This window comes from Urtica dioica, chromosome 11, assembly GCF_054948205.1.
Source record: "Urtica dioica subsp. dioica isolate 48M chromosome 11, U.dioica_male_clone48M_v1_H2, whole genome shotgun sequence".
Lineage (NCBI taxonomy): Eukaryota > Viridiplantae > Streptophyta > Magnoliopsida > Rosales > Urticaceae > Urtica > Urtica dioica.
In genome coordinates, this window is record NC_142766.1 from 4,315,463 (window position 1) to 4,386,839 (window position 71,377).

Sequence of the window (71,377 nt, forward strand, 5' to 3'; positions counted from 1 at the left end):
ACAGACGTGAATGACCTCAAATAACCCCAAGCTAAATTCCCGCCAATTATTTTCAGCCTATTAATTTAAATGGAAAACAAATATTCGGTCATAACTACTCGTACAAATTGAGGGAGGATTTAAAACTTAATAAATACACATAAAACAAAGTCTCTCTCTCTCTCCCCTCTCATTCAGTGTTCGAAGAATAAAAAAAATGGTGAATTTCTCGAGGCCAACAGACGGTCGATCCAATCCTCCGGCGTCGCTCAATTTCTCGCATCGATCGTCCTTTCCGGAGATTCCGAGCGCGAGGAAGCTCTTTTGGTCCTCCATAGTCTCCGCCTCTCGGAGACGGCGATTAGGTCGATGGCGGTCGAAAAGGAATCAGAATTCGTAATTAATGGTGGTTAGATGTTTTTTTAGAAAAATTAGATCTATATATGGGTTAATGGGTTTGTATATATGCTAATAGGAAATGACCCTTTTTTTATTTTTGGTCAATTCCATCCAATATTGTAAATACAATGTTGATTTACAGTTAATACCAATTGTTTCATCGTAAATGCATTGTAAATACAAAGCATATTTACACTATATTAGTGTAAATAAACTGAAAAAAATTCTGGAAATATTTTGGACGTTCTAATATTATGAATATATGAAAGACAAAAGAATTGTAAAATTCAAAGATTTTTGCACAGTGATCAAAATAATCCCTGAAATGAAAATAAATAATATCAATAAATGAAGAATATATTTATAGATTTTATCCATAATGAATTTCCACGAAAATAGAAACTAATTAGCTAAAGTCAACGCTGAAAATTTCCAAATACACGTTAACAATCTTTCCAAATCGGATAGATTAAAAAAAAAACTGCCTAATTCAATTAGCGGACGTAATAAATATGGGCAAATGTATAAAACTAATTCAATTAATAAGATGCCACGTAAGCAAGATAGCTATTTACGGGAAATTAACGAAAGATTGGCTAAAACCAAATTGCTAGTGTTTAAGATGGCTACGTAACCAATTATTTGATAAATATATTTTCAATATCATTACATATTGAAAGTTTAAATTATATTTTTATAGGATAAACATATCAAAACAAATTTTTTTTGACAAACTTATTATTAAATCTTATATTTAATGATAAAATTGTTTACGAAATAAGTACTTAATGACAAGTTTTATCTTTCAAGTTTTTTTTGTTATATATGAGTTTGTTTGAAATTTAATGACAAGTATGTCACGTTCTGACAAACTTGCATTAATTCTTCAAACAAATTTAGATTTAATGACAAGTTTGACATATTCGTTTTAACGCTAATTACAAAATTCAAAATAACTACTCAAGAAATAGACTAGAAAAAGCTTTAAAATCCAACAGTATATAATTACTCATAGCTTATCATAGTTAAACGGTATAGTAAAACTTGATGAGGTTAACGAAAATGACAAACTGAAATGTTATATATATATATATATATATATATATGTGGAAGTGGGAACATGACTTGGAAATTTTTTAATATGGTTTTGGAAATAAGTGAAGAACCATTACAGGAAGCAACATGGTTGAGCTTGATTTTTTAGGGGTTTGATCAACTCTAAATATACGTGAGAGTGGTTTTTTTTAGTACCCAACTTGAATAAGTGTCCGGAATTTCTTCTACTATATCTAAGACTTAAGATTGCGAGGTCCCAATCCCTATCAAATAATCCATGGTGGAGGATCGTGCTTCATGGATATGCATTGTCTGCTAGCAAAGCAGTTTTGGAGAAAAAAAATGAGTTTGTACACCATAAACAAACACTTCACATGTAGGAAAAATAATTCATCTCAAGTTTTAGAAAATTGTAATTGGAGTGTTTGGGAATTTATAATAACCAAAATGACAATTTCTCAAATTATGAGGTATCTTTTGACCAATTATAAATATATTCTCCACGAAATTTAGGATTTAATGAAGAGCTTGTCATTAAATCATGGATTTAGTAAATAGATAGTTGTCATTAAATCCATAATTTAATCACAAATATGTCACTGAAAACAAGACACTAAAAACAAGTATGTCACTTTGAGCTATTATGTGCTATAAAAGAGAGACAATGGAATTACTCTCAAATCACACGGAAATTCATGGGAGAGTTTGTGAAACACAAATTTTTAGATCCAACTATGGGATTGTGGAGACCAAAATATATCATTAATTACATGCAGATTGAATACGGCGTGAGTTTGCCTTACAAAAAAAAAGCTTGGATGGCCAACGAGAATGCACTATAATGTCTATATAGTACCGAAAATGAGTTGTACGAATTTCTAGCTATGTTGAGGTACATGATTTAGACTAAGAATCTAGGTTCTTTCTTAGGCTTTGTCCCTACTCGACAATAGCGTTTTGTTAGCTTCTTCTTGTCTCTTAGCCCCTTCAGACAAGGTTGGAACTATTTTCGTCATGTGATATTGCTGACGCGACTTTCTTGAAGAATCATTTCAAAGGAACTTTATTTACAACGTGTTCGATTGACAAAATTGAACAAATTTTTGTACTCCTCTTTTGTGCTTGTGAATCGAAATCTCATGAGCCCTGGATTCACTTAAGGAACATATTAAAGGAAGCCTTGGGGGAGAATGAGCATATGATTTTCGTAATTGATAGAAAAGTGGGAATCGTGGTGAAAAATTTATTTCCAAATACATAACATGGTTTTGCATGCACTATCTCCTTGATAACATGTAGAAAAAATTCAAAGACCTGATAAAGAAAATCAAGTGGAAATTTTACGATGTAACGAATACAAGCTCTCGGCAAGAATGATAGAAATGCATGCACATGTTGGATACTAAAAATCTAGGAATACAACACAGAATGATGTCGGAAACTATAAAATCGGTTGCAAGCAAGGACATAGTCTTATGTTCCCAAGGAATTGCGTTCGAGGTAGGGTGTGTTGTCTGTGTACTACAACAGAAATGTGATTTGGTCTATAATTGACATAGTTCACCGAGGTTTTTTTGCCTTCCAATTGCGACGCTGTCTTGGAACGAGGGATTTTTTGTGGTGGTTGTAACTTGTTTCATGATGTGTCGAGCAAGCCATTTTTGCATAAATTATGAGTTCATAGTATTAGTTACTCTTACCCTTAAAAAAAAAAAAACATAGGGCTGGATGTAGCACGAGAGATCAAGGGCCCAAAAATTAGTCCGACCATTTTTTTATACCCACTGTGAATATAATCTTCCTAGGAAAAATTACATAACTAGCCTTGTTAAAACATTTCAGAAATAACCGTTTCCCTATTCTCTAGACAAAAATGCTCTTGTGTTCAAAATTAGGTAAACAATTATTGAAATCTGGTCAATGAATCTTGTCAACTGCTATTGAAATTTGGTGAACAGTTTTTAAAATCTGGTTAATAGTTTTTGAAATTTGGTTAACAGTTATTGAAATCTGGTTAACAGCTATTGAAATCTAGTTCAAAATATTGGTATATTGAAATCTAGTTAACATTTATTAAAATTTGGTTAACATTTATTGAAATCTGGTTAACATTTATTGAAATTTGGTCAACAATTATTGAAATATGATTAACAAGTAATACCCTAAGCTAAACCATTAAAGATGCTCTAAGGAATGACAAAATAGACACTTTAAATATTAAAATGATTATTTATAAAAAAAATATAAATCTGCGATTAATTTTGAAAAAAATTATGAAAAACGATTATTGGAAGTTATTTCTACATTTTTTTCAAGCATTGTAATGATGATATATATTCTTTATTTATTTCATTTTGATAAGGGCTTTTAACGGACACTATTACTCTTAAAAATTGCTCCCTCCCTCTACGCGTAGTAATGATTATTACCATTAATGCTACGATTATTACAAAACAAACACGTTCAACGGCTCAAAATCCCAGAAAAAAAGGGACAAAATTTACGGGGAGGAGCTAATGTTGGGTAAGTTGATCCTAACCGTTCGATCCAAGACATGCCATGCCATATTCAACGGCTCTCATTGAAAATCAGGACATAGCCGTTTCGCTTACATTTCTTTCCCCCGGATAAATTCGACCGTTGGAATAAAAGCAGAAATCCAAAAAACAAAAAACAAAAAACATAATTGAGAGATATTACATTGAAGTTGTGTATGCTGTTTGACTTTTGCACTTTGGAGATAAATCTCATAGAGGAACAGCAATATAAGAGAGAGAGAGAGAGAGAGAGAGAGAGAGAGAGAGAGAGAGAGAGAGAGAGAGAGAGAGAGAGAGAGAGAGAGAGAGAGAGAGATCTGAGCCAAACCCAGTTTCCCATTTCCTCGTCCTGTAAGTCCTCAAAGATGGTCGCAAGAACTCCACCGAAGCAGAGGAAAATCATGGCAGCTCTTAATCCAGCTCTTCTCAGGGAAACGGTCCAAAAGGTTTGATATCTCAACTTGAATATGCCCAATTTTTTTTATTTTTTTTTTAAATTGCCAGCTGAAAATGGTTTAACAGAATATAGAAACGTTTAATCCTGTAATTAATGGGTATTGACTGTATTTGGGTGAATGAAGGTGGATCGATGCATGGCTCGGCTACAGGAATTGCAATACACGGTTTCAGGAGGAAATAAGGTGGTCTCCGGAGTGACTCTTAGTCCTCGCAGCACCAGAGGCTATTTGAAGACCAGCCTCAGATGCAAGCAAGAATCCGTCAGGTATCTTTAAATACATATTAATATATATATTTAAATCTTTTTGCTATTTATTGATTTTTCTTTTTAGTTTTAATGTTCCTGTTGTTTTAGCTTGAACTCAAAATGGTGTTCTTCGTATATCTTTCAGGATAAAAAACACTCCTGCCACTAGGAAGTCTCCTGTTCGAAAGTTTCCAAATTCAGGTATGATTTTCTTCTTTGATTGTCAGAAAAAATTTGAAATAATAAGTTAACAAATTCACTGCAATTTTTAATTTTCCAATTTTGTGCTCATTTTGTTCAACTTAATGGCAAATTTTAATTTTTTTTGGTTATAGGAGAGTGGCGGCGAATGTCATTGCCGGCCATGTTAGTTGACGAAACTGTCGGAGAAATCCTACAAGCGAGCCAATTCGCCAAAGAGATTGTGGCTGCAATCTCTCACAAAACCAAGAAAATCGCACCAGATGATCCGAAAACTCCAGTGACACATCAGAAGAAACATAGGCCACATCTCGAAGAAACCGAACTCGTAGTCAGAAGAAATAAGGAGAAACTGAACCCGGCCGGGTCGAACTCGAAATCTCCGACCCTGCGACGAGCTCGTTCCCGGATCAACTTCAAAAGAGAGACAAGCGCCGAGAAGGAAAACAACACTCGGTATAATTTAGCTAACCGAGTATCACCGAGGCACAAGCCTTGGGCAAAGAAGACTGTCCTGTTTCCGAACCCTCTTTTTTCGTCGACAAACTCGACGACAGAGCAAAATAAATTCTGCAAAACAAGGTCCCCGGTCATCGCAAGAAACAAACCCAAAACAGCACATACTAGTCCACACAAGTTCTTGATCAAGTCCCCAATGCCATTGGGATCGGGAGCGAAGTTTCAGGTGAAGATTAAGAGCCCACCTGTTCTTGCTCGTTCTCCGCCGAAGAGATCTGTCATTGCAGCAAGGAAATCTCCCAAGAAGTTGATATCTACTGCATCGAAGCTTCGTCGCTCATTCTCTCCTTCGAGATTGGCAAACAGATTGGTGTCTCTGTCTCCATTGAAGAGCCGAAGGAGCAGTGTTTACAAGAACAATGATGAACCGACAACAGCGATGGTAAGCGGATTGAAGCAGCGTCCAAGTTCATCAATCCCACTTGGAATATCTTCCCGAAGAATTTAATGTGTCATGTGATTTTTTGTTCTTTTAAGATATTTTCTCAATGTCGGTATAGTTGTGCCTGATTACTTTCTATTTTAATTCATTCTGTTAATTGCTCGTGTAAGATAGACACCAACAAAACGAGTATTTTTTTAGTAATAAACCGTGAATCTTTCAAACTATATTATATCAATAATATGGGAGCGGGCCACATGAAAAAGTGGCATAACGTGTTCGGAAATGTTCGAGTATCACAAACTTATCTCTTCATAATATTATTACAAATTTACGGCATACAAACAAACTTGAGAAACATAGATTCATTCCCATCTGAGAACCACACGTACAAACTGATTGTGATTTTCACCAGTCTATCGCGCCCCCACCCTCACACTTATCTTATCTTGGCCTTGATCAAAAGAACAATGAGAAAATTGACTCAAGTGAACTACATCAGCGAGTGTTTTCTGGCAAAGTTCAGAACCAGACTTTGGCGAGTATTTTTTTATACCAACCATAATCTCTGCCGGTTTAGCAATGAACACTTGCTTGAAAAGGCAACAAAGGAACTCTCTATTGATGCTATCCTCAGCTCCCAGGCGAAGCGAACCTTGTTCGCCTATTTAAGGCTCGGTCTTTAGGCGATGCAGTTTTGCCTCCCGCGCCAGCTTGCCGCATCATCTCTGTAAAACAAAGTACAATATTTCAACAAAAAAGTTATGTTTTCTGGTTTTTATTTAATTTTATAGTTAATGGGGATATTTCGACTCATGGAGAAATGCTGTCACTTGAACAAATCTAATGTATACTTATGTCTAAGAAACGGCCGGTTTGTACTTAAAAATTTATAGAGCTAGAATAACACCAACCTCGCTTCCTCTCAAGCTCTTGATCAAGCTCTTCTTTCCACTTCCTTTGTATCTCAGAAAAGCTTGGACTGTGATTTTACCCGATAGATTCACATTTAAATAAAAAAAACCTCATTTCCAGCCAAAAAAAAAAAAAAAAACAACCCCCACCAAAAAATAATAGAAAAGGGGAGATTTGAAAGTCACGAGCTACCTTGGACTGTTTGGCTCCAGCTGACCATCAAGTAGAAGCCCTTTCCAATCATTACGCGGAGGTGAAGGGGTATCCTTTGAATCCTGATGATCGCTTGCGTGACAAGTATTCGATGCTGCACGTTTACCATTACTCCCCGGGCTTCCATTGCTCAGAGCATCAGCCGCAGCAGATACATTACCGACGGGACCACGGCTTGGTGATCGGCTTTTGGGTGGTAAATTTAAATACTTTGGACTCAAATCACCACCTGTAGTTTCGATGTAGCTTGGAGATGCAGCTGCGTTTAAACTGTTGTAAAACTCCTCATACAAGGGAGACTGCAATTTCTTCAAATCTAGAGCCTGAGTTTTTTTAATTGAAGTAAAAATCAGAATAAATTTAGGGCAAGCCAAAGATATGGAATCCATTTCCAACATCCAGAGTTCCTAGTAAATATCTTCAACAGCCTATCATGACCATCTGAGAAAAAAAGAGATCTCTACCTTCTCATCCAAGAAAGCTTTAATCTTTGATTCAGTAAGCTCGTCGTCATCCTCGGAAAGTGATGGTCCACATGGAAATGAAAAGTCTTTATTTTCATCGGCAAGAGTTTCACCTTCCAAATCTATCTCCTTGTATGTTTTTTCAGGACTTGTGCCAAATTTGCACTCCCAATCATCAGAGGGTTCAGTTACAGGGTTGAAACTCTGGGTATGGCAGAATACATGTACATTTAGTTTATGTACATTTGAGGGCTCAAGTAATTCAAAACATGACGAGATAGAAAGCAATTACCTTAAAGTCATCAGAAATCAAAGAAGAATTAAGCTTTACTTTATCAATTGTAAAGTTGTCCTTGCTATCAATCTGACACATGTCGTCGTCACTGCCATTTCCTTTCCAGTTGCAATTACTTTCAAACAATTTCCCAGAAGAACATCGCAGACTACCCAGATTACAGACATCACTTGTGTTGGGGAACGTAGACAATTTACTGAAGAAAATAAAAACCGACTGAGCAAAGGCCAATCAACTAATAATCAAGCTGTCGATCATTAATTTTCAAGCCCCAAAAAAAAAATAATCATTTTATTTCTTACGAGGTTTCTGGATTTTCAGTATGTGTCGAAGAAGGGCTTTTGGTAGTTTCCTGATGATTTAAAAGAACAACTTTAGAATGTAATGCCACCTGATTGAACTGTACAATACAATAAGAAATTTTACATGCACTTACCATTAGAGGGCTATGAAATAGTGAATGAGATTCCATATTTTCTCCAGTAACAAAAGGATGCTGCATGTAAATCAGCATATTAGATGCGTGTCAACTGTAGTATTATACAAGAATTGAAGTAAGTTTTATGATTTTTGAAAACAAGAAATATTAATAGCAAAGTAAAGAGAAATGCTGGTAGATGTGTAACCTGGAGCAATTCAGATGCAGCTGGCCTCAGATTTGGTACCCTAGAACAGAATGTATTTAAAAGTTAATTCGAAGGAGAAACAGGGAAAATTGTAATTTCACTGGATATTGTCCAAAGCCATCACAATGTATAGGGCAACTAAATCAGAAAGTAACAACAGAGGAAAGTAAGAAAGAAATATAATTAGCGAGGCATATAACATGAATAACATGACCACATTTTATGAGAGAGAGAGAGAGAGGGAGAGAGAGAGAGAGAGAGAGAGAGAGAGAGAGAGAGAGAGAGAGAGAGATACTTTTGTAAGCATTTCAGCAAAAATTCCTTTGCATGAACTGAAAGATTCTCTGGAATTGGAGGATGAGACTTTGTCGTCCCTATATGAAAGAGTGCAGCAACCTAAAAAAAATCTAACTCCTTGATTAGCGACACAAGTATTCAATTCTTCATGAATTTTGATAATTGTGTTACAGATGCAAAACAATTACCTCTTGGAATTGTTGGCTCCATGGGGGTTTTCCTGTGGCCATCTCAATAACAGTGCACCCAACACTCCATATATCAGCAGAGCTAAGAGAATTATTTTCCGATATTAGTTACATTCAGATATTCAGACATTAAACCACAAAATAAATTCTATCATATGATTATATCATAATGTCAACAAAGGACCAAACCAAACCAAACTATGGAGAGCACAATGTTAGAAAACATCATTTATAAGGTGTTCTCTTTATAATCATGTATAATGATTTCAATCCAAAAAACATTTATCCAGAAAGAATGGTAGAGAGAAATCATAAGATTAGGTGCCTTTGTGCAATATAGGGCCTATAGGCAATGAATTATACGACGAGAATGTATATTATCAAGCTTACAAACTATGACCAGTTTGGAGAATGACTTCAGGAGCCATCCAGTATGGGGTACCCTTCATAGACTTGGCACCGGAAATCGTTGCCTACAACAATATATATGCATATATCGATTAGAAGAATAACAACACCGCAAGGAAATCAGAAAAATAAAATTACAATGTAAAACAAAGACAACGGAAACTCTAGTTTATGTACCAGCTCAGCAACTTGTTTTGATGCCCCAAAATCCGCTAGTTTAATGCATCCTTTATTATCAACAAGAATATTAGCACCCTGCAATTTATTAGGCACACATGTTTTTCGAGTGGTAAGGTATCGGACATACATAATATTCCACCCATATACCACAAGCAGCGGAAAGAAAAAGTACCTTGATATCCCTATGCATTATACCGTTTTTATGTAGATACTCAAGTCCCAATAACAACTGCTTTGTGTATGCCCTTATAACCTGCTTAACAAATTCGTTCAGCAGTTAAAATAAGCTTAACTGGTGACAAGTAACAACAGATATTAACAAACTTTTCTTAAACTTACAGCCTCTGGGAAAGGCCCAAATTTTCCCAAAAGTGATGATATTGATCCACCAGGAACAAATTCCAAGAAAATATTTAGGTTTTCCTCCTCTCGCACTGTACCTAAATATCTCTAAATAACAAAATAGAAAATGGACCATCAGAAGAATGACATGCTTCGACACTTAAAAGAGAATCCCAGGCTAGAGCGTCGTACTCACAACAATATTAGCATGAGAAAGATTTTTCAAAAGCTTCACTTCCTCCTCGAGCTCCTCAATATGAGCCTGTCGTAAATGATATCCAAAATATCACATTAAAGAGTGTAGAAAAACCAACCAACACTTGCGATACACATACATTGAATTGAGTCAATTCAGCTTATCATATAGTTTACACCTTATGTAATGGCGATTATACAATAAAACAAAAAAACATAAATATCATCGCAGTTTCTTTGAATTTTTTGGAATTGAGCATTGTACACTACGTATTGAAACTCACACCTGTGCCTTTTCCTTTGAAGCGCTATTGGTCGCAAGCAAAACCTGGATAAAAAAAGAAGAACCAAAACCAAGAAACAGATCAAACTCAGATTACAGGACCGAAATCCCCAATCCACAAACTATAAACTAATAACGAAGAAACTAGATATGCTTAAAATTTGCAGAATTGTTGCATAATAAACCCTAATGAACCGAAAGCCTGACAAGAAGCAATAAAAATCAAAGCCCTATCAATCAGACAGACCTGTTTGACGGCGAGAAGCTCGCCGGAATCAAGATTCATTCCCATGTACACACGCCCAAAGGCGCCGCAGCCGATCAACTCGCCCTTGCGCCACCGGATCGGCGGCGGCGATGGAGGCGGAGGCGAGGGCTTTGAGAAGACTCTGGACTTCCGTATACATGAATTGATCTTCTCGACGAAGTTCGGAATCGGAGACGGGGATGAAGAAGAAGAGTCTTCGTGTGTCTCCGGCGACGGACGGAAGACCAGAGATCGCCGGACTGATCCGAACATCTCTTGCATCTTCGTCTTCCTTCTTCTATGGAGAGAGTGTGAATGTGAAAAAAAAAAGTTTAAGACTCTGCCTTTCAATTCATTTGGTCGGCAAAGTACGAGAGAGAGAGAGAGAGAGAGAAAGAGAGACCGTACTGAGGAGGGAAAAAAGGTAGAGATGATTATTTTGAAAAAAAATAATACTGCTTGTTTTTAGTAAAATGGTTAAAACTTAATAAAAATAGTTTTGTACTTTTATTTTTTTATTTTTTTTTATATAGTTTCCCTTTATTACTAAAGTTTTAATTATAGTTGATATTAGGAACTACTCTAATAAGAAAATCCAAATGATCGAGATAGATAGATACCTATCGGTATTGGTGGTAAAGATATATATATATATATATATATATATATATATATATATATATATATATATTTTGAGAAATAGAAGTCTATTAGTAATCATAATGTTTTTGATTAATTAAGATTCTATCGAAGGGGTATCCTCTGACCAAATGAGTTGATCATCTATGAAAAGAGCTTAAGTTGCAAAAACATGGGCCATCATATATGACAATTTTACTTCTAGAAATTAGACAATAAACTAGATATGTTTGACAAAATGGAACCAAACTCATTTTGAAATTAGAGTGTTTCTCATGCCCTAAGACGACATGAGGACTGTTGTCAATGGTGCCCACAAGAAGAGTAGTAGTGTCTATTTATGTACATTTGATGTCATATAGTCTTACGAAGACTCTTGCTTGTAATTGCTTATTCATTAATAAGAAGTTGAAACGTTCATTCAATCTTCCTTGTCTGAAGCTTTATGATAAAACCATAGTCTTTTAGTCCATAAACAAACTAAACAACTTACGAAGAGACAAATGTAGATTTGCATGAACAAACTCTTCGTAGTTTGCTTAAAACGATATATTCGCAATCTTAGGGTCAAAGGACTATTGACCTCAGTATGATTGTTAGAAGAATCTATGATGTCTGGTTATGAGGCATTGAGAGTTGGGGACTCTATAGTTCTTCTAGGTATCTTCCGAAGATACTGAATTGACCAGTGCACTTCTAGAGACAGTATAAGAACAAACCATTTAATCTCTTATGTCTCGAAGTCACTATGTATGAATTGCATCATGCTTACCTTAATCCTGAAATGAGACATGCCATTTCACACCTTAGTATTCTCATTTGAGAAAGTCAAAGTTCGGACTCACTATGTGATTCCGAACAAGGCCTATTGGTGAAGTACTAAGTTGTGAGTCTGTCATGAGTAACTTTGTGAAGTTCTCATAGATATGGAATTCATGTACAAGATTGCTGAAATGCAATGTATGTCACCTCATGCTTTGTTCCTTGGAGTGTGAATAAATGAACTGGCCAGTGTCCAAATTGAGTCCTGACTCTTTTGGATGAAACAATGTGACTTGTTAGCTCCTCGTCAATACATTGTTTCTAACTTATTCACAAGCGACAAATGAGTTGAGGAAATAACAGCTAGAAGGGTAAAATGGTAATTTAGTAAATCCCGACTAGCTGATGACATTCATGAAGGGTAAACATAGATAATATTCAGTGGATCCGCTCATCATAATTAGGTCGAATTCTTGAGTAGAAAATAAATTCATTTGAACCGAGAGATTTTCAGTGTCAGCTCTTTAGTGGAGTCAGTTGGCATTAAGCTAAACTTGGAAAAGGTTTGTGAACTTTTGAGTCCAAGTTTTTAGCTCAAGCTTTGTTCATTTGGGTCCATGAGGTCACTGTCGCGAATCACATCGATAGGAATAGTTAAACTGGAAGCTAAGTCAAAACAAAAACGAAAATAGTCAAAAGGGTATTTTTGTCTTTTGAGACATATGATGAAATGAATGTCAATAAATTTTTTGATAAGTTCATTTGATGACTTAATGTCACTCGGCCATAACTTGATTATTGGGCCTTGTGAATTAATTTCGTTTCATAAGAATTTTATTGAAAATTCTTAATGGGCTTTTCTCATGTTGTCAGGAACAAATGAAGAAGCTTCTAGAAGCTCCTTCTAGATGAGAATAGGCGCCCATAATACCCAAGGAAAGAGAGTTTATTTTGTGCATAAATGTATTTAGATACTTGCCAAAAGAAAAAGAGGAAACAAATTTGCATGAAGATGCACAAGGAATTTCGGCCAAGAGAGTAATGGGCAAGGCAAGGAACAAAAAAGGAAACAAATCCAAGCCTCTAGGAGGCAGCCTTGGGCGCCCAACATGGAATGGGAAATAAGGGATTTTTGCTCATGAATATGTGATATTCTATAGAAGAGGAAAGTACCTTATTGAAGGTAAAACCTCTCCTATAAATAGGAGCCCCATTCCTCACATTTCATTCATCCAAGTTTAAGAGATTTGAGAGACTCTCTCTCTAAAACTTGGCCGAAAATCCTCTCTCTCTCTCTCTCTAGTTTATTTTCGATTTTTTCTTGTCTTGGCACCTAGGTCCTCACTCGACCTAGTGTTTAGCTCTGCGACTTCGAGACTCGTTCTTAAGTCGTAGCGTTTAAAAGTGCCCACTCACTGATTCCTTCTTTTCGAGTGATTTAGTGATAGAAACTTTCGTGGTTGCTCGAGGTGCCGAGGAAAGAAAGAGAGACGTGCTGCGAGGGGAGACGAGCGTTGCAAACTTTCCAAAAGCTTCTTCAAAGTTCAAGCTTCAAGAAAGGTTAGTAAACTTCTAGCTCATATTGGTTTTTAATTACATGTACTTGCACTTGTCTAGGTTAGTAAAAACTGTTTTACTTGTAAAAGAAAATTTTTAAAATTCCGCCGCTTACCGAAGCGTTAATTATTTTCTCAAACCCTAGATCGATTCCAACAAATGGTATCAGAGCTATGGTCAAGATTAGCATGTACATGTTTTTAAAATTATGAGCTTGAAAATCGTTTTCGAAAGTTTACTAATTTTGTGACAAGTTAGAATTGTAATCTTAGATTTTTTTTTAATTTAATGCTCGTGTCTTTAAATTAAAAAGCATGTTGATTTTCTATGAGTTTGGGATGTTTTTAAAACACATTAGAATCAGTTCTAAAAGTTTTTAATTTTTTATATTGAAAAACGTGTTTTAAAGGTTTGAGAAATTTCGAGTAAAAGTTTGTGACTAGTTTTGATATCTTGCTAGTTTCTTATTTTTACTTGAATCGTTTTATGCTTGTTGTTATTTCTTTTATTCTATGTTATTACCATGCTAATAAAACACAAATAAAAGCTTTAAACAACATCTTAAAACGTTCCGTTACACTTGATTCTTTTTCGCACCTAAAAAGGACCAAGCTTTAATTTATTTCTTTTTCTTCGAGCTGGAGTAAACCCGCATTAAAAGTGGCATAACTCTCTGCTCAGAAATCTAAATTTAATGATTCTTGAATCATATTAAAGCTCTGTCTGTCCTCTGTCCAATGCCACCGGTTTCGGCTCAAAAGGACATCGGAGCCGCCAGATATGGCGATTTTACTCCGAGGTGCGCGGCTGTCTGAAACTCCAGTTTTTTAGAAATCCGGATTTTCAAACCCCACTACCATGAGTTATAGAACTCTAATGAGAAAATTTTCTTGAGAAAAAATGTTTTTCATATGATTATAAACATGATGTGTAAGATTAAAAGTTTTGTTTTTTGAAAGATTAATTGAAATTGAGTTTTTACAAAACTAGTTTGAATTTTGAAAAACCGTTTTCACTTTCAAACTTGAAAAATATTTTGTCATCCAAATCAAATAAATTTTCAAAATGTTTTCAAAACTATATCTATATCACATATGTTCAAAATCTATATGCTCTTGAAAATTTGAGTGGGAGGTCTCCTTGTAGACAAGCCGAAAAATAAAAAGATGTGTAATCTCAAACTTTCAAGTGTTCGAGTGAGTTGAAGTTCACACTTCCCTCACGCACTTTCCCGAAATAGAAAATAGGAAAAGATCGAGTATGTACCTTGTGCCTTTATGCACTAATACTACTCTGAACATGTCGATCTAGGATTCTCTTCTAGTTGTCCGCTCTGTCGCTCTCTAACTAGGAAATCTGTTTCCGAAATTATAAGAGTCGATGAACCAACTCCAAAAACTAAGTGGGAGGGTTATACTTGTTGTTTGTAACCCACGATCCCCAACACTAATGAAAAGTGCAAGTGTCGCCGGACTAAGAGTCACCCTCGTGGCCCTCTCTTAAATGAGAGTACTCAAGGGCGCTTTGCTCTGATCATTGCTCAATGAGCTACGTCCGAGAGTGAGACGATGATGACAAGGCCTCCCCTCGGCGGATTGTTTTTCAAAGTCAATCTTTTGGACTAAGTGGTTGGTTACACACTTAGACTCAATCCCTAGTAATCCTCCCTCGAGGCCCTGCGAAAGGATGTGAGTGATCAAACCAATTTACAAGGTGGCTAGTCAAAATTGATGTATTGACATCTTGGCTATGCATTAATGATGAGTCATTTACTTATGAAAGGAGACTCGTTGCGGCCTTCCCTCGAAGGAGTAAAGTGTCATTTCGTTCATAACACCTTTGGATTTTATAAAGTCTTAAACAAACTTAAATCCTAAACCAAAGACTAATCATAAACTTGTTTCAACTTTAATAGGCAATATGTCTCCCAACTCTCTCTCTTTCATTCTTTCCTCGAACAAACTCGAAAACGAAAACTACATAGATTTGAAACGTAACCTCGACATAATACCTATCGTTAACAAGCACAAATGGGTACTCACCACCCCGTGTCCTCCTCTGACGAATGATGATTCAACTCAAGAGGACAATGACGCCTTAGCGGCCTGGCTTCGATCCGATGTGATTGTGAGGTGCTATATCTTGGCATCTATGAACAATGTGCTGAAAGAGCAACATCGTGACATCGAGACTGCCGCTAACATGCTCTACAATCTCCTTGAGATGTTTGGAGGGCAAAGGCGTCAGACAAGGCTACAAGCAGTCCGACAGTTTATGAACTGTCGTATGATCAAGGCTAGGACTCCTATTAGAGACTTTATGATACTGATCATTAGTTTTCTGAATAGAATGGAAATCCTAGGATCTGAGATTGATGGGAAGAATGTCATAGATATGATCTTAGAAACTCTCCCCGCATCTCTTGATACCTCCAAGATGAACTACTCCATAAACAAGCTAGTGTACACTGTTACCAAGCTTATGATGGAACTTCACACTGCTGTGGGTCTCACTAAGAGAAAGAGGAATCAAGGAGAGGCACATGCTACTGAGAAAAAAGCCTCCGCCTCTGGAACTAAGAAGAGACCTCACAAGGCCGATAAAAGGAACTGTACTGCCTATCTCAAAGCAAAGGAACATAGCATTGTACTAGTTACTGAAGCATGCTTAGTAGCTGATAATGTATCAACGTGGATTCTTGACTCCGCTGCTACTAATCATATTTGTTGTTCCTTGAATGGTTTTAAGAAAACCAAAAGCTTAGAGGAAGGCGAGTTCTGTTTCAAATGGGGTGATGGGAGCCTGGTGTCTGCGAAGGCTGTGGGATCCGTGACATTGTCTTTTGAAGACCGTACTATAAACTTGAATAATGTTTATTTTGTTCCTACCTTTGGTAAGAACTTAATATCCGTTGCTCGTCTTCTTGAGCAAGATTATTGTTTAAAGTTCATTAAGAATGGAATTCGTATTTCGTTTCCTGATAATTCTTTTGTCACTGATGCATGTATGAAGAATGCTCTTTTTTACATCTATCCCACTCAACCTTCTCTTTTAGACACCGAAATAGATAACGATCTAATTAGGGAGCCAAAGAGGATCAAACTTTCTGAATCCTCTGATCTAACAAAATCAACATACCTATGGCACTTAAGACTTGGTCATATAAGTCTAGATAGGATTAAGAGACTTGTGAGGGACGGTCCACTCCAAGCCTCTGCAATAGGTTCACTACCTACTTGTGAATCCTGCATAGAAGGAAAAATGACTAAGCGACCTTTCTCTGATAAGGGTCGAAGAGCCACTGAGTTGCTGGAACTGATACATTCTGATGTATGTGGTCCGCTCAGCCAACAGGCACGTGGAGGATACGAATACTTCGTTACCTTTACCGATGATTACTCGCGATATGGGTTTGTCTATTTGCTTAAACACAAATCCGAGACCTTTAACGTATTTAAGGTCTTTAGGGCTTTAGTGGAAAAGCAAACTGGCAAAGTGATCAAAACCCTTCGATCTGATCGAGGTGGTGAGTATATGTCTGGAGAGTTCGATGACTTTCTTAAAGAAGAAGGTATCGCTTCTCAGTTTACCGCACCTGGCACACCTCAACAAAACAGAGTGTCAGAGAGAAGAAACCGAACTCTTATGGAGATGGTTAGATCGATGATGAGTTACTCATCACTCCCGCTTTCCTTTTGGGGATATGCCCTCGAAACAGCCGCTTACATTCTGAACCAAGTTCCGTCTAAAACGGTTCCTGGTACTCCTTATGAAAGATGGACTGGCCGTAAAGTAAGTTTGGGCCACATCCGAATTTGGGGTTGCCCTGCACATGTGCTAAGGCAAAAGACTAGCAAGTTGGCTAGTAGGTCAGAATTGTGCCTGTTTGTGGGATATCCAAAGGAAACCAAAGGTTTCATTTTCTATAGTCCCGAGGACGATAAGACTTTCGTTAGCACGAATGCTCGTTTCCTCGAGGAGGACTTTATGAAGGATGCAAAACCTAGAAGCAAAATTGTGCTTGAAGAAAAGTTGGGTGAGGAAGCTTCTACCTCATCTGCAAGAACTGTTCTTACCCCAACTGAAACACAACCGAACTCATCAGAATCTCGTCAAGTAGTACTTCGACGTAGTGGGAGGGCTGTTCAACAGCCTGACAGGTACATGTCTTATGGAGACTCTCTCGTAGCCATCTCCGACATGGATGACCCTGTTTCCTATAGCCAAGCGATGGCTTGTTCTGAATCAAACCTTTGGCTTGACGCCATGAAAGTTGAAATGCACTCGATGTATGTCAACAAAGTCTGGAAACTTGTAGACCTTCCTGAAGGGATTAAACCCGTAGGGTGTAAGTGGATATACAAGAAGAAAATGGGTCCTGATGGGAACGTCGAGACGTTCAAAGCACGACTTGTGGCGAAGGGTTATACCCAACAAGAAGGGATTGACTATGAAGAAACCTTCTCGCCAGTCGCGATGCTTAAATCCATCCGCATACTCCTATCCATAGCTGCAGCTCTCGACTATGAGATCTGGCAAATGGATGTCAAGACAGCCTTTCTGAATGGCAATCTTGACGAGCGCATTTACATGGCTCAACCAGACGGTTTCATGGAAGAAGGTCAAGAGACCAAGGTTTGTGAGTTGCTTAAATCCATTTATGGACTAAAGCAAGCATCTAGGTCATGGAATATTAGATTCGATGAAACTGTAAAGAGCTTTGGCTTTGAACAGTCAATAGATGAGCCTTGTGTTTACAAGTTAATACACGAAGGTAAAGTTGTGTTTCTGGTACTATATGTCGATGATATACTACTCATTGGTAATGACGTGGCTAAGTTATCTGAGGTTAAGGTCTGGCTGGCAAAGCAATTCGATATGAAGGATCTAGGAGAAGCCGCGTACATTCTGGGGATCCAAATCTTTCGAGATAGGAAAAACCGGACCCTGTCGCTCTCTCAAGCATCTTATATTGATAAGATAATGGATCGCTTCTCGATGCAAGACTCCAAGAAGGGGCAAACACCCTTTAGGCATGGAGTTTCACTCTCTAAAGACCACTCTCCAAAGACTGCACAAGAGATTGAAGACATGAGGAAAATTCCTTACGCCTCTGCCGTAGGAAGCCTCATGTATGCTATGCTTTGCACTAGACCTGATATATTTTTCGCCGTTGGCGTAAGTTAGCCGTTTCCAATCGAACCCTGGACCCGAGCACTGGATTGCTGTTAAGCATGTTCTTAAGTATCTTCGAAGAACTAGGAACTTGATGCTTACATACTCAGGTACTGACCTGACTATGACGGGATATACCGACTCCGATTTTCAAGCGGATAAGGATTCCAGGAAATCCACTTCGGGATCTGTGTTCATCCTTAATGGTGGAGCTGTTGTGTGGAGAATTATTAAGCAATCTTGCATTGCTGACTCCACAATGGAAGCAGAATATGTGGCTGCTTGTGAAGCATCCAAAGAGGCTGTATGGCTTAGAAAATTCCTTAAGTATTTGGAAGTTGTTCCAAACGTCGACGAGCCCATGACTCTTTATTGTGATAATAGTGGGGCTGTCGCTAACTAAAAGGAACCTCGAAGCCCTAAGCGCTCTAAGCATATAGAGAAGAAATACCATTTGATTCGAGAGATCGCGCAGCGCGGAGACGTGGAGGTGAAGTAGATCTCTGGCAGATCCATTCACCAAGGCCCTAGCGAACATGGTCTTCGACCAACTTCGAGAGGGATTAGGCATGTAGGACTACTCACATCTTCTTTGAGTCAAGTGGGAGTTTGTTGTCAATGGTGCCCACAAGAAGAGTAGTAGTGTCTATTTATGTACATTTGATGTCATATAGTCTTACGAAGACTCTTGCTTGTAATTGCTTATTCATTAATAAGAAGTTGAAACGTTCATTCAATCTTCCTTGTCTGAAGCTTTATGATAAAACCATAGTCTTTTAGTCCATAAACAAACTAAACAACTTACGAAGAGACAAATGTAGATTTGCATGAACAAACTCTTCGTAGTTTGCTTAAAACGATATATTCGCAATCTTAGGGTCAAAGGACTATTGACCTCAGTATGATTGTTAGAAGAATCTATGATGTCTGGTTATGAGGCATTGAGAGTTGGGGACTCTATAGTTCTTCTAGGTATCTTCCGAAGATACTGAATTGACCAGTGCACTTCTAGAGACAGTATAAGAACAAACCATTTAATCTCTTATGTCTCGAAGTCACTATGTATGAATTGCATCATGCTTACCTTAATCCTGAAATGAGACATGCCATTTCACACCTTAGTATTCTCATTTGAGAAAGTCAAAGTTCGGACTCACTATGTGATTCCGAACAAGGCCTATTGGTGAAGTACTAAGTTGTGAGTCTGTCATGAGTAACTTTGTGAAGTTCTCATAGATATGGAATTCATGTACAAGATTGCTGAAATGCAATGTATGTCACCTCATGCTTTGTTCCTTGGAGTGTGAATAAATGAACTGGCCAGTGTCCAAATTGAGTCCTGACTCTTTTGGATGAAACAATGTGACTTGTTAGCTCCTCGTCAATACATTGTTTCTAACTTATTCACAAGCGACAAATGAGTTGAGGAAATAACAGCTAGAAGGGTAAAATGGTAATTTAGTAAATCCCGACTAGCTGATGACATTCATGAAGGGTAAACATAGATAATATTCAGTGGATCCGCTCATCATAATTAGGTCGAATTCTTGAGTAGAAAATAAATTCATTTGAACCGAGAGATTTTCAGTGTCAGCTCTTTAGTGGAGTCAGTTGGCATTAAGCTAAACTTGGAAAAGGTTTGTGAACTTTTGAGTCCAAGTTTTTAGCTCAAGCTTTGTTCATTTGGGTCCATGAGGTCACTGTCGCGAATCACATCGATAGGAATAGTTAAACTGGAAGCTAAGTCAAAACAAAAACGAAAATAGTCAAAAGGGTATTTTTGTCTTTTGAGACATATGATGAAATGAATGTCAATAAATTTTTTGATAAGTTCATTTGATGACTTAATGTCACTCGGCCATAACTTGATTATTGGGCCTTGTGAATTAATTTCGTTTCATAAGAATTTTATTGAAAATTCTTAATGGGCTTTTCTCATGTTGTCAGGAACAAATGAAGAAGCTTCTAGAAGCTCCTTCTAGATGAGAATAGGCGCCCATAATACCCAAGGAAAGAGAGTTTATTTTGTGCATAAATGTATTTAGATACTTGCCAAAAGAAAAAGAGGAAACAAATTTGCATGAAGATGCACAAGGAATTTCGGCCAAGAGAGTAATGGGCAAGGCAAGGAACAAAAAAGGAAACAAATCCAAGCCTCTAGGAGGCAGCCTTGGGCGCCCAACATGGAATGGGAAATAAGGGATTTTTGCTCATGAATATGTGATATTCTATAGAAGAGGAAAGTACCTTATTGAAGGTAAAACCTCTCCTATAAATAGGAGCCCCATTCCTCACATTTCATTCATCCAAGTTTAAGAGATTTGAGAGACTCTCTCTCTAAAACTTGGCCGAAAATCCTCTCTCTCTCTCTCTAGTTTATTTTCGATTTTTTCTTGTCTTGGCACCTAGGTCCTCACTCGACCTAGTGTTTAGCTCTGCGACTTCGAGACTCGTTCTTAAGTCGTAGCGTTTAAAAGTGCCCACTCACTGATTCCTTCTTTTCGAGTGATTTAGTGATAGAAACTTTCGTGGTTGCTCGAGGTGCCGAGGAAAGAAAGAGAGACGTGCTGCGAGGGGAGACGAGCGTTGCAAACTTTCCAAAAGCTTCTTCAAAGTTCAAGCTTCAAGAAAGGTTAGTAAACTTCTAGCTCATATTGGTTTTTAATTACATGTACTTGCACTTGTCTAGGTTAGTAAAAACTGTTTTACTTGTAAAAGAAAATTTTTAAAATTCCGCCGCTTACCGAAGCGTTAATTATTTTCTCAAACCCTAGATCGATTCCAACAAGGACTCGAGAGTCGACTCGAGGACTCGTCAGTCGACTCGAAGATCCTTGCTTCTAAGTGACACGAGGACATGAGAGTTAACTCGTGGACTGAGGACTCGGGAATCAACTCGTGGACTTGAGATTCGACTCGAGGACTCTTGCTTGGAGTGGACACGAGAACTTGATAGTTAACTCGTGGACTTGCTCCTAAGTCAACACGATGACTTGAGGGTCAACTCGTGGACTGGAGAAATCTTGCTTTAAGTCAAGACGAGCACTCGAGAGTCAACTCGTGAACTTTCTTCTAAGTCGACACGAGGACTTAAGAGTCAACTCGAGGACTCGCCACTTGACTCAGGAATCTTGCTTCTACGTCGACACGAGGACTTGAGAATAACCTCGTGGACTTTCTCCTAAGTCGACATGAGGACTCGAGAGTTGACCTGTGGACTGGAGATTCGACTCGAGGACTCATCAGTCAACTTGAGGAATCTTTCTTGGAGTCAACACGAGGACTCAATGGTCAACTCGTGGACTTGAGATTCACTCACCAGTCGACTCGAGGAATCTTATTTGGGACCGGCCAAAGACGCGTCAGGATGGCCGGCCATGGGACTTTAGGTCGGCCATATGGCAAGGAACCGACCACATGACTTTGGCCTGATCATGTGGCAAGAGGTCGGTCGGTGATGAAGGATCGGCCACATGAATTTGGCCCGATCATGAGGCAAGAGGCCGGCCAGGGCGAATAGGCTGGTCAAGGAGAGAGGCCGGCCACATCACAGGAGGACCGGCCAGGGCAAAGAGGCTGGCCGAGGCAAGGAAGGGCCAGCCGAGGCAAAGAGGCCAGCCGAGCAAGTGTTGAACTAGACGAATTTTACGAAAATTGTCAAAATGGTAATTTTGTCCATTAGGACATAAGATGGTATGAATGTCAATAAATAAGTTTTTTTTGACATTGTCATATGATGACAATGAAGTTAATTCACATGGCCAACATTAGAGTATTGGGCCTTGAGGATTGAATTACATTTTATGGAATTTTCTGTGAAAATTCTACATGTGTTTTTCTTATATTGTCATGAACAAATAAAGAAACATCTAGAAGCATGTTCTAGAAGCTCAAAACCGTCCACCATCATAAGAGAAAGAGGGAAATCGTTTTGTGCATTGATGTATGAAGATACTTGCCAAAATAAAAAAGAGGAAACAAATTTTTACCATGGAGATACAAAGTGGGCGGCCAAGACTAAGGGAATGGAAAACTATTTTCAACCTTGGTATTTTGATAGGAATGGGAAATAAAGATTGTGCTCATGAATATTTGATATTCAATAGAAAAGAGGAAACTATCTCTTCAAGGCAATCCCTCCTCCTATAAATACCACACCTCATTCACAATGTTGGATACACAAGTTTTTGAGATTGAGAGCTTCTCTCTATAGACTTGCCGCCCACCCCTCTCCATCTCTCTCTCTCTCTTCTTGCTCTTTTGTTTTGGCACCTAGGTTCTCATTAGACCTAGCGTTTTGTTTTAACTCTTTGGCTCAAAGACAAGTTCTTGAGTCATAGTGTTTAAAAGTGCTCACACACTAAATCCTAACCAAACTCGAAAGACTCTAGTGGTAGAAACTATCATGGTTACTCAGATTCAAGAAGACACGAAGGAGACAAGCTAAGTGGGGAGACGAGCGATTCAACCTTTCCAAAGGCTTCTCAACGCTCAAGCTTCTAACGAGGTTGGTACCGAGTGAAAACTCATTATAGTTTTTAATTTTAAATTATATGCTCATGCACTTTGTCTAGGTAGTAAAATCATTTTACATTTTTTAAAGAATTTTTTATATTCCGCCGCTTGCTAGAAACGATAAATTATTCTTAATCCTAGATCTATTCCAACAAAACCGCCCCGAGGTAGAGAGGTCGGCCAAAAAGGGTAGGCCGACCGAGCAGGGGATCAGAGAAAGCCGACCAAGCAAGGGAGGCCGGCCAAGGCAAGACGCCCGGCTGTGATGCTGCTCCTGCGGTAATTGGCATCGTCGATGCATGGTGCTACGCCCATGTCTTGAGAGTTTTCTTCCGACCTTTCTCAAGATCTTTTGTACCGGGAAGTACCCTTTTTGGCCTTGCCTCCTTGTATGTGGGCCTGATTTTCTCTCGGTGAAAAAAATGGCAATAAGATAAATTGAATAAAGCATATAAAGTATTACATAATAATAGTAGTTATCTTGTGTTGTGTTGACTATTGATGATGCATGGTTTTGGCTTTGGGATAATATAGATTCAGCGAAAATAGGTGGTAGGATCCACTACTACAAATAGTATGAGATATCTCTTGGTTGTTGTGTTGGATGGTCTAAGGCCTTCTCCAACCGAACTAAATATTTTACAAATGCAGTAAAGTTGAACTCCAACCGAGCTGCAAAACGTACTCCAAAATGCAATTTTGGAGTGAGAATGAATAGTATTATGCTTATTTAAGTAATTACACTTTCATTACTGTGAAAATGTTCAAGTAATTACACTTTCATCCCTTAATCCTTTTATTAATTTATTCAAATAGCCATAAAAAAATAATATATTATTTTATATTTACCCCTAAAATAAAATAAAAATAAGAATAAATCTCATTTTTACCCCTGGACTCGTACCTCGGTTACATTTCATCCCCTCTACTCGAAAATGTTGCATTGAGAATCTCTTAACTAATGGCGTTATTACACGTTGCCACTTCTGTCTAATTTTGGTCGTTAAATGTCATGTTTTTTGTCACGTGAGATTTAAAATATGTGCAATTATCAATATACCCTTGTTTTATTATTTTTGTAATAATAAATTAAAAAACTCTTTTTTCTCTTCTCTTCTTCTCTTTCTCCTTCTCCGAGGCATGTTCTCTCCGTTTCTTCTTCTTTTTCTTCTCTCCTGAACCAACCCTCCCACCGAAGCATTGATGGCCGCCTCTCCAGACCTTCCCATCTGAAAACACAAAGAAAGCTCCAAATCGCAACACCAATAGCAATCCGAGCCAGGACGGACTCATTAGTACTCCCGATCCGAAGCAGCTTTCCGTAGGCAACGATGGGTCTACTGCTCTTATTCACCGAAAAAACTAGATCAGCGTCGCTGGCGATTGTTGTTACTTCTCCGGAGAAAGTACTTCTGAGTGTGATTGACCACCTGAGTCGGCGTTCGAAGATATCACACTTCCATCTCACGGAATCAAATAGAAACCGAGCCCAACAGAATCACGATTAAGAAATCAACTCGATGAAACTAAATCCCCGATTCCAAAATTCAAACTATCACATAAACACACAAACATTCAGACCAAACAAACAATTTCGGAAACTGATATTCCTTTCTCACAATTTCCACAAATTCGAGCAAAATCCAGACTCAAGTAAATACAGTAAATCGCATAATCAATATAGAAGCAAAAGCCCTAAATTTGAAATAAGAAAACCCTAATTTTCGAAGGAAAAATAGGGATTTCCATGGGTTTTTACCTAGCTGTGTGAATCACCGAAGATATCAAGCGAAAATCACTTCCCTCCGTCCATGGATTCACGGCGAAGCTTTGATGAACAATCAAAATGGAACTGTCACGCCCCGGAGAAGAAACGTAGGAAAAAGAAAAAAAAATACGCAGAAGAGAATGAAGAAAGAACCACGACCGAAGAAAAAAAAAGAAAGAAAGAAGAAGAAGATGAGCGAGAGGGAAAGAAGAAGAGAGCGACAGAGAGAGTGAACAGGAGAGATAGCGTGGGTGAGGGCTGAGCGAAATCAAGAAGAAGAAAGATAGAACTCGCGAGAAAAAGAGGGAGGCCGAGAATTCACGCCGGAGAAAAAGAGAAACGCTGTAAATCGCATGAAGTGAATGGGTTTGCTTCCTTCTCCGACCCCTCTTCTTCTTCGTCCTCATTTTTTTTTCCTATGTTGTGACACGAACTAATATAATAACAACTTGATAAATAAATTTAAATATTAAAAGTATTTAGAATAACTAAAAATACTATTATACCATTTAAAATATGCCACGTCATCAATACGTGATAACCTAATGTCCAAATACTGACGGAACTAGGGCCTTGTAACATGTATCTGAGTTTTGAGTTGAGTTTTGCAACATTTTCGAGTCTAGTGGGCGAAATGTAATGAAGATACGAGTCCGAGGGGTAAAATGGGAATTATTCTAAAAATAAAGAAATTCTGGAAAAAGCTAGGCTGAAATAAAAATAGAAATAAATAAAATGACATTAAAAAACACTACAAAGTAAAGTAAAACATTAAAAAAGATACTATGTTGTAGAAAAAGAAATTTACATTTGCAATGTTGGGAAAATTACAAAACAAAAAAATAAAATAGAAAATAAATAGGAGTAATGTGAATATTTAGTGTTTTAAATGATCTAGTTGAAAAAAACAAATAAATTAAGGGTATAAACATAAATAGGAGATAAATGGTACTCAAATAATCCGAAATGACTAATAGTGTCCTTGGAGTGTTGAGAACGTAATGGTACCCCGCAATTCAAAAGTCTCTCTACGGCTGAAGAATGAGCGTGTTCTTGGGCCATCGTAGAAACATAGATAGGGTCGACGACGGAACGAACAACGAAACTTTACGACAGCTTTTTCGTACAAAAGGAATCCAGACTAGAGTTTGAGTCAAAGAGGCCCGAGAACTCATGAAAGATAAGGAACTCGTTCATAAGTCAAGAATGGCCCCTACCGAGCAAAACTTCGAAGAGAATAGAAGCTGATAGGTCAAAGACTAGTCAAAACAAATCAAACACGTATAAATAAAACTAATCAAAACGCTTACCTTTACGGTTACGACCAAGGAGAGTACGAAAAGTAACCACCCACTAAGCGCACAAACAAAGAGCAGCATAATGTGGTAACCGTCAGAAACGTTGGATTGATCTCCCCATGTTATCAACACAAGACAGCTATAAATAGAAGAGGAACTCAAGGAAGAAGGCAGAGAATTTTCTCACGAGCAAACTTGTCATAGCTTTTACTTCTCTAATCCCCTATAATTTACTTCCTTGTACGAGATTCGTCTGTATTTTAGAAAAGTCTTGCCTAAACACTTAGCCTTTTCGGGACTTTCGTTCTTGAAACTCAGTGTATTTTGTGAGATATTGTTGTACTAAGTTTACAGGTCAACAGTTTGGCGCTAGAAGGAGGGGGAAGAATTCATTGGCGATCAATGGCAAGCTCATTGAACCCACCTGACAATATTGCTGATCAAGAGATCGAACACCACAACTCTGCCGCTCACAACAGAAGAAATTGAAGAGCTCATCACCCAGCCCAGTCTGGTCGAGCAGTTCAAGGAAATCTAAGAGCGTCTCCTAGAACTGGAAGCCAATAACCTTGATCTGAAAGGAAAACTCCAGACGAAGAAGGTCACCTTGCGAAGCGCTGTGGTGATCTCAGATGACGAACGCTCACACCGGTCTGGGAAAGAACACATGGAGCAGGAGCAACGGGCTAAGAAGTCCCGAAAACACGCCAAAGATGCTACGAGCGAGAAGAAGACAACACTGAGTCTGAAGGGTACCTGGCTAGTCAGGAAAACTTCCTGATCGGTACCAGCCCTCAACTCAAAAAATCCGGTCTCCGTTCATGAAAGATCTTGAAGAAGGATCAGAAACGGAGATAGTGCAAGCACTATCGAAGCCAACTTCAAAAGGTTGGAACTTGAAGAAGTGGCTCTGGATCAAAAAGAGCCTAACCTAAAGATAGGGAAGACCGTGTCTCCATTCACAGCCTAGGTGCCAACCATCCCGATGTATGATGGAAAGACGGACCTAGGAGATTACCTCGATACCTTTTCATCGTTGATGCTTCTGCAGGGAGCAGATCCCGAGGTAATGTGCCGAGCTTTATCAATCACTCTGTCAGTATCAGCCAAAAGGTGGTACCGAAAACTCAAGCCTAACTCGGTGGGGTCCTAGAAGCAGCTGGCGAGAAAGTTCATGGAACAATTTGTCGGCTCAAGCTCAGAAAAAACCCCCAAGGAAATACTTCTGGCGGTGAGGCAGGCTCATGATGAAACGCTGAAAAACTACATCAACCGCTACTCAGAACAAGCACTCCAAGTCGATGATTTGAAAGAAGATTTCAAACTCTTCGGCATTACCTCATGGATCAAAACAGAATAAGAATTCTGGTGGTCCCTCTAAAAGACCAGTCCTCGGGACTACAACGCCTTCCTCAAAAGGGCACAAAAATATATCAATGCCGAGGAAGACAGACAGTCGGCGCGAAAGGTCGAAGCCCCAAAGCCCCGAAGGGAAGAGCATAGGGGACACCGGTCAGAAGACATGCGCCCTCCAAAAAAGATCCGATCAGGCGCATGGCCACAAAAACCTTTCGCAAGTAAGTATGATAAGTATCATCCTTTGAACGCTTCAGTAGATGAAATTTACAGCCTTACTCAAGATCAAGAAGATTTCCCGAAGCCAAATCGGATCAAGAAAGATATCTCTAAGAGAGATAAAACAAAGTACTATGCGTCCCACCACGATATCAGCCACAAAACTGCAGATTGCTTCAACTTGAAAGAAGCAATCGAGGCTTTAATCCGCCAAGGATCATTATAAAAGTTCTGAGCAGATCATAAGGAGTCCGAAGAGTAGAAGAGGGAAGCCTATGGACAGATATCTTTGATCGTGGGCGGAGACCACATACGAGGGAACAGTTGAAGTTCCCAAAAGAATTATGTAAGGGAAGCTCAGACGGGACATCGACAAATCCTCTTCACAGCCGAGCAGAGGCCGAACAAGATCATCATGCATAGTTCGGAACCAATCACATTAACCTCAGAAGACGCGAGATGGGTGATGTTTCCGCATAACGACCAACTGGTCATCTCCGCCATCATCGGTAATCGATGTTGGACTTGATCTAGGGTTTAAGAAAAAGTTTAACGCTTCGGAAAGCGGCAGAATTTTAAAAATTTTCTTTTTCAAGTAAAACAGTTTTTACTAACCTAGACAAAGTGCAAGCACATGTAAATAAAACTAATATGAGCATAATAAATTTACTAACCTCTTTAGAAGCTTGAACGTTGATGAGCCTTCGGAAGGTTGAAAACGTTAGTCTCCTCGCAGCACGTCTCTCTTTCTTTCCTCGGCAACTCGAGCAACCACGAAAGTTTCTATCACTAAATCACTCGAAATAAAAGGAATTAGTGTGTGGGCACTTTTAAACACTACGACTTAAGAACGAGTCTTGAAGTCGCAGAGCTAAACTCTAGGTCAAATGAGGACCTAGGTGCCAAAACAATAAAACGAAATTGACTAGAGAGAGAGAGGAGAGGGGCGGCCATAAGGTCTAGAGAGAGAGAGGCTCTCAATCTCTAACTTATGTGGAATGAGAAAAATGAGAAGAATGAGGCTCCTATTTATAGGAGAGATCTTACCTTCAATAATGTAGTTTCCTCTTCTATAGAATATCACATATTCATGAGCCAATTTCCGTTTTCCTTCATTGAGTCACACGGCCAATATAGGCTTCAATAAGCCTTTGAGCTTCTAGAAGGTAGTTTCCTCTTTTTCTTTTGGCAAGTATCTTCATACATTTATGCACAAAATATTCTCTCTTCCTATGTGTATGTTGGGCGCCTATTTCTCATCTAGAAGGAGCTTCTAGAAGCTTCTTCATTTGTTCATGACAACATGAGAAAGGCCCATTAAGAATTTTCAATAAAATTCTTATGAAATGAAATTAATTCACAAGGCCCAATTATTTTAATATGGCCAAGTGACATTAAGTCATCAAATGAACTTGTCAATAAATTTATTGACATTCATTTCATCCTTTGTCTCAAAAGACAAAAATACCCTTTTGACAATTTTCGTTCTTGTTTTGACTTAGCTTCCAGTTGAACTATTCCTAATCGATGTGATTCGTGACAGTGACCTCATGGATCCAAATGAACAAAGCTTGAGCTAAAATACTTGGACTCAAAAGTTCACAAACCTTTTCCAAGTTTAGCTTAATGTCAACTGACTCCACTAAAGAGTTGACACTGAAAATCTCTCGGTTCAAATGAATTTATTTTCTACTCAAGAATTCAACCTAATTGTAATGAGTGGATCCACATAATATTATCAATGTTTACCCTTCATGAATATCATCAGCTAGTCGGGATTTACAAAATTACCATTTTACCCTTCTAGCTGTTATTTCATCAACTCCTTTGTCGCTTATGAATAAGTTAGAAACAATGTATTGACGAGGAGCTAACAAGTCACATTGTTTCATCCAAAAGAGTCAAGACTCAATTTGGACACTGGCCAGTTCATTTATTCACACTCCAAGGAACAAAGCATGAGGTGATACAATCTTGTACATGAATTCCATATCTATGAGAACTTCACAAAGTTACTCATGACATTCTCACAACTTAGTACTTCACCAATAGGCCTTGTTCGGAATCACATAGTGAGTCCGAACTTTGACTTTCTCAAATGAGAATACTAAGGTGTGAAATGACATGTCTCATTTCAGGATTAAGGTAAGCACGATGCAATTCATACGTAGTGACTTCGAGACATAAGAGGTTAAATGGTTTGTTCTTATCTTGTCTCTAGAAGTGCACTAGTCAATTCAGTACCTTCGGAAGATACCTAGAAGAACTATAGAGTCTCCAACTCTCAATACCTCATAACCAGACATCATAGATTCTTCTAACAATCGTACTGAGGTCAATAGTCCTTTGACCCTTAGATTGTGAATATATCATTTTAAGCAAACTACGAAGAGTTTGTTCATGCAAATCTACATTTGTCTCTTCGTAAGTTGTTTAGTTTGTTTAAGGACTAAAAGACTAAGGTTTTATCATAAAGCTTTAGACAAGGAAGATTGCATGAATGTTTCAACTTTTATTAATAAATAAGCAGATACAAGCAAGAGTCTTCGTAAGACTATATGACATCAAATGTACACACTACAACTCTTCTTGTAGGCACCATTGACAACAATCGAAACGTCCATAGAATCTTGGTGGATACTGGAAGTGCCGTCGACGTCCTCTATGAAGAAACCTTTGACATAATGGGTTATAAGAAAGACTCATTGGCTCCTTCTCCAGAAAACCTCTACGGATTCACCAGCGACTCCATAAAATCAAGAGGTATCATCTCAGTCCCCCTGACTCTAGGAGAAAACCCGAGGACAAAAACTGTAAACACCCAATGAGTGGTAGTCCCGAGCAAGTTTTTCTTTAACGCAATTATAGGAAGACCCACCTTGCAAGCGCTCGGAGCCATAACATCGATGGAATATCTTAAAATGAAATTCCCAACAGACCAAGGAGTCGGGGAAGTACAAGGCACGCATGCCTTAGCCAGAAGTTGCTACGCCGACTACCTCAAGAGCAGCTAGGACAGAAATGCCCACAAGGTGATGACCATCAACTCTGACTTTGACCCCCACTTGCCAAGCGGATGAGTCATCAGCCCTGTTGACAAAGTCGAAGAAGTCACTCCAGACCCCGAGCAACCACATAAAAAGCTCAAGATCAAGAAATATCTCGACTCAAGTACCAAACAAAACCTCATCTCTCTTTTGTCAAAGAATTTAGATATCTTTGTGTGGTGTCAAGCCGACATGGTAGGGATAGATCTTGAATTAGCATGCCATAGGCTAAATATAGACCCAAAAGAAAAACCAACTAGACAAAAAAAAAGAGCTTTGAATAATGAAAGGTACTTAGCTTTGAAAGAAGAAGTATATAAACTACTCTCTAACAAATCTATCCGGGAAACTAAGTATCCAAGTTGGGTAGCCAGCCCGGTACTGGTAAAGAACCTAAAGGGAAGTGGCGAACCTGTGTGGATTTCACAGACTTAAACAAAACCTGTCCCAAAGATAGTTTCCCAATGCCGAGAGTAGATCAGTTAGTAGACGCTATGGCCGGGCATGAACTTTTAAGTTTCATGGATGCTTACTCGGGATACAATCAGATCCCTATGTATGGCAACAACCAAGATCATACTCCGATCATAGCAGACCGAGGAATTTACTGCTACACAGTAATGCCATTTGGATTAAAGAATGCCGTAGCCACTTATCAAAGGCTAGTAAATAAAATGTTTGCAGATTTACTCGGAGCCACTATGGACGCATACATTGATGACCTCCTCATGAAGAGTCCAAAAATAAACGAACACAACGAGGATTTAAGAAAATATTTTGAGATCATGCGACAATATAGAATGAAACTTAACCCAATTAAATGTACTTTTGGTGTCTCTGTAGGAAGATTCCTCGGATTCATCGTCCACGACAGAGGAATAGAGGTAAATCCCAAAAAGATTACAGTCTGCTGCATATGAAGCCTCCGCGAAACATCAAACAAGTCCAAAAAATTAACAGGATGCATTGCGGCATTAAGTCGATTCATATCTAGATCGACAGACTGAAGCATCCACTTCTTCGACACAATAAGAGGCTCGAAAGATTTCGAGTAGACTGAACACTGCAACAAGGATTTCGAATCCTTAAAAGAGCACCTCGCGTGGCCCCCAACCATAAGAAATATGGAATACATAGAGCCCCTGGAGATGTACCTTGCCATCTTGGAACATGCAGTGAGCTCGGCGGTAATCAAGAATAATGAGAAGCACCAGCTTCCGGTATATTACACTTCCCGGTGTCTCAATGATGCAGAAGAAAGATATCCAGAGCTAGAGAAGTTGGTGTTCGCCCTCATAAATGCCTCAAGGAAGTTAAAACACTACTTCCTGGCTCACCCCATCAAGGTACTGACTAACTTCCTGCTCCGACAAATCTTATTAAAGCTAGACGTGTCTGGAAGGCTGATGAGGTGGTCAATCGAGCTCACGCAATACGACATCCATTTCAAACCCCGACCGACCATCAAAGGGCAGGCTGTGGCGGATTTCATTGCTGAGTTCATATACAAGCCAGTCAAATACTCCACATGGGAAAGGCATGGAGATGGTGCAGCGAACAAAAAAGGCGCTGGAGTCGGAATCCCATTCACCGGACCAGACAGACACAAGGTAAAATTCGCTTTAAAATTTGTATTTAATGCATCTAACAATGATGCCGAATACGAAGCCATGATCCATGGACTAGAAATAGCGAAGGATTTAGAAATTATAAAGCTAAACGTGTACTCGGAGTCCTAATTAATAATTATAAAGAATGAATTTCAAGCAAAAGACGAAAAGATGTCGCATTATGCCGAGAAAGCCCGCAACCTCGTACAAGAGTTTGAAAGTTGCGAGATCGCTAAGATTCCTCGGTCCATGAGCGAAGAAGCAGATGCCTTGGAAAAGTTGGCCACTCAGGGATCTGCTTCCGACCCTGTGTCTGTCGTCCAAATCCAGCACCCGAGCATTCAAGAAGGGAATATAGTCTTGCAAGTAAGACAACAAGCAAGATGGCAGGATCCGATCAAGGAGTACCTAAGAGGCGGAACCCTACCAGAAATAAAGTCAGAAGCACGGAACTTAAAGTTCCGAGCAGCAAGATATGTACCGGAAGAAAACACGCTCTACAAGCGAGGATTCTCATATCCTCTGCTGAGATGTCTGGACGAGGACGAGGCAGAATACGCCCTCAGGGAAATACACGAGGGAATTTGCGGAAGTCACATTGGGGCTGAAGCGTTAGCGCAGAAGATAATGCGACAAGGAGTTTATTGGCCCACAATAAAAATGGATGCTCGGGACATGGTACGAAAATGCCAGAAATGTCAAAAATTCTCGAATACCACGACTTCCACCTTCTCCCCTCATCTCAATGACGTGCCCGATACCATTCGCTGAATGGGGGATAGATCTCATCGGAGCATTACCAGCAAGAAAATGAGGGTGCAGGTATGCTATAGTAGCTATTGATTACTTTTAAAAATGGGTCGAAGCCGAACCCTTGAATAAAATCACTGCACACAATATAGAAAAATTTATTTGGAAAAATATCATAAAGAGGATTTGGGATCCCCGCAAAACTGTATCCGACCACGAGACGTAGTTTGACAGTGACTCATTAAAAAATTTGTGAAAAATATGGTAGTAATAAAGTATTTTCTACTCCAGTCCGACCTCAAAGCAATGAGCTAGTCAAAGCTGTCAACAAAACCATCAAGCATGGTCTGAAGACAAAACTCGACAGCCACACAGGGGCATGGGTAGAAATACTACCCGAAGTCATATGGTCATACCTAACAACTAGCCATTCCACAACTGGAGAACACCTTTCTCTCTCGTATACGGTTATGACGCTCTAATACTAATAGACGTTATGTTCCCTACAGTGTGACAAGAAAACTACTCGACTGAGGTAAACACCGAAATCTCTGTTTAAATCTCGATCTACTAGAAGAAAGACGAGAAAAAGCACGATTAAGAAATCTAGCTAACCAGCAAAGAATTGCTCGGTACTTTAACAGGAAGGCCCGACCCCGCGAATTCAAGATTGGTGACAAAGTCCTTCAAAAAATCTTCCTCCACACCAAAGTGTAACAAGAAGGAGCACTCGGAGCAAATTGGGAAGGACCATACATCATCAAGGAAGACTTTGGAAACGGGGCGTACCGATTACAACAACTGGATGGAAACATGGAGAAAAATCCATGGAATGCCGAGCACCTTCGCCACTTTTTCATTTAGTTTAGAACTTTGCAGAAAATTCAAAAAACGTCTTGGTCGCAAAATTAATGTACCTTTTCATCTTCAAAAAACGGCTTGGCCGTATTCGTAGACAAAAAAATTTAACCACAAAAAAACATATCAATAGATTATTTCCTTTTTTCTCTTTTCTTCTTACTAGAAAAATATTAACTAAATATTCTAATGGTACCGAACATAAACTTGGTCCCAATAACTAAAGTTCAACTTTTATAACATTTTACTGATTGATCCTTTTCTCACTTAAATAAATTCGACTTCAAGTACTAAGGACTCCTGTAGGTACAAGTTTAAAAGTATTTGGAAATATCTTTGCTAAGAATTATTTTTCACTTCAAGGCTTCCAGCGAAAGAAACAAAATTTTACTTAGTCACTTTGAAATATTTTCTCTTTGAAATATTTTTACTTCGAAAAAGCCTTTTAACAAATACAGATATAAACAAAATACGATCAATTACGCTGAAGCTAAGAAGATTTAATTAAAATAAAGGTCCGACCAAGAACTAAATAAATCAAAACCCTATAGGGTTATTGCAAAAAGTATTACAATATTAAGGTCCGACCACATATCAATAGTTCAAAATCCTTTCGGGTTGGAGCGATAAAAAAAAGAGAGAAAAAGTTCTTCATCAGGCTTGCTCAAGCATGTCCGCAACTGCATCAGAGGGAGGCACTTCATCTGGGTTACCCTCGGTCGTCTCAGATTCATCATCCAGGTCCATGATATCCAGGGTAGGATTCCTCAGACCCAATTTTTTGACCGCTTCGACGAGGCCGGCGTTGTAAAGATCATCCCGCTTACTGCGGTAATCCTAAGATGCCTTGTAGGCCTCCACTCCTTCCAAGCGAACAGCGGCGCGAGCAGTCTCGAGATCGACACGATGTTTCTCATCCAGCTCTGACCTGGCCTTCTACATCTCGACCCTAGCCACGTCGTGCTCTTTGAGGAAACGATCGTTCCTCTTCTTGAGCTAGTGGAGCTTGGCACCAACCGTGTCCACCAGACTCACGGCCCCGGGAAGAGCCTGCGCAAAATCAAAGCAAACAATAACAACAACCGCTAAGGAAAATGGTCAACAAAGAAATAGGCACATACCAAAGTAGTGGCCTCGGCCACTGAATCCAGTCGATCCACTGCCACCTTTGACCGCATGGCCCCGACATCGTCCGCAAACAAATGTCCTTGAAGAAAGGCCATAGTCGGAGCCAAATGGTCGGGAGCACCGGAATGTTCGGCACCGTCGGAAGCTGGCGCCTCCGAAGTGTCGATTGCCTTAGGCGGAGCCGAAGTCTTAGTCTTGCCCGGATTGGCCGTCTTGGACGCTGTGCGCTGTCGCTTTGGATTGGCCGGAACGCCCGCTGGAACCGTTCATTTTCTTCCTATCTTTGTAACTGACCAGGTAAATCTCACTATTTAATAAAGTTAGTAAATTTAAAAGGAAGCGCTAAGGTGAGAAATCGCCTACTTGAATAAGGGTACAAATAATAGTCTTCTAAAAGGTCTAGGTCTGACAACACGTAAGTTGATCGGTCAGCCTCCGCTAAATCTAAGATCAGAGAACGATCCGGGAGGTCCTCATCGTCGTACTAAGGCAACAGACCCGAGAACAAGAGAAAAAACGGAGTTAGATAAATAAAAAAAACTAAGAAAGTTTTTAAGAAACTAAATCGCACCGAGAACTCCGACGCGATCACACATTTATCATAAGAAAAGTCACCCTCAACCCAGAAAAAATAATCCTTTCATTTTTTTCTGGCTGCTCAGAAGGCGGGTGACAACTTTCTCGGAGTTATCGTGAGCGCGAGCATAGTAAAAACCATGCTGGTCCGGGGTCGACTTCTGTCGGTGATTTTAACACCTCAAATAACCATTTAAATGCGGAAAGAATTAATTACGCAATCATAAATTAATTAAAACATGGTTATTAACAAGATCTAGATTACTTAATTAATTGATATTAAGAGCCTTTGACAAGCAACCAATATTTTAATGACAAGTTCATAGGAAACTTCCAGTTTTTGGCTCATCTACTGAACTCTTCAAGCTTTCTCCAATCACTTCCTCATACGACCATGTCCCGACCTCCCAAAACACCTATTTAGTCAGCGTTTCATTAGCCTTTAACGTGGTGAATCAAAGAACCCGGTAACATGATTTAGAAGTCCATGATTACTTCAGGATTTAGATCAAGCGTCACTGTGACCATCATAATCGACCTCGGCTAGTGCATCATAAGAGTCCTTAAACGAAGCATCTATCCAAACCAAAGTCTGTCCAGGTCGCACACCTTCTTCAAGTGTAGAATGCTCCCACTGAGTGATCATCCTTCACTCATGTTCCACATATATGACTTCAGATATAACTTTCCAGGCGCATATCAGTCATCGACCATGTTTTAGTTCACTGCCCGAACTCGGATGCCCAGCATGTGACTCAGTTTAATAAGGAGACTATGGAATGGTAAATGTTTGATAAATATTTGGATTAAGATACTATCTCTTTCAACTCGAAAAGATAATAAATGTCAAAACTTTATTTTATTAAATATTTCATCAAGAAGTTACAAATAATATCTTCTCGTGGGCAAGAATTCCAAACAACTTCAAATTGTAAAACTGGGCAAAATCAGCCAACACCGGAGGCCGATTGTAAAACTTGGCCCAGAGAACCGTCATCCCGACGAACATCCAATATGCGTTGGGACAAGTTGAGTCGGAGCGCAACCCAAGTCGGCCATAAACTGAGAAATAAGCGGATGCATAGGAAACCTGCCAATCACTCTCAAAATGGCGACGTTAAGCGCCACTTTCCCAAGCATAGGATTGCAAGCACGCTTGTGCTTCTTCGGGACCGATAACATGATATTCTCACGTATCCAAAACTCATTGCGTACTCTTGCGAGATATGAGGAAGAGACTCGAGAAGTCCATTGCATGGCCGAGAACTGGCCTTCCCGGCGTTCAGAAACGTCCTCGTCAAGATCATTCTTTGGGATGTCCACGCCGAATGTTCGATCGCTCGGACCAGGCGATTCAAACCTCATAACCGCTTCATTGGCTTCAAGCATAGAGGAAGATGTAGGCTCCGAGAAAAGGCTCGGAGGATGACTGGCTTTTTCCACGGACACGAGGGCACTCAACTCGGATGACATCTCTTTCATGTAATAAAATCTCGGGGAGTCAAACACCAAGTCCACAAGCTCCTTATTCATGAGCTCGGGATGCACGGGAGGACGATGAAAAACTTGCGAAAGCATAACAGCAAAGACAGGTTGGTCCCGGCCAATCTCCGGAACGTGATACCAATCACGGTCTCGAAAGAATGAGACACTATTCTCGGAATGGAAAAATAACCTCCTCGGGATCAGGCTCGGTCCTCATGACTACCCGAGGATCAATCCTCAAATTTGGCCTCGACCGACCACCCATTTCCTATGATATAACATAAATAACTCCTAGCGTAAAGGTCCGAACAGACTCACAACGCATGCATTGTGAACAAAAATCACAGAAAATAGTGTATAAACAACTTACCCAAGATATTTGAAAGCGTAGAGACTGAAAAAATGGAGCTTTCGGTCAAACAGAGCATCGGAAAAGGTGAGAAATCGTTGGAAAAGCAAAGAGAGCGAATCACCAAAAATTAGAGGAAAAGGTGCCACTGAAGAGTGACCCTGCAACGCGGGACATGATCAGATATTGCGAATATCATTGGGATCAGGGACACATGACATTCGAGTGCCACCAACTCAAGAGGCAAATTGAGGCCCTGGTGCAGGGCGGAAAACTCAAAGAGTTTGTCATGTGCGCTGCCGGGATCACAACCTCGACTGTGCGCCCGATACAACAAAGGAAAGGAAAAACAGTGGTTACGATAACGCCCCTACGATGAGCGACGACTCGGGGGACTAGGGCATGAACGTGGTCAAGACAATCATGGGAGGGCCTGAATACGGCGACTACCGCAAGCAACGAAAAAAGTACCTGATGGCCGTCTCTCATGGGAAAATCGTCCACGGCATAAATCTCACCAACATGGAACCGCCACCCATGCCGTTCGAGTCAATCCACTTCACCAAACTCGAGGCCAAGCGAGTATTGCACCCACATAACGATGCAATAGTTGTAACAAAGATAGTCGCGAACAACCTTATTCGACGAATCCAAATATAAACGGTACAAATTAACACAAAACTCTAAAAAAAAACTATAAAAAAATTTTAATTTTATTTTTTTAAAGGTAGAGAAAAATACAATCGAATATGAAAATTAGGGCGTAAATACAAAACTTATGTGTTGAACACAAACCTGCCATACCAACTTGTTGAAAATTTTGTGTGGTTAATGATATTAAAGAGTATTTGACATCATTTGATTGACTAATTTATGAAAAATATTTGAGTGGGGTTCACTCATCGAAATTGAAATGTTATGAATGATTCTTGTTCCTCGTTGCGAGACATATAAGATTGGTTATTGTCGAAAAGCCTCGACGTGTTCCCAATTTCCTTTCCTACCGATTTCTTGGTGATATCGACCAATTTATTTACTTTAATCTGTATTTTATGTCATGCTATTAGTTTTGGATTTAATGTTATGCAATTTGTCTATTATTTCACGCCTATTATAAACAATATGGCTAACAATCTTAAAGCGTTATTGCTCTCCCACCGGGTGTTGAAATATCCGAATTTCGTTTGTATGCCACCTCCACATGATATAACAATTGAGTAAAACAGTTTTTTTGTCCAATTTTAAGAATTGTTTTTTGAAACATGTTGGTGCGCAAATGGGCTGGTAATTGGCTTTAATAGGGTGCTATTGTTGGAATAGATCTAGGATTAAGAAAAGATTATTGCTTCTAGCAAGCGACGAAATATTAAAATTTCTTTAAATACGCGTAAAACGATTTTACTATCTAGACAAAGTGCATGAGCGTATAATTTAAAATTTAAAACTATTATGAGCTTTCACTCGGTACCAACCTTGATTGAAGCTTGAGCGTTGAGAAGCTTTCGGAAAGGTTGAATCGCTCGTCTCCCCACTCAGCTCGCGTCCCACTTGTCTTCTTGAACCTGTGAGTAACCACGAACATTTCTAATTTAACACATATTTACTTGCCCAACAATAAATATAAAGTTTATTTACTTGATCTAGCAACAAATAAACAGCATTACCATAAATATTTATTTAATTTCCAAAATACCCTTTTTGGAATTAATGCTCAGAAAGTGAGATTATAATAACAATATTATATTAACGTTCTTATCCGCCTTTATCGAAGTTGAATCGGGAACGATGGACCTAGTAGTAGAAACTTAACAATCTCGATATAAGACAAAAAATTCCTTTTTCTTTTCTAATCGAATTGTCTAGTCCCTTACAATACTCCATCGTGTAATCCGGAACTGAACCCAACTTTGATACTAGATTTATATTTACTCATCGTAAGGAGTGTCCACTGATTTAGTCAGTACGTAATCATGACCCTCTAGGTTCTGCCCGTATCGAGATAGGTCAATTTGTTCCGTTATACCTTTCTCATTACATATAAGCCTTGAGCATCGTTGCTTCCCCAACGAAAGATTCAATCGAACATAAGCCAACTTCGAAAGTATGCACAATCAATCGGTTATGGAATCAACCCTTGGGTGAGAGAATATGAACCTTCTTTCAAGAAGGCTCGATTCCGTATATGAAAAACACTTTCTTCTACAATGAAGTCCCGACTTCATAAGACGCCTAATTGATCAGCGTCTAACTAGCCTTTAACATGGTGAGTCAAAGAAGCCAGTAATGATCTAGAAGTCCATGATTACTTCAGGATATTAGATCAAGCGTCACTATGACCATCATAAGCGGCCTCGGCTAGTGCATCGTAACGGTCCTTAAACGACGCATCTATCCAAACCAAAGTTTGTCCATGTCGTACATCTTCTGCAAGTGTATAATGCTCCCACTGAGTGACCAACCCTCACTCATGTTCCACATATATGACTTTAAATAAGGCTTTCCAGACGCATATCAGTCATCGACCAAGTTTTAGTTCACTGTCCGATCTCGGATGCCCAGCATGCGATTCAGTTTGATACGGAGACTACGGATGATAGTTGTTATTGATTCTGAATGTTATCAGACCTCAACCCACTAATCATATGATGCTAATAAAGTAACTTCTCATCTTATTTGGTAATCATCATCTTCTAGTGGACAATATTCCCAACAACCCGTAAGTTTTATGATAACTCATCTATTTAATTCGATTGCTTGATAATTGCTCTCATCGTTTGATATTAATTAAATAAATCTAGATCTTGTTCAATAATATTAACTAGTTAGCTAAGTAGCGTAATTAATTTATCCCGCATGGTTGCGATGAGGTGAATAATCACCAACACTATTCTCATAATTGCACAATAAGCCCATGCATTCAATTTCATGTTCTAGTTTCCTCCACAACTCAATTCTCCTTATTGCAAAATAGTCCACTCCATCTCATTATTTCTATATTTCTCCCATTGCTTCTCTTGGTGGGTTTGATCGACTTGACTAGATAGGGAAGACCCCGTGGCCATATCTTTGCTCGGCAAAACTTATCCTAAATTTTATTTTTATTTTTATTTTTTTAATACATATATCTATAATGAACTTCATAGTTTATTTTCCAACTATATGGAAATAATTAAAGCAATTAAATCAAAATTCTTTCTTTTGATTTAAACCACAAAAGAAATATTTAAAGCGTATCGGAAATGATTCTCGCTCCGCGAAGAATTTACTAGACTCGATAAAATTTGTTCAAGTCAATCTCAAAACCTCTCAATTCCATTCCGAAATCTTCACTTGACCTTAAATATTTATTATATAAATTCATGGACTATTTCATGCTCTCATAGACTTCTATTTGCAACAGTTACACACTTCAAAGGAACTCGCTCAATCTTATTAAGATTTACGAAACGAGATTACAAAAATATCTTACTTTACAGTTACTTATAAGGGTAACAAGTTAGAGGGTTTGATTTTTAGAAGAAAAGTAAAAATAAAAAAGGAATTATGTTTATGGATGTAGTTGTTGGTAGTTGTCGGACCAAAGTCTAACTCAACCAATTCTTTTAACTCGTAATTTAAGTAGACTTTCAATAATAGAAGAATCATTGTAACACATAATGTTGTCGTTTCTCGCGACTTAGGAGAAATTCCACATCAATAGCCCAATGGGCCATGTCAAGAAGAAGCCCATTGAAGGCTAAAAGGATTCAAAAGCCCATCCAAAACAGGTCAAGCTGAGCCCACGCTCGCAGGTGCCGCGGCCACGCATACAGCGGCTGCGCGCGCTGCAATTCCATGGTGCGCAGCGAGGCTTGCACTCAGTGGCAGATCCAGACTCGGAAGGGGGGGGGGGGGGGGGGGGGGGGGGGGGGGAGACGGGGCCAAAACTGAATTTTGGCCGGAAAAAAAAAAAAAAAATTTTAGCCTGAATTTTTTTTTTTGGGGGCCCAGGCCTCTTGGGCCTTCAACGTGGGGTGGCTTGCACTGACACATTGATCTTTAAGACACTAAATGACTAAATGAGAGGTAACTTACGATAAAGCGGAGGTTGAGAGTGCAATTCCTCAACTAGAGATACTTTTAAAAAAGAAAATGAGAGGTGGCAGGTAATATAGACGTTCGTACACATCCAATTTTATACCCAGGTAAAACAATCCGGGTAAATGAGTTATTTCTTAACCGGATCGGAAATATATATACTCTGCCTTGGCCGCTTTGTTAGTTTTCTTTCAAACATTCGAGAGAAACATGATCTGACTCCGAACCGAAACTCGTCTCGGTGTCTCGGTGCCGCTAAAAAAAAATTAAAAGACTTATCTTGGTTTTCATGCTCATTAGTTTATTCAACTCTACAGTCTTGAGCGAACGACGGACATGAACATGGATATCGGTGGCGGTTCGAGAGCGAACGGTATACAGTATCCTAAACCCCATCCTCTTCGTCGATGGTCAACAATTTTTTTTTTTAATTATTAATTTATAGAAGTAAAAATAAAATAAAAATAAGTTTCAGGTGGAGAAGAAGAAAAACAAATGAAGGCTCTAATGGTAATATTGGTGGGTGCGCCAGGAAGCGGAAAATCCACTTTCTGCGAAGACGTTATGCGACTGTCGACCCGCCAATGGGTTCGAGTTTGCCAGGTCTCAGTTTTTCTTCACGTTCCTTTGTGCACACCATTTGTTTGATATTATGCTTCAACGGAATTTTACTATTCTTGCGCAGGACACTATTGGAAACGGTAAAGCGGGGACAAAAGCTCAGTGTCTGAAAAGCGCAGCCACTGCCATGAACGAGGGAAAAAGTGTATTCATCGACCGATGCAACCTTGACAAGAAGCAGCGCTCGGATTTCGTCAAGCTTGGTGTTGGTGATGTTCATGCTGTGGTGCTCGATCTTCCTGCTCGGCTCTGTATATCACGGTCAGTCAGCCGAACCGACCACGAGGGAAAATTGCAAGGTGGAAGAGCCGCTGCGGTTGTGAACAGAATGCTGCAGAGCAAGGAATGGCCTAAACTTGTTGAGGGTTTTAGTCGAATTAATTTCTGCTGTGATGAGAAAGATGTTAAAGGTGTCATTGAAGCATATGGTACGCTTGGTCCCTCAGATAGTCTTCCTCAAGGTGTTTTTGGGGAGAAGTGTTCAGATTCTAAAGTTCAAGTCGGTATAACGACGTTCTTCAAGAAAGCTGGGTCTGTCGGTAATGAAGGATCTGCTGCTTTTGTGAAGAGCTCCAATGAAAAGGCTTGCTCATCAAAAAAAGATGATACTACGATGGAGTCTAATGAATATAATGATACCATTAGAAGCTCTCTTGGTGATGTTCCCACGCTGGCATTTCCTTCCATTTCAACGTCAGATTTCCAATTCGACCATGAGAAGGCTTCTGATATCATTGTTGAAAAAGTGAAGGAATTCGTCGGTGAGATTGGGAATGGTAGACTTGTCTTGGTGGACCGTAGTCACGGGTCAAAGATACTGTCTTTGGTTAGAGCAAAAGCTTTAGAGAAAAATATCGACCCCAAAAAGTTCTTTACATTCGTGGGTGATATTACTCGACTATGTTCCAAAGGAGGTCTGCGCTGCCATGTAATAGCAAATGCTGCCAATTGGTGAGATTTCATGGTTTCTTGAACCCTACATTTTAATGCTATTAGTACTTCTTACTATAAAAAAAAAAAGGTAAATGTTTGAAGTTGGAAAACTAAAATTACGACTTTCATTCTTATTTTTAATATATAGGCTGCCTTCCATCCTTATTTTAAAGAAAAAAAGAGAAGTAATATTTAAAATTCTATTTATTATGACAATTTGAAATGTCGGAAAGATGAAATGTGAGCGATATTTTGGTGCAGGCGATTAAAACCCGGAGGGGGAGGCGTGAATGCCGCGATATTCAGTGCCGCTGGTCCGTCCCTAGAGATCGCTACCAAAGAGAAAGCAAAGTCTCTGCTGCCTGGCAGCGCTGTGGTTGTTGCTCTCCCACAGAGCTCTCCCTTGTTCAGCCGGGAAGGGGTGACTCATGTTATACACGTTCTTGGACCTAATATGAACCCGCAGAGAACAAATTGTCTAGACAATGACTATGTCACGGGTTGCAAAATTCTCCGATCCGCGTACACGTCACTTTTCGAGGGTTTTGTCTCACTCGTAAGGAAACTACCCAAGGAATGTACCGAAAATCACGGGTTAAAGAAGTCGGAGATACGAGATCAATCCGAGACTGTTCCTACCGTTGGTGAGCAAAAGGATAAGAGAGAGAATGAACACGGATCTGAAAAGACGAAAAGGTCGAAAGGTACGGTCAACCTGAGGAATGAAAAGCCTTCGGGATCCATAACCAAAGCCTGGGGATCGTGGGCTATGGCCCTTTACAACGTAGCCAAGCAACCAGAGCAGCATAAAGATGTCGTGCTAGAAACCTCAGATGATTTTGTTGTGCTGAATGATATTTATCCAAAGGTTTATACTAGACTCTTAATATTTGCTTTTTCTTGGTGCTGCGTTTGTCTGAGCTCAATCAAGATAATTGAGATTTTTGCAGGCGAAGAAGCATGTTTTAGTGTTGGCTCGTTATGAAGGTTTGAATGCACTCGTAGACGTACATAAAGAACATCTAAATTTGTTGAGAACAATGCACGATGTTGGTTTGACGTGGGCTGAGAAGTTCTTGCAAGAAGATGGATCTTTAATTTTCCGGCTAGGCTATCACACTGTATGTAAAATTCTTACTCGAAAGGTTACTTTGTTATTTATTTATTTTTGGCAAACAGTAAAAATAGTTTTAGATAGTTGATATTGTGTGTGATAGGAACATGCTATATCGATTCGTCGAGTTCTTGTATATGTTTACTTCGGTGCCAGATCTGACGCTAACAAAGTCATTGTCACCTGCATCTCAAGCATACAAAGCAATTGAGTAAATAAGCAACTTATGACATGATTGAACATGTTTGGACTAGTTTCGTGTAAACATCAGTGCACAAATACAATATAGAGAGGAATATAGAAGAAATAGAAAGACAGGGAGAGTTATTGTGCATATCTGCCCTTATGTTCTCCCAAATCCATATACCTCAATATTATGTATTTTTAGGTTATGATTCTATGTGGACCATTTCTGATGTAGGTCCCATCGATGCGGCAACTTCACTTACACGTGATCAGTCAAGATTTTGACTCCCAACATCTGAAGAACAAGAAACATTGGAACTCGTTCAATACTCTCTTTTTCCGTGATTCCGTGGACGTGATGCAGGAAATCGACGTTCACGGGAATGCAAACGTAGAGCACGATGAGAAAATCTTGTCAATAGAGTTGCGCTGCCATCGATGTAAAAGTGCCCATCCAAACATATCTCGCTTAAAATCCCACATCGGTAGTTGTCGAGCCCCGTTTCCAGCCACTCTTCTTGAAAACAACCGCCTTGTCAGCAAGGCTTCTTGACGTTATGTTCCAAAGAAATTGGTACTTTACTTTACGCTCAGCTGCTTCTTTTTTTGAAAGCCATATTGAGCTCTAAGAATGTTTTTGTTAGGGTGAGTTCAGGTTGCAAAAAGTGATTTGCTATTTCTTGTTTTTACTAAACCTAAACCTGTTCTTCATGAAAGAACTTAGAATATATTTCTGAAATACAAATCAGGGGATTTAGTTAGCCAAATTTTTTTTTATGCTTCCAAGGAATTTGTATAGCCCAAGATGTTCGAAGACAGACACAAAAGGTAATTCATTCACATCCCAATTTTATTACCAATTTTATTACCGTAAAAAATAGGAAAATGTGACATCGCTAAATAGCCAACGTTTGATGTATCTCAGGTAAATAGCTACTTTCAGACGTAAATTTTAGGTAAATAGTTAACGTTTGGTATATGAAAACGGTTATTTACCTAAGATTTACGTCTGAAAATGGATATTTACCTAAGTTAAACGTTGACTATTTAGCAATGTTAAATGTTTATTTTGGCTATTTTTATAATGGACCTCCGAAAAAATTATTCAAGAAAACATTTGGGTGCAGTTGTGAGAAAAAAAAAACGGGAAGATGAAATGCTCCTCATATGTGTCTTGTAATCGAATCCTCATTTATTTTTCACTTGGTTTTCAAAAATAAAAATAGAAAAAATAATTATTTTATTTTCACTGCTTTTCTCTCCAAGTTTTTTTTAAATCAATGAAGGCCTTCAGGCCATCTCATGTAAAACTACAAAATTCAGCACTACTCGAGCGTTTATTCAGATTTTTTTTTTTTTTTTTTTTTTTTTTTTTTTTTTTTTTTTATCAGCTTTATTTCGCTTCTACAAGTTTTTCAAACAATTTTAACAAATTACTTAAAAAAAATGTGGGCGAGAGCCGAAGGACGCACTCGCGCAGCCTTCGAGCCTAGGATGGTCACAAGTACATTCCGGCGAGAGCCTAAGCATGCACCCGCATCCCTCGAGCTAGTGACAGTCACACATACATTCCGGTGAGAGTTGAAGGACACATCCGCGCGGCCCTCGAGCTAGGGACGATCACACATACATTCCAGCGAGAGCCGAAGGACGCAACCTCACATCCCTCCAGCTAGGGACAGTCACAAATACATTCAAGCGGGAGCCGAAGGTCGCACTTGTGTTGCCCTCGAGCTAGGGGCGGTGATACATACATCCTGACGAGGCCGAAGGATGCACACTCGTAGCCCTCGTGTTAGGGACGATCACACATACATCCCGGCGAGAGCCGAAGGACGCATCCGCGCAGCCCTCGAGTTAAGAGTGGTCACACACGCATATCGACAAGAAGCAATGGATGTTCTCGTACAATCTCACATGCTAAACAGTATTAGCAATCCAATCTAATCACAGAACATTGACGATAAGCGAAGAAACACGCAAAGACAAAGCTCAAGCTTAACAAGCAATCAACATCAGAAGATGGAAGAGTCCACATCAAGCAAAACAAGGTCAAACAAGTCAAGGAGTATCAGAATGAGTAACGATTCCCAATACACGGGGCCGCAAAACAACGAGTAATGTTGTCGCTGTTTTTCGGAACTATTTTGGAGCCCTAAACGGTTCGACCCAAGACCGGACCAAGTGGTCGCGTTCGGGCTCGAGCGTCCTGAACTCGGTATCCCGAGTTCTCCCTAGCTGTGAACGATGTTTGCCTTGCTCGTCGTTGACCTTGCAACAGAAGGAAACTATGAACTACAAAGGGGAAATAGAGGGGGTGCCTTTGTTTACCTCTCCGACGCTCAACATTAGTGGGATTGAGGTAGAGTATATAGAGGTTTTAGAGGATGAAATGTCAAAGATGAGTGAAACGAGTGACTCGGGAGTTCGACATCGTTTCAAGAATAAAAAATGGATTATCTTTTCAATGGAGGGGGAGCCTCTATTTATAGGTGAAGTGAGGAGGAAAGGGCCGGCCCTTGGGGAGACCACACGGCCATTGGCCGTCTGGTCCTAGAGGTGACCACACGACCATTGGCCGTCTGGTCCTTGAGGAGACCACACAACCATGTTGGAATAGATCTAGGATTAAGAAAAGATTTATTGTTTCCAGCAAGCGGGGGAATATAAAAAATTCTTTAAAAACTTGTAACACGTTTTTACAACCTAGACAAAGTGTATGAACATATAATTTAAAATTTTAAAACTACATTTAGTTTTTATTCGTTACCAACCTTGAATGGAGCTTGAACATTGAGAATCCTTAGGAAGGTTGAAACGCTCGTTTCCCTACTCAGCTCGTCTCTCCCACTAGTCTTCTTGAACCTGTGAGCAACCACGAAAGTTTCTACCACTAGAGTCTTTAGAGTTTAGGTGGATTTAGTGTGTGGGCACTTTTAAACACTATGACTCAAGAACAAGTCTTCGAGCCAAAGAGTTAAAACAAAACGCTAGGTCTAATGAGGACCTAGGCGCCAAAACAAAAGAACAAGAAGAGATTTTAGAGAGATAGAGAGACCTAGGCTACAAAGTTAGAGAGAGAAGCTCTCAATCTCTAAAATTGTATGTTGTGAATTGTGAATGATGTGAGGTATTTAGAGGAGGAGGATTACCTTGAAAATGTAGTTTCCTCTTCTCTATTGAATATCACATATTCATGAGCAAATCCTTGTTTCCTCTTCCTACCCCTTGCACGTCCAACCTTGTGTCATTCAGGCATTGGATTTGTTTCCTCATTTGTTTTTCTCTCTCTTTGGCCGCCCAACATACTTGCTTCATGGAGCAAATTTGTTTCCTCTTTTTCTTTTGGCAAATATCTTCATACATCAGTGCACAAAATAAATTCACTTTCTCTTCTATGGTATGGACGGTTTGGCCTTTTAGAACATCTTCTAGATGTTTCTTTATTTGTTCATGACAACATAAGAAAAACCCATTTAGTATTTTCACATGAAATTCCATTAAATGAAATTCAATCCTCAAGGTCCAATTCTTTAATGTGGCTGTGTGAACTAGATTCATTGTCATCATATAACAATGTCAAAAAACTTATTTATTGACATTCATATCATCCTATGTCCAAAAGGACAAAATTACCCTTTAGACAATATTCGTAAAACTTATCTAGTTCAACATTTGAACTTGTTTTGACTTAGCTTTCATGTTTAACTAATTCTACTATAAAGACTTGTGGTAGTAACCCCATGGATCCAAATGAACAAAGCTTGAGCTAGCATACTTGGACTCAAAAGTTCACAAACTTTTTCCAAGTTCTAGCTTAATGTCATCTGACTCCACTAAAGAGTTGACACTGAAATCTCTCGGTTCAAATGAATATATTTTATACTCAAGAATTCTACTTAATTGGAATGAGTGGATCCATTGAATATTATCTATGTTTACCCTTCATGAATATCATCAACTAGATGGGATTTACAAAATTACTATTTTACCCTTCTAGTTGTTATTTCCTCAATTCCTTTGTCGCTTGTGAATAAGTTAGAAACAATGTATTGCACTAGTACAAAAAAGACCTTTGGGTGCGACTTTTTTCGCACCCAAAAGTCAAAGATATCTTTAGGTGCGACTTTGGGTTTGACTTTTCCGCACCCGAAAGTCCGCACCTAAAAGTCTTGGGTGCGAAAAGTCGCACCCAAAAGTCTTGACTTTCGGGTGCGACATTTAGGTGCGACTTTTCGCACCCGATAGTCATTTGTGGGTTAAAAGAAATAGTGCTTAAGATGTCGCTCTATTATAAAGTGACTTTAAATATTTGAAAAACGTAATTATTAGCAATGCTTTAGTTGTCACCTGATTTAAAAGTGACTTCGATTCTTAATTTATATATAAAATAAAAAGCAACTAAATACGTTCAGCCTCAAAATCAACTAATTGGTTTAGTCAACGAGATTAAACAACACAATCAAATTGCCTTTAATTTAGACATCTTTACACAGAGAGTAAACAAATTCAGAAGATAGCAGAAAGTTCAAAACTTCCTGTACTATACAAGGATCCGGACAAGATGCTAATGAACCTACAAGATAGATAAAAGAAGGAAAAAAAATGTTGAAGCTAATCCTTGTGAAATTAATCCGTTACAAATCTCAAAGAATATTTACTCAAAATACGTGTTTTCTCTTGGCTCAAATCACACTCTCTGTAGAGTCTGAGAAGAGAATCATAGTCTGATCTGTTTGATGCATTGACTCTCTGCTCTGCATTACACCCACATACGCGTAGCGGCTTCATTGAGAGTCGGATCATGCCCGAATATGGCAAGAGCTGTCAAAATTTCACCTCTCAGCATCACATCTAAATGGCTCTCACCAGATTTAGGCTGCCAGCCAAGCCTCCTGAAGTATGATAAGTGATGTTAAAGAAAATAACGTATTTTCAAACAAAATATATTCTGACCGGTTAAACGCTCCCACTCCTTCATGAACCAACTTATGTAAGATTTAACATACTTATTTTTTTTTAAACGAGATTCTTTATATAAACAAGGCAGTAAGCCTAGATACAGATTTAACATACTTATTTGCCAGTAATTAAATTTTCATAATGATTTCACAAGCTCGTCATTGCGTACTAACAGTTCCTCCAACAAAGATGAGTAATTAAATTTTCATAATGATTTCACAAGCTTGTCATTGCGTACTAACAGTTCCTCCAACAAAGCATCTCAGCATGATTACACGTGAAATGCAATGGATATGTTGGAAACACACACATTCACTCACACTACCACTAGGTTAGGAACTATATACTTCTGCCATAAAGAACTTAATCGACATTGCTTTGGAAAAGATTTATTATAGTTTGCTTCACAAGACCCAGAAGCTCAGGCACGGCATCAGCAACAATCCTTGTTAGTTTATAACTTACCTGTATGAGTCAGGAACAAAATGAGAACTAAATCCAAATACCATGTATTGATCTAAGAACAGACTGAGACTTGGACATACACTAATGGTAACACACAGAGCATACACACACTCACACACACAGAGCATACATACACACTCAAATAAAATGGTAACACACAGAGCATACACACACTCAAATAAACACATACACATAGCATACACAAACACACACATACACACACACACACACGCACACACACACACACACACACACACACACACACACACACACACACACACACACACACACACACAGAAAGCATACACACACACACTCAAATAAACTTGGTAACACACAGAGCATACACACAATTACCCTAACTTCTAATTTTCGGCCAAAAAAAAATATCAAGAGAGGAATCCAACCAACAATTTCCATTCACAAATCTGAGTAACAAACATCACAACCGAGATTAAACAATCATCAAAAGCCAATCAATTTCACCAATCCAACTCGGAATCCAAAAAGCCATAAAAATCAATTTCAACTCTAATCTCCAAAATTAAATTCGGATTTGGTTTTTTTTACCCAATTCTCGTAAGTTTCAGCCTCCTCGGTGTGTCCCCTCACTTTCTCGGCGTTCCTTTCTCGGCCGGTGTCCTCGGTGGCTCGCGGCGTCCTCGTCTTCTCGGCCGCGCGCGCGCGCTCGAGATGGTTTCGGGTCTCGCTGGCTTACTGTTGGCCGAGCTTCCTCTTCCTCCGTGAGCTCACCCTCGTCGCTCACTCCATGGCTCTCTTCCTCTCTCTCTCATTCTCTCGGTCTCTCTCTTTCCCTTTGTCTCTGCTTTATTTTCTTTCTTTCCTTTCCTGTCTTTCTTTCTTTTCTTTTCTTTTCTTATTTTTTTTCCTTTCCTGTTTCTTTCTTTCTCTCGTTTTGGTGAAAACAAATATGAGGGAACGAAATTTTAGAAGTGAAATAAGAGGGAAAAAAATGCCGCTAAATTTTTAGACCAAATGTTTTGGACTTTTGGGTGCGACTTTGTCGCACCCAATCGCACCCAAATGTATGATGAACTTTTGGGTGCGACTTTTCGCACCCAAATTTAAAAAAATCAGCGAAATTTTTTGGTTACTTCAGTGACATTTGGGTGCGAAAAGTCGCACCCGAAAGTAAATTTTGGTGCGACTTTTAGGTGCGAAAAGTGGCACTCAAAAGTCATCCGCACTGAAAAACTGTATTTGTAGTAGTGTTGACGAGGAGCTAACAAGTCACATTGATTCATCCAAAAGAGTCATGACTCAATTTGGACACTGGCCAGTTCATTTATCCACATTCCAAGGAACAAAGCATGAGTTGATATACATTGCATTTCAGCAATCTTGTACATGAATTCCATATCTATGAGATCTTCACAAAAATGTTCATGACATCTTCATAACTTAGTACTTCACCAATAGGTCTTGTCTATATCACATAGTGAATCTAGAACTCTGACTTTCTCAAATGAGAATACGTAAGCTATGAAATGACATGTCTCATTTCAGGATTGAGGTAAGCACGATGCAATTCATACATAGTGACTCGGAGACATAAGAGGTTAAATGGTTTGTTCTTATTCTGTCTCTAAAAGTGCACTAGTCAATTCGGTACCTTCAGAAGATACCTAGGAAGAATTATAGAGTCTCCAACTCTCAATGTCCCATAACCAGACATCATAGATTCTCCTAACAATCATACTGAGATCAATAGCCATTTGACCCTTAGATTGTGAATATACTGTTTTAAGCAAACCATGAAGACTTTGTTCATGCAAATCTATATTTGACTCTTCATTTGTTGTTAGGTTTGTTTAAGGACTAAAGATTATAGTTTATCATAAAGCTTCAAACAGACAAGGAAGAATGAATGAACGTTTCAACTTTTATTAATAATTCAGCAGTTACAAGCAAGAGTCTTCGTGAAACTCTATTACATCAAATGTACATAAATAAAGACTACTACTCTTCTTGTGGGCACCATTGACAACAAACTCCCACTTCACTCAAAAAAGATGTGAGTAGTCCTTCATGACTAATCCATCCCGATGCTCGTCGAAGACCTTGTTGGCTAGGGCCTTGTTGAATGGATCTGCCAGGTTGTCCACCGTTGAGATCTTCTTCACCCGGAGTCACATATTCCGCTTCCATTATGGAGTCAGCAATGCAAGATTGCTTGATACTCCTCTAAACAACAGATCCACCATTTAGGATGAACAAAGATCCTGAAGTGGATTTCCTGGAATCATTATCCGCTTAAAAATTGGAGTCGGTATACCCCGTCTGTTGTCACACGAAAATGAACAACGATTTAAAACTACGGACGGTTCGATCCAATGCCGAACCAAGTGATCGCGCTCGAGCCAAAGTGTGCACTCGAAGTCCGAGTTGCACCCTCCAAACCCGGATGTGTGTTTTGGGAGGTGTGACCGTGCCAAGTGTTGGCTGCCTACGTACCCGTAGTTCGGGATCAGGTCAGAACGTAGTTCAATATGGTGGTTGTGGCTATCTTGGACTCGTAGGTTGAGAACTTAAGACTTTAGAGAAGGACGTTGCTCGTAGCTTCTATTGAAGACTTTAGAAGGGTCGCTTGACTCGTAGCTTAGCGTTCTAAATCAAGGGTCAAGAAGCGAGGGCGCAGCTTGTGCGTTGTGAATACTCGGATCTCAGAATTGGAACACGCTCCCTGTTGTAAAAGGGGGGTTCTCGGATTTCTGAGCCGAGCTTGGAGAGGAGGAGAGAACTCTTGGAATGTCACAAGAGAGCCGTTAAGAGTAGAGAGAATTGTCTCAAGAGAGGAGTTTTCGGTCCCTTTCCTTCAAGTGAAAGGGGGGTATTTATAGATTTTGTGGAGGCTATGGGAGGGCCTCAATGGGGGCCCATAGGACGGCCGGGCGCGTGCGCTGGCAGGGCGCGGGGCGCGCGCGCGAGCAGGAGGACCGGCAAGGCGCGGGGCGCGTACGCGTGCAGGGGCTCGGCAAGCACTGGGCCGCGCGCAGGACGCGGGAAGGATGGAGGCCCGGCCAGCGCCAGGCGTGCATGAGGCGCGAGCGGGCAGGCGGCCCAGCGGGCGCGGGGCGCGCGGTCGAGGGAGCAGGGCGCGTACGGGTCAGCGGGCCGGCAGGGTGCGCGCGGGCCGGAGGGCGTGCGCGCGCCGTTGGGCCGAGGGCGAGAGTGGGCCGATGGGCCGGGGGCGCAATGCGCGCACGGTCCAAAGGCACATGACGCGTGGGGACTGGAGGCCTGGCAAAGCCGTGCGCGTGGGCCGGCATGCGCATGGGCCGGGGGCGTGGCAGGCGATCCGGCCGGTGAAGCCCGACCGGTGCCAAATTTTTTGTTTTTTCGGTTTCTCGAAAACGACCTGTAACATTAGCCCTCTAAGTTCATGGTTCGTGAATCACGAGTCATGAACTTTAATCTTCGAGGGCGTTTGAGGTCTTTTCTTTCCTTTTTTTGCAGGGGCCGGACCCATGGCGGTTGGACCGCCGGGGCCGGGTCGGATCCTAGCCGACCGGCTCGACCACAAGAACCGCGGGCCGCCCACGGCATGCCAGCCGGCGGGCCCACGCGTGCGCGAGGCCAAGCACACGGGCCAGCCTTGTGCGTGCGCATTGGGGGGGTAGGAGTAAGTCTCCAACTCCTTCCTCTCCTATGAATAGGAGAGCCCCCTCCCCGTTTCATCACACTTGGCAGCCTCAAAAAATTAATAATTCATTTTTTTAGTTGGATATTTTGAGGCTTTCCTATTTTTTCCATCCTTCGATAGGGAATGAGTTCTTTTCCCACGTCGACGGTCCCGAGATCGACCCTTCGTGGCATTCTCATGATTATGGGAGGGCGGTAAAAGGTTCCTTTGAGGAACGCGACGGGATTCCGATTTATGTCGAGGAAGATTCTCGCGTGGCCGATCAATGGCTCGCTGAATTGGAGACTAACGCCGCGGCGTTGGCTGAGCTAGTGGAGCCCGGGATTGGTCCACCAACTAGGCGCAGCCCAGAACGGGGAGAAGAGGGTCCTCACGACGCACGCTCGTCGCGTTTGGTGATCAATTTGGTTTCCCGTGAGGCGTCCTTTGACGCCCCCTCGCCCAAGCAGGGAGATGAGGTTGACAAGTCTGGAGGGCTTCCCCGGGCGTCTGACTTAGAAGCCTTGGGTGTTGGATTTGCAATGGCCCCGTCTGAGTCGTTCTTGGACGAAATCCACTCCGACGACCCCCTTGGGTCGGACTCGGAGGGTCCTGGAGAGGACGTGGATGCTTTGGCGGAGGAGAATGCTCGCCTTTCTTCTCTGCTCGCTGTGGCAGAGCGGCGGGCATCCGATTTGTTAGACGACTATGACATTGGAGCCGAGGAGGCCCGTCATGCCGGGGCGATGGAGTGTCGAGAGGCAACTACGGCTGAGAACGAGACTCGGAAGGTTACCTTCGACTTTTTTTGATACCTTGTTTCCCCCTCTTGATGAGGGCGAGTCGTGAGCCAAGTGGCTTCTTTTATTTATACAGCGCGTATGTCTAGGGCTTTGCTTTATGGGATTTTTAGAGCGGTCGCTCTTTTATTTATGAGAGATTTATTTGCTTTCAAGTTGAATGCTATCTCTTTGTTGCTTCTTTGAGCAATTTTTCCCGTATGTGCCTTTTATTTGAGCTGCTATGGCATGTCTTAAAGGGCTTGTAACCTTGTCAATAGTTTTGACAAGTTTGTGTCCCTAGTCGGAATTCAGTCTCCACTCGTTTAGCGTTATGACTCGTCGTCACTCAGCGCTCGAGGTTGGTGACATTCTGCCTAGTTAGGCATCGCTCAGCTTTTGTTGCTAGAGGCAACTCACTGTGGTCAATTGACCCATTTTGTATGGCGATATCGGTACGTCTGGTTAGGCCGATGGTTTTGCGTGCCAAATTTTGGCCATTGCGTTGGCAGTGGCCCAACGACTTTGCTTCGTGCCATTTGGCGACCGAAGGTGTGGCTCAGATTTGACCGTTGCGTCGGGAGTGGTCCAACGACTTTTGTTTCATGCCATTTGGCGACCGAAGGTGTGGCTCAAATTTGACCGTTGCGCCGGGAGTGGCCCATCGACTTTTGTTTCATGCCATTTGGCGACCGAAGGTGTGGCTCAGATTTGGCCGTTGCGCCGGGAGTGGCCCAGCGACTTTTGTTTTGTGCCATTTGGCGACCGAAGGTGTAGCTCAAATTTGGCCGTTGCGCCGGGAGTGGCCCAGTGACTTTCACCTGCGCCTTTACGCGACTTACAGCACGCCGAGTTAGGCCGACGGTTTTACTCAAACCCGTATGCTCGAAGGGCCGTCGACGTTTGAGCTTTTTAAGTCCTTATTCCCGTGTGTGTGCGGGGAACTTAAGTGTATATATGGCAATTTTGTATCGTGCCATTTGGCGACCAAAGGTGTGGCTCAGATTTGACCGTTGCACCGGGAGTGGCCTAGCGACTTTTGTTTCATGCCATTTGGCGACCGAAGGTGTGGCTCAGATGTGGCCGTTGCGCCGGGAGTGGCCCAGCGACTTTTGTTTTGTGCCATTTGGCGACCGAAGGTGTGGCTCAAATTTGGCCGTTGCGCCGGGAGTGGCTCAATGACTTTCACCTGCACCTTTACGCAACTTACAGCAGGCCGGGTTAGGCCGACGGTTTTACTCAAACCCGTTTGACCGAAGGTGTGGCTCAGATTTGGCCGTTGCGTCGGGAGTGGCCCGACGGCTTAACCTGCACCGTTGGCGCTTTACGGTATGTCGGGTTAGGTCGACGATTTTTGAATGCCGATTTTGACTTTTTTTTCAAATCCTTATTCCTGTTTGCGTGCAGGGGACTTAATATTTTGTTCCTTGGGCCGTTTATTTTTTAGTGTACATCGCACGAATCACTAGCCCCCCAAGTTTTTAGTTTACATGTCGTGCCTTGATGACTAAAAACTTGAAAAACTGGATTTTTTAATAAAAACCTCAAACTTTATTATTATTGCAAAGAGATAAAATCTTCAATCATTGGCAAGTGGGCCTTACTGAATTTGAGAAATTAAAGTAATAAACGGGGGAAGTGTTTGTTACTGGCAGTACTGCCTCAAGTGTTCGACGTTCCAAGGATATCGGATCGGGTCCCGTCCGTGTGTTCGATGTAATAGGTTCCGTCGTGTATGACTTGGCGAACTCTGTACGGTCCCTCCCAATTTTGGCCAAGGACACCGGCGCCTTGTACTAGGGTGTTTTGGAACATGCGTCTGAGTGCAAGGCTGCCGACGGCGAAGATTCATCTTTTTGACTTTGACGTTGTAATACTTCTCGACTTTGCGCTTTTGTGCAGCGAGTCGAGTAAGAGCCTCAGATCTTTTCTCATCGATTAGATCCAGCTCAAGGCGCATGGCCTCGTTGTTTTCTTCTTCGTCGAAAGTGTCGACTCGGTAAGTGGGGACCTCAGTTTCCAAGGGGACCACCGCTTCAACCTCGTAAGCTAGGGAGAATAGGGTCTCTCCAATGGCGTTTAACCAACCCGCAACGAATAGGGTTTTAGAAATTATACCTTGGGACGGGTGTAAAGCTAAGCAAATTTCTTCTCCTCCAAGAATGCAGAAATTACTTAGTTTTCGAGACCCCGCTAAGATAGTAATTACAACCCAAGAAGTAATAAGTACTTGGGCATGGACTTGGAAACCTCTGCTTCCGGAAGAAATCGAAGAATTTATTCGGAATCCTACAACAGTTCCAACAAGATTTCATTCTTGAACAAAAATAAATTTTTTGATTTATTTCATCTATTCCATGACCGGAACAGGGCATTTTTTAAAAAGTTCCGTCTAGTTAAACCTCTTGTTACGGAGCTCGCAAAGGAGTTGTAGATACATCTTTTTTTTAGTTATTTTCTACTTTATCTTTAATTTTTAATCTAGTGGATTTTTTTAGATCTTCAAAAAGAGTACCCCGTCTCCACTGGATCTGTTCCCGGGAGTATCAGGAACCTTTCCTCTCCCCATTTCGGGTTAAGAAGAAGCGAATAATGAACTATTGGTTCTAAGCCATCTATGGCGATAAATCAACAATTCGAAGTACTTTTCTTGCGTATTCTTGATAAACCAGGAGTTGTCCGGTAGGCTCACAGGACAAACGGTAGCTCTTCAGCCTAGGCACCCTTCTTGGCTTCGAGCTTCTTTTTGAGATTGCTCTTGATTGTCTTGTTGATAGCTTCCACTTGGCCATTAGCATGTGGATGCTGCGGGGACGAGAATGTATTGTTGATCTCTAGTTGGGTGCAGATCTCTCTAACCCGAGCATTATCGGATTATGCCCCATTGTCGGTCACAATTGACGCTGGGATGCCGTGACGTCATATGATAGACTTCCAGATGATGTTTGTTGTATTGGCCTCGGTGATTCTGGCTAGAGGCTCGGCTTCGACTCATTTAGTGAAATAGTCGATAGCGACAATGGCGTATTCGTACTGTCTCGGAGCTTTAGGGAGCTTGCCAATTATGTCCACGCCCCATTTTGCAAAGGGACGCGGCACGACGATGCTGCCCAAGGGAGATGGCGGTTGCCTTGGAACGTTAGAGAAACGTTGACACTTGTCGCACTTTCTCGCCTAGTCGCAGGCGACTTTCTTCATCGAGGGATCTCCCAGCGGAGTGGTTCCCACAGATGCCCTCGTGAATTTTGTGGAGGACCTTAGTCGACTCTACACTATTGAGGCATCGGAATAGCGGGGTCGAGTACCCACGCTGACTTCATCTCTTAACACATACTTAGATGCGATGGCCTTCTGTTTTTCCGCTTCCTTGCAGTCTTCAGGGAGTATCCCTCTTCGCAAGAAGTACGTAATTAGAGTCATCCAAATTGGATGAGCAGTATTCTCGATCGTTCCAACCTCGTCCCGTGAGACGGATGGTCGCTAGAGAGACTCGACCAGGATAGTTCCTAACCCATCTTCGGTGATGCCAGAACCAAGGCAAGCAAGAGCATCAGCGTCGGTGTTCTCATCCCTTGGGATCTGGATGATCTCAAACTAAGAGAAGGCATCGAGCTTGGCATTTCTTTTTGCCAAGTAGGCAATCTTGTAGGCTCTTTGGCGATGTAATCGCCCTTGACAACTGCGAGTCACAGTGTATTCGTGAATTTTGTACGTTAGGCTTTTGAGCGAGGTCTAGTCCCACAATGAGGGCTTCGTACTCGGCCTTGTTGTTGAAGGCTTGGAATCCGTAGTGGAGGGCGTAGCGTAACTTTTTTCGATCGGGATTGGTTAAAATCACGCCGGCACCGGCCCCTTGAGCGTTGGATGCTCCGTCTACGTGTAATTCCCATATGGGACCTGTAGGGTCAACCTTTCTCTTTCGAGCCGACAAGTTGTCGGTCGAGTAATCTTCCGCTCTTCCCATCTCGGGAGTATAGGAGAATTCTGCCACGAAATCAGCTAGGGCTTGAGCCTTTATTACCGGTCTCGGGTGGAACTGAATTCCGTACTTTCTCAACTCTTGGGACCAGATCGCCATGCGAGTCGATGTTCCCTTTGAAGAGCTTTACCGATAGGGTGTCCTGTGTGGACCGCAATAGGGTGAGCTTGGAAATAGGGGTGTAGTTTTTTGGCGGCTACGAGGAGAGCAATAGAAAGTTTCTCTATCTCGTGTTTCGGCGTCCACACAAAGTCATCTGTCTTCTTTATAGCTTTGAAGAACGGTTGACACTTGTCGGTCGCCTTAGCCACAAAATGTGCTAGGGCGGCTATCCAACCGGTCAGACTTTGGACCTCCTTAACTCGTCGAGGAGATCTCATATCAAGGAGCGCCTTGATTTTCTCGGGGTTCACTTCGATTCCTTGCCGGCTAACAATGTAGCCTAGGAACTTCCCGGACACAACCCCGAACACACATTTGTTGGGATTGAGCTTCATCTTGTACAGGCGGAGGATTAAGAACATCTCCCTTAGTTTGTCTACGTGATTAGAATCCAGTAGGCTTTAAACAAGCATGTCATCCACGTATACTTCCATAGTCTTGGCGATTGATCGGCGAAGATCTGGTTTACCAATCGTTGGTAAGTAGCTCCCGCATTCTTAAGGCCAAAAGGCATGACCTTGTAGCAGTAGAGACCTCGATCAGTACTTAAAGTTGTCTTAATCTGATTGGGCTCATGAATTCGAATCTGGTTATAGCCTGAGTAGGCGTCCATGAAACTTAGCAGCTCATGTCCGACCGTGGTGTCGACCAGTTGTTCTTCTCGTATGAAGCCAGCGGAGAGAAGTTGATAGGTGCGTGTTGTACGTAGAAAACTCCTATTATCCCAACTAAATCCGAGCTTGTTCTTGGGTAGTTTTGAGGTTTTTCGGGTGTTTTGAAGGTTTTCAGGTCAAAAATGGGATTTCTATGATACTCTGGGCAAATCCGTACAAATCGAGGCATTCGGGATAAAAAACAAGGCAAGAATGAAGAAGGAGTCGAGAAGACTCCAGACCTCGCGCCGCGACCTCCCTAGCGCGCGCCGCGAGGTTTGAAAAAGCTTCCCGAGTCATCTCCGAGCAGCTGGCGCGTTCCGCGAGGGTGTGGGATTGTTTACCTCGCGCCGCGAGGTCGAAGAATTTCAGCGTCGAAAATCCCCGAGCGTCAAGCGCGGAACGCGACCTCCCGAGAAATACTACCTCGTGCCGCGACCCCTGTACCGCGCGCCGCGAGGTACGCGAATCCAAAAAAGGAAACGCGTTTTCTGGAGCGATCTGGGCCGTCGGATCAAGTTTTGTTACCCAGTCTACTCCGAAAATTAGAGGAAACACCCTAATTTCGACCTAAGCCTATAAATACACTTCTCAAACTTTTGTTTAGGACTTTTGGCACTTTTTCATTGTTTTTCTTAGTGTTTGGGAGAGATAGAAGAGAAGAGGAGACCCGTTCTTCATCAATTTTGGCGCCAATCACAGTTTTATTCTTTTCTTTTCTCTTGAACTCCCTTATTTTAATTTTCAATTTAGTATTTCAAGTATGTTTTCTTGTTCTTCCTTTTCTTTTATTTTATTTTTGTTTTCTCGCTACGCCATGAACTAATTCCATTAAGGATTATGGCGTAGCGGGTTTAGGATTCGGTTATGGATATTATTTAATATATTGAAATTCAATTCTCATTCTCTACTACTTTGCTTAATTCAAATCCGTTTTTAATGCTTGATCGAGATTAGCTACCTTGTTCATGATTTTATACTTCAACTTGATGCTTGAGAAAGATTAGGTTGTTAGTGTTTTGGTTTGAATTACTATGATGCATGCCTAGGCTAGAGATAGTTAGGTTGCCATAGAATCGTGTGAATGCTCTTGATAAGAATGCGTGTTTTTGTTAGGGATTGAGATCGAGAGAAGATTTTCCTAGCTTTGACATAGGTTGTTAGATGCTCGAGAGAGATTTAGCAATATCATTCTGTGAGTATGATTAGCAAATAGTAGTGAATGATTATTGATTGTGCGTGAAAGTCATGTATCCAAACCGTTGAATAAACCCGTGAAGCCTTGGTCCTTAGCCTCTCCTTCTGCTTACAACTTCTGCTTAAGTATTTTGTTATTTAATTGCTTTAAAACTTGTCATTAATTTGTGACATCTTTCCATCTTTCCTTTACGTTCAATTCGTGCTAGTGATTTGTTTGTTAATTAAGCTTGTTCCTCGTGGGATCGACACTCGTACTTAAATTCACTATATTACTTGGGCGACACGTGCACTTGCGCGCGTAAAAATCGCAACAAGTTTTTGGCGCCGTTGCCGGGGAAGAGTCTCAACCGGGAGTTGTATAGTAAAACTTGTTGTCCCGGTTGGATCTCTTTGAGCTTGATATACTTGTCATGCCACGCCTTTGTCTTCTCTTTGTAGATCATTGCATTCTGGTACGCGTCTCGTCGAAGTTCATCGAGCTCGTTGAGTTGAAAGAGCCTTTGCTTTCCCGCAGCCTTGTGGTCAAAATTCAGAATCTTCATCGCCCATAGTGCTTTGTGCTCGAGTTCCACCGGGAGATGACAAGCTTTGCCGTAGACAAGCCGATACGGGACATTCCAAGCGGCGATTTGAAAGCCGTACGGTACGCCCATAATGCATCATCGAGCTTTTGGGCCCAATCTTTGAGAGAGCTTCCCACCGTCTTTTCCAGAATTTTCTTGATTTCACGGTTTGAGACCTCGGCTTGTCCATTGGCTTGTGGGTGGTACGCGAGAGTTTTCCGGTGCGTGACGCTATACTTTGCGAGGAGCGCGGTGAATTGGCGATTGCAGAAATGCGATCCTCCATCACTTATGATTGCTCGGGGAGTGCCATGGCGCGTGAAGATGTTGTGCTTGAGGAAGTTGAGCACCACTTTGCCATCGTTTGTCGGACATGCCTTTGCTTCGACCCACCGTGTCACGTAGTCGACCGCAAGAAGAATGTATTTGTTGCCGTACGAGGATGGGAAGGGTCCCATGAAGTCGATCCCCCATACGTCAAAAGGCTCTATCTCCATGACATTCTTCAATGGCATCTCATCTCGCTTTGAGATATTTCCCGTTCTTTGGCACCTGTCGCATGATTCGACAAATTTCCGGCTATCGCGGATTAGATTAGGCCAAAAGAAACCACATTGGAGTACCTTGGCTGCCGTGCGATCGGGCCCGTAATGTCCTCCGCACTCCAAAGTGTGGCAATGATAGAGCACAGGGAGTATTTCATCGTCAGGCACACATCGACGAATCACCGAATCTGCACAATGGCGATACAAGATAGGCTCTTCCCAATAGTAGTGGCGCACGTCGGAGAGGAACCTCTTTCGGTGTTGATGATTGAAATCCGGAGGGATTTTGTTGCACACCAAGTAGTTGACAAAGTCGGCATACCATGGCGGTGAGATTCCCTCCGAGGCTAGCACTTTCTCGTCCCTGAAATCGTCGTTGATGTGCATGCGATGGTCGGGGACATGAGAGAGATCTTCTAAGCGCGAGAGATGGTCGGCGATGAGGTTCTCCGATCCCTTCTTGTCTCTGATTTCCACGTCAAACTCTTGGAGGAGGAGCACCCACCGGATAAGTCGAGGTTTCGCGTCCTTCTTGTCCATCAAATACTGGATGGCAGCGTGGTCGGTGTAGACGATGGTTTTGTTGCCGATGACATAGGGCCGGAATTTGTCGAAGGCGAAAACCACGGCTAGGAGCTCCTTTTCGGTGGTGGTGTAGTTGACTTGGGCGTCGTTGAGAGTGCGGCTCGCGTAATATATCGTGTGGAATGACTTGTCTCGACGTTGTCCAAGGACCGCACCCACGGCGTAATCACTCGCGTCCGTCATGATCTCGAATGGTAGAGCCCAATCGGGAGCGGTGATTACGGGAGCCGTGCTTAGCTTCTCTTTGAGGATGGTGAACGCTTTCATGCATTCGTCGGTGAAGACGAATTTTGTGTCCTTCTCGAGCAGGCCGCAGAGGGGCTTCGTGATATTTGAGAAGTCCTTGATGAATCGCCGATAGAAGCCTGCGTGCCCGAGGAAGCTTCTCACGCCCTTGACCGAGACCGGGGGTGGCAATTTCTCGATCGTTGCTATCTTTGCCCGATCCACCTCCAGCCCTTGCGGTGACACTCGATGTCCCAGAACAATCCCTTCTTTGACCATGAAATGGCACTTCTCCCAATTAAGCACCAGATTCGTCTCCACGCACCGCCCTAATGCCTTAGACAAATTCTCGAGACAAGCATCGTAAGTGGAACCAAAAACAGAAAAGTCATCCATAAATACCTCAATGGTTTTCTCGATCATGTCTGAGAAGATTGCCATCATGCATCGTTGAAAAGTGGCCGGGGCGTTGCACAAGCCGAAGGGCATTCGCCGGAACGCGAAGGTGCCGTACGGACATGTAAACGTGGTCTTCTCTTGGTCTTCGGGGGCGATGGCTATTTGGTTGTACCCCGAGTATCCGTCAAGGAAGCAGTAATACTCGTGGCCTGCGAGCCTATCAAGCATTTGGTCGATGAATGGGAGGGGAAAGTGATCCTTTCGGGTCACTTTGTTGAGCTTACGGTAGTCCATGCAAATCCGGTACCCTGTGACGGTACGCGTTGAGATAAGCTCGTTGTTGTCGTTCTTGATCACCGTGATGCCCCCTTTCTTCGGGACACATTGGACCGGGCTCACCCATGCGCTATCGGAAATCGGGTAGATCACCCCCGCGTCGAGCCACTTCAATATTTCTTTGCGCACCACCTCCTTCATGGCTGGATTCAGACGCCTTTGGTGCTCCACGGACGGCCGAGAGTTGTCTTCCATGAGGATGCGATGCTCGCAATAGGATGGATTTATTCCCTTGATGTCGGAAAGAGTCCATCCTACTGCGGGCATATGACTTCGCAACACTCGCAACAACTTTTCTTCTTCCTCGGCGTTGAGTTGTGCGGAGATGATGACCGGCAGTGTCTTCTCTTCACCTAGGAATGCGTAGCGGAGATGACCGGGCAATTCCTTGAGCTCGATCTCCGGTGGCTCCTCCACCGATGGTTTGGCTCGTCTCTTGCTTTCTCCGAGCTCCTCAAAATATCTTCTCGTGTTTGCCTCAAAGCCATTCATGTGATTTGCATATTCTAGGGCTGCACATGTAACAAACGCATTAGTGAAATCGGAATTGTTTAAGAGACATACCTCGAAGGGCTCCTCCGAGCGAAAGGAATGGTCGTGGATGGCTGCCTCGCATACGTCTACCCGGAATATGTCATCGCTTGCTTTTGGGTACTTCATTGCCTTGAAAACATTGAAAGTGACCTCTTCATCATTTACCCTCAGTTTCAGCTCGCCTTTCCGCACGTCGATTAGGGCTCCTCCGGTGGCTAGGAACGGTCTTCCCAGGATGATGGGAATGTCGCGGTCTTCTTCCATATCAAGTACCACGAAGTCGGCGGGGAAGATGAACTTGTCGACCTTCACGAGTATGTCCTCGATGATGCCTCGGGGATGCTTGATCGACCTGTCCGCCATTTGAAGTGTCACTCGTGTGGGCTTCACTTCGCCGATTCCTAGCCGTCGGAAAATGGAGTAGGGCATGAGATTGATGCTTGCCCCCAAGTCGCAGAGTGCCTTGTCGAAGGAGAATTCGCCAATTGCGCATGGGACGGTGAAGCTTCCCGGATCTTTGAGCTTCGGTGGGAGCTTTCGTTGAATTATAGCACTACACTCCTCCGAAAGTGTAATGGTGCTACAATCTTCGATCTTGCGCTTGTGCGTGACGATGTCTTTTAGGAATTTCGCGTAGGCGGGCATCTGCTCAATGACATCGGCGAAGGCGATGTTGATGCGAAGTTGCTTGAAGAGCTCCATGAACTTGCTATATTTCTTGTCGAGCTTCGCATTCTTCAGTCTTTGCGGGAATGGCACCGGCACCGTCTTGATTGTGGCCGTGGGAGGGGGAGGCGTGATCGTTGGAGTTGCGACCGTTGAGGAAGATGGCTTGTCCTCTTCTTTCTCTTTCTCTTTCCCCTTGTCGGCGCTTTTAAGCTCGAGCCCGCTTCTCAGTGTGATGGAGTTGCATTGATCTCTCGGGTTGACCTCGGTGTTGCTTGGTAGAGCGCCCTGAGGTCGTGCATGGAAGTCCCGAGCTAGCTGCCCCACCGTCGTCTCGAGGTTCCGGATTTGTGCCTCTTGATTCGTCATTCTCGTTCGAGACTCGGTGATGAAGGAGGCCAAGAGCTCCTCTATGTTTGGCTTTGGTGCGGGCTGAACTTGTTGTGGACGATTCTGGCCTCCCACCTGTTGTTGATGTTGGTGCGGCATCACCGGTGGTCGGCTTTGTAGGAAGCCTTGTTGTTGCTGCGCCCTCCATGCGAAGTTGGAGTGGTTGTTCCTCGCTCCGGTGTTGTAGTTGTTGGAGTTTTGGAGTGGTTTTTGAGACGTATGAGGTCGTCTTTCAGAAGCTTGACCTCCCTTATTCACTTTCTTTCTGGGATTCCCTGCTCGTTGCCGGGCTCATCTCGACGGCGAGAGTTTTGGTTATTGCCTCTCAGCCGTCAAGGTAGTCTTCGATTCCCATGAAAGTCTTGGCTCGGTTCATTAACTCGGCCATTGTAGATGGGACTCTGCCTACGACGGACTTTAGGAAGTCTCCAGTGCGCAAGCCCTCAATGATTGCTGTAATTACGTCACTGTTATCGAAGCGGTCGACCTTGTTCGATTCCGCGGTGAATCGAGTGAGATATTATCTCAGGGACTCGTTATTCTCTTGCCTAATTGACCATAAGTACATCTTGGTTTTCTTTTGAACCATTGATGTAGCAAATCGTGCTAGGAACATGTCTTTCAGGTCTTTGAACGATTGGATGCTTCGGGAGTTTGAAGTTTCCCGTGAATACCTCAGCTAAGATTTGGGTGGTGAATGGCGAGGAATGTTCTTCTACGACCCCATATGTGTCACCCGCCAAGCTGCCTTCACGTAGATCACGTACTTCATTGCGAAGATTGTGAATCATAGTGACGACGTAAAGGCCAGTGTTCGGGGTCACTCCCTGGTCGGGAGGAGTCACCTAGAACCTTTCATTCGACCCTTGTGTCGTGCGAGGATCCCCATTGATTGGGGCCGCGGGATTGTTTCCCTGGCGGGCACTCAACCTCTCTCGTAAGTCTTCGCCACGACTGTTTTGTTGGACGGTAATCCGATCCCTTAGGTCTCGATCAGCAGCACGAGGGTGTGAGTTTTGAGTAACACGCCTCACTCGCCGAGTTGCCTGGCCTTCCCTGACATTTCCTCTTTGACCAAGTCGGTCATGGGCTGAACGTCGGGAAGTCTCCTCTTGGAAGGAAATAGGTATTACCTTTTTCTTAGGTGGTGGATTCGAAGTACTGGCTTCAATCTCTACGGGGAGTTCCCCGTCTTTAGTGAGAGAAGTCTTGATATCTGCCGAAATTTCCAGACCGTCTTTAGTCCGCCGATTCCTTCTCGATCAAAAGTGGATCTCTAGGACTCTGTCGCCTGAGAAAACATGGATCAAGTGACAAGGTGGAGGTCGATGGTAGTCAACTTGTCTCGCCTCTAAGAGTAAAGTCGTCCAAGAAAATAGAACAAGGGGCTTCATACATGCTTACTTAAATATGTCCATCTTATTTAAATTCATTTAATAAATTGTATAATATTAACCAATATACATGTAATTAAGAGAATAAAAAATTAATACCCCTCTTCAATCTCCATACCACAAAATAATTAATCAGTCTACAAAATGGCGACTCCTTGGATCCTTGGGAACAATCTTCCAGTGTTCGTCAGTCAAGTTCCTCTCCATGGCAATCTTGCGCCACTTTCTTATCCCCCAATCCATCTTTTTTGTGAGCCCACAATGCCTTTGCAGTTTTAGGGGCATCGAATCGTAGACCTCCCACCATTTTTGTTGAGCAAAATCACTCGCAAATAAGTGTCGATCCGCCATGTCCCAATTGCAATCGTAGTCCTTGTAACACATCCACGGCTTTAACCCAAGATAGTGCATGGCCACTACATTTACTCTAAACGTAGTGATAGCTCTGCGCGGATCTAGTGCTCATGACTCGCCAGAAAACTCGCAGAACTTCGTCCAACTTTGTATGCATCGTTGCCTTAACAAAGAACCGACTCCAGCTCGGAAAAGAGAATCTCAACCCTGACATCTCCGTCTCTATCTCCGACAACTGCGTCGAAGAAACCGCTCCTTCAAACGCTGCGATTTTGAACTGTCTGCTAGGCGTCAAAGGCTTGGAGACGAGGATTTAGAGAAAGAAGAGAAAATGATCGACTCAGAGAGATAAAGGCAAACAGAAAGAGATTGGTCGGCTTTCTACAAGAATCGTGGCGCTTTGTGTTGGAATCGATCTAGGGTTTGAGAAAAAGTTTAACGCTTCGTTAAGCGGCGGAATTTTAAAAATTTTCTTTTAAGTAAAACTAGTTTTTACTAACCTAGACAAGAGCATATGCATGTAAATAAAAACTAATATGAGCTATTAAAGTTACTAACCTTTCTTGAAGCTTGAACCTTGTAGAAGCTTTTGGAAAGTTGCAACGCTCGTCTCCCCTCGCAGCACGTCTCTCTTCCTTTCCTCGGCACCTCGAGCAACCACGAAAGTTTCTATCACTAAATCACTCGAAAAGAAGGAATCAGTGAGTGGGCACTTTTAAACACTACGACTTAAGAACGAGTCTCAAAGTCGCAGAGCTAAAGACTAGGTCGAGTGAGGACCTAGGTGCCAAGACAAGAAAAATCGAAAATAGAAACTAGAAAGAGAGAGAAGAGGGGCGGCCAACAATGTCTAGAGAGAGAGTCTCTCAATCTCTAACTTATGTTGAATGAATAGAATGAGAGGAATGAGGGTCCTATTTATAGGAGAAGGGTTGGCCTTGGAAAGAAGTAGTTTCCTCTTATTTTCCAAGCCTTTATGAGGAAATCTTATTTCCCCTTTTTCCCTTGCTTTGCACGTCCAACATGTGCTTCAATAAGCCTTGGATTTGTTTCCTCATTTAGTTTGTCTCTCTCTTTCCCTTGTGTTGGCCGAACTTATGCTTTCCTCATAGAGGAAATTTGTTTCCTCTTTTTCTTTTGGCAAGTATCTTGATACATTTATGCACAAAATAATTTCTCTTTCCCTTGGGTATTTGGGCGCCCATTTCACATCTAGAAGGAGCTTCTAGAAGCTTCTTCATTTGTTCATGACAACATGTGAAAGGCCCATTAAGAATTTTCAATAAAATTCTTATGAAACGAAATTAATTCACAAGGCCCAATGATCAAGTCATGGCCGAGTGAAACATGTCACAAAATGACCTTGTCAAAAAATTTATTGACATTCATTTCATCCTTTGTCTCAAAAGACAAAAATACCCTTTTAACTATTTTCGTTCTTGTTTTGGCTTAGCTTCCAGTTTAACTATTCCTATCGATGTGATTCGTGACAGTGACCTCATGGACCCAAATGAACAAAGCTTTAGCTAAACACTTGGACTCAAAAGTTCACAAACCTTTTCCAAGTTTAGCTTAATGCCAACTGACTCCACTAAAGAGCTGACACTGAAAATCTCTCGGTTCAAATGAATTTATTTTCTACTCAAGAATTCGACCTAATTATGATGAACGGATCCACTGAATATTATCTATGTTTACCCTTCATGAATGTCATCAGCTAGTCGGGATTTACTAAATTACCATTTTACCCTTCTAGCTGTTATTTCCTCAACTCCTTTGTCGCTTGTGAATAAGTTAGAAACAATGTATTGACGAGGAGCTAACAAGTCACATTGTTTCATCCAAAAGAGTCAGGACTCAATTTGGACACTGGCCAGTTCATTTATTCACACTCCAAGGAACAAAGCATGAGGTGACATACATTGCATTTCAGCAATCTTGTACATGAATTCCATATCTATGAGAACTTCACAAAGTTACTCATGACAGACTCACAACTTAGTACCTCACCAATAGGCCTTGTTCGGAATCACATAGTGAGTCCGAAATTTGACTTTCTCAAATGAGAATACTAAGGTGTGAAATGGCATGTCTCAGTTCAGGATTAAGGTAAGCATGATGCAATTCATACATAGTGACTTCGAGACATAAGAGGTTAAATGGTTTGTTCTTATATTGTCTCTAGAAGTGCACTGGTCAATTCAGTACCTTCGGAAGATACCTAGAAGAACTATAGAGTCCCCAACTCTCAATGCCTCATAACCAGACATCATAGATTCTTCTAACAATCATACTGAGGTCAATAGTCCTTTGACCCTAAGATTGCGAATATATCGTTTTAAGCAAACTACGAAGAGTTTGTTCATGCAAATCTACATTTGTCTCTTCGTAAGTTGTTTAGTTTGTTTATGGACTAAAAGACTATGGTTTTATCATAAAGCTTCAGACAAGGAAGATTGAATGAACGTTTCAACTTTTTATTAATGAATAAGCAATTACAAGCAAGAGTCTTCGTAAGACTATATGACATCAAATGTACATAAATAGACACTACTACTCTTCTTGTGGGCACCATTGACAACAAACTCCCACTTGACTCAAAGAAGATGTGAGTAGTCCTACATGCCTAATCCCTCTAGAAGTTGGTCGAAGACCATGTTCGCTAGGGCCTTGGTGAATGGATCTGCCAGAGGTCCACTTCACCTCCACGTCTCCGCGTTGCGCGATCTCTCGAATCAAATGGTATTTCCTCTCAATATGTTTAGAGCGCTTATGGCTTCTAGGTTCCTTTGAGTTAGCGACAGCCCCACTATTATCACAATAAAGGGTCATGGGCTTGTCGACGTTTGGAACAACTTCCAAATACTTAAGGAATTTTCTAAGCCATACAGCCTCTTTGGATGCTTCACAAGCAGCCACATATTCTGCTTCCATTGTGGAGTCAGCAATGCAAGATTGCTTAATACTTCTCCACACAACAGCTCCACCATTAAGGATGAACACAGATCCCGAAGTGGATTTCCTGGAATCCTTATCCGCTTGAAAATCGGAGTCGGTATATCCCGTCATAGTCAGGTCAGTACCTGAGTATGTAAGCATCAAGTTCCTAGTTCTTCGAAGATACTTAAGAACATGCTTAACAGCAATCCAGTGCTCGGGTCCAGGGTTGGATTGGAAACGGCTAACTACGCCAACGGCGAAACAGATGTCAGGTCTAGTGCAAAGCATGGTATACATGAGGCTTCCTACGGCAGAGGCGTAAGGAATTTTCCTCATGTCTTCAATCTCTTGTGCAGTCTTGGGAGACTGGTCCTTAGAGAGTGAAACTCCATGCCTAAAGGGTGTTTGACCCCTCTTGCAGTCTTGCATCGAGAAGCGATCCATCACCTTATCAATATAAGATGCTTGAGAGAGCGACAGGGTCCGGTTTTTCCTATCTCGAAAGATTTGGATTCCCAGAATGTACGCGGCTTCTCCTAGATCCTTCATATCGAATTGCTTTGCTAGCCATACCTTAACCTCAGATAACTTACCCACGTCATTACCAATGAGTAGTATATCATCGACATATAGTACCAGAAACACAACTTTGCCTTCGTGTATTAACTTGTAAACACAAGGCTCATCTATTGACTGTTCAAAGCCGAAGCTCTTTACAGTTTCATCGAATCTAATATTCCACGATCTAGATGCTTGCTTTAGTCCATAAATGGATTTAAGCAACTCAAAAACCTTGGTCTCTTGACCTTTATCCACGAAACCGTCTGGTTGAGCCATGTAAATGCGCTCGTCAAGATTGCCATTCAGAAAGGCTGTCTTGACATCCATTTGCCAGATCTCATAGTCGAGAGCTGCAGCTATGGATAGGAGTATGCGGATGGATTTAAGCATCGCAACTGGCGAGAAGGTTTCTTCATAGTCAATCCCTTCTTGTTGGGTATAACCCTTTGCCACAAGTCGTGCTTTGAACGTCTCGACGTTCCCATCAGGACCCCTTTTCTTCTTGTATATCCACTTACACCCTACAGGTTTAATCCCTTCAGGAAGGTCTACAAGTTTCCAGACTTTGTTTACATACATCGAGTGCATTTCAACTTTCATGGCGTCAAGCCAAAGGTTTGATTCAGAACAAGCCATCGCTTGGCTATAGGAAACAGGGTCATCCATGTCGGAGACGGCTACAAGAGAGTCTCCATAAGACATGTACCTGTCAGGCTTTTGAGTAGCCCTCCCACTACGTCTAAGTACTACTTGACGAGATTCTGATGAGTTAGGTTGTGTTTCAGTTGGGGTAAGAACAGTTCTTACAGATGAGGTAGAAGCTTCCTCACCCAACTTTTCTTCAAGCACAATTTTGCTTCTAGGTTTCGCATCCTTCATAAAGTCCTCCTCGAGGAAACGAGCATTCGTGCTAACGAAAGTCTTATCGTCCTCGGGACTATAGAAAATGAAACCTTTAGTTTCCTTTGGATATCCCACAAACAGGCACAATTCTGACCTACTAGCAAACTTGCTAGTCTTTTGCCTTAGCACATGTGCAGGGCAACCCCAAATTCGGATGTGGCCCAAACTTACTTTACGGCCAGTCCATCTTTCATAAGGAGTACCAGGAACCGTTTTAGACGGAACTTGGTTGAGAATGTAAGCGGCTGTTTCGAGGGCATATCCCCAAAAGGAAAGCGGGAGTGATGAGTAACTCATCATTGATCTAACCATCTCCATTAGAGTTCGGTTCCTTCTCTCTGACACTCCGTTTTGTTGAGGTGTGCCAGGTGCGGTAAGCTGAGAAGTGATACCTTCTTCTTCAAGAAAGTCATCGAACTCTCCAGACATATACTCACCACCTCGATCGGATCGAAGGGTTTTGATCACTTTGCCAGTTTGCTTTTCCACTAAAGCCCTAAAGACCTCAAATACGTTAAAGGTCTCGGATTTGTGTTTAAGCAAATAGACAAACCCATATCTTGAGTAATCATCAGTGAAGGTAACGAAGTATTCGTATCCTCCACGTGCCTGTTGGTTGAGCGGACCACATACACCAGAATGTATTAGTTCCAGCAACTCAGTGGCTCTTCGACCTTTATCAGA

At 41.4% G+C, this 71,377-nt stretch overlaps 4 protein-coding genes across 5 annotated transcripts; 3 read left to right on the plus strand and 1 right to left on the minus strand.

Moving 5' to 3' along the window:
• The first annotated feature begins 4,107 nt into the window (after positions 1–4,107).
• ATN (cyclin family) lies at positions 4,108–5,948 on the plus strand. Its single transcript, XM_089630433.1, has 4 exons — positions 4,108–4,417; positions 4,553–4,695; positions 4,823–4,878; positions 5,013–5,948. Exons 1-4 carry the CDS (start codon positions 4,148–4,150, stop codon positions 5,843–5,845), a joined length of 1,302 nt encoding a protein of 433 aa, XP_089486559.1. The 5' UTR covers positions 4,108–4,147; the 3' UTR covers positions 5,846–5,948.
• Positions 5,949–5,997: 49 nt separating this feature from the next.
• On the minus strand, positions 5,998–10,887 carry LOC149380759 (mitogen-activated protein kinase kinase kinase ANP1-like). The gene is made up of 17 exons (XM_089630432.1): positions 10,433–10,887; positions 10,189–10,230; positions 9,904–9,969; positions 9,705–9,815; positions 9,538–9,618; positions 9,363–9,440; positions 9,168–9,250; positions 8,778–8,859; positions 8,588–8,688; positions 8,293–8,332; positions 8,103–8,162; positions 7,969–8,018; positions 7,664–7,862; positions 7,372–7,575; positions 6,887–7,230; positions 6,694–6,761; positions 5,998–6,507 (listed from the first exon to the last, which is right to left on the minus strand). The coding sequence occupies exons 1-17, from the start codon at positions 10,712–10,714 to the stop codon at positions 6,413–6,415; spliced, it is 1,986 nt and encodes a 661-aa protein (XP_089486558.1). The 5' UTR covers positions 10,715–10,887; the 3' UTR covers positions 5,998–6,412.
• A 21,662-nt stretch (positions 10,888–32,549) lies between these two features.
• On the plus strand, positions 32,550–33,149 carry LOC149380760 (uncharacterized). Its single transcript, XM_089601196.1, has one exon. It carries the CDS (start codon positions 32,550–32,552, stop codon positions 33,147–33,149), a length of 600 nt encoding a protein of 199 aa, XP_089457322.1.
• Positions 33,150–41,588: 8,439 nt separating this feature from the next.
• Positions 41,589–45,383, plus strand: APTX (APRATAXIN-like protein). 2 transcript variants are annotated; one of them, XM_089601872.1, is made up of 7 exons: positions 41,589–41,708; positions 41,919–41,974; positions 42,071–42,204; positions 42,287–43,173; positions 43,417–44,023; positions 44,106–44,276; positions 44,691–45,383. In XM_089601872.1, exons 2-7 carry the CDS (start codon positions 41,938–41,940, stop codon positions 45,006–45,008), a joined length of 2,154 nt encoding a protein of 717 aa, XP_089457998.1. In that variant the 5' UTR covers positions 41,589–41,708; positions 41,919–41,937; the 3' UTR covers positions 45,009–45,383. The 2 variants fall into 2 exon arrangements, with proteins under 2 accessions (XP_089457998.1, XP_089457999.1); XM_089601873.1 differs by having other exon boundaries at positions 42,077–42,204.
• The last annotated feature ends 25,994 nt before the right edge of the window (positions 45,384–71,377 follow it).

What these genes read in the sequence shown, in the direction of transcription:
- LOC149380760 (XM_089601196.1), top strand. Translation starts at nt 32,550, where the DNA reads ATGTCGCATTATGCCGAGAAAGCCCGCAACCTCGTACAAGAGTTTGAA.
- LOC149380759 (XM_089630432.1), bottom strand. Translation starts at nt 10,714, where the DNA reads ATGCAAGAGATGTTCGGATCAGTCCGGCGATCTCTGGTCTTCCGTCCG. An exon ending in TTTCTCATGCTAATATTGTT is followed by an intron (nt 9,816 to 9,903) that starts GTGAGTACGACG and finishes TTTGTTATTTAG; the next exon opens with AGATATTTAGGTACAGTGCG. An exon ending in TGATTTCTGATGACTTTAAG is followed by an intron (nt 7,576 to 7,663) that starts GTAATTGCTTTC and finishes TGCCATACCCAG; the next exon opens with AGTTTCAACCCTGTAACTGA.
- ATN (XM_089630433.1), top strand. Translation starts at nt 4,148, where the DNA reads ATGCTGTTTGACTTTTGCACTTTGGAGATAAATCTCATAGAGGAACAG. An exon ending in TCAGGGAAACGGTCCAAAAG is followed by an intron (nt 4,418 to 4,552) that starts GTTTGATATCTC and finishes GGGTGAATGAAG; the next exon opens with GTGGATCGATGCATGGCTCG. An exon ending in TGCAAGCAAGAATCCGTCAG is followed by an intron (nt 4,696 to 4,822) that starts GTATCTTTAAAT and finishes TATATCTTTCAG; the next exon opens with GATAAAAAACACTCCTGCCA.
- APTX (XM_089601872.1), top strand. Translation starts at nt 41,938, where the DNA reads ATGAACATGGATATCGGTGGCGGTTCGAGAGCGAACG. An exon ending in TGGCGGTTCGAGAGCGAACG is followed by an intron (nt 41,975 to 42,070) that starts GTATACAGTATC and finishes AATAAAAATAAG; the next exon opens with TTTCAGGTGGAGAAGAAGAA. An exon ending in TGAATGATATTTATCCAAAG is followed by an intron (nt 44,024 to 44,105) that starts GTTTATACTAGA and finishes AGATTTTTGCAG; the next exon opens with GCGAAGAAGCATGTTTTAGT.